Here is a 60,948-nt window from a genome sequence, read left to right on the forward strand (position 1 = left end):
AAATTTTTTTTAAAAGTGACAACAACAAATGGTTTTGAGGATGCCTACAAACTGAATCATTCATGCATTGCTGATGGAAATACAAACAAGGACACCCACTCTGGAAGCAGTTTGTTGATTTCTTTAAAAATCTTATATTAATTTTAAATCCACATTTTGAGGTTCAGGCCAGGCCTCCATGTCCTCGCATGGTGAACTGAGTCTCAGTCATTTAAAGCAATAATTTCTACAATTTTATTACTTATTTTTTCCTCCAGTGAAATTATTTGCATGCATTTGAATTTACACAGACATGTAAATTATATACATATCATAGTACAATACTATATATTATAAAATATGGAGAAAATAAACATTTCAAAAATGGATAAAAATACATGTAAATCAAGAATCTGAATTATGATTAATTATTTATTTTTCCTGCACTCAAGTGAGTTACCCAATAGAAAGCTTTTTGTGCCAGGCCCAACTTTGAATAGAACTGACTGCCTATTACTCAGTAGGAGAACTTGAGCAGAAGATACATGCAAGATAGTAAATCAGGGCTGAGAACTAGAGAGCTAAATATTTCTCTCTTAGTATCTAGTCCAACTAGCTTTTAAGATGATATGAAAGTGTGTGCATTAAATTCCCCAAAGCTGGAGGGTTCCTTTTTTTATTTCACGAAGTTTGGGGAAATTGATCATCTATGAAGGGCTGCGTCTTCCACAGCAGTGGCAGTCACCAGCCACATGATTTATTGAGTGTCACCTGTCACTTTGTAATGTGATATGAGCAAAAGCTTGTAGATCCAGTGAACCTAAAAGAAACATTAGAGCCATTTTGCAGCTAATTCCATGCTTTATATGTCCTTCTGATTTATTATTTTCAGAGCAAATTTGTCACCTCTGTTGGAGTTTATAGAAGATGACTACTCGTTTTAGTACATATTGATAATGTCTAAGATATAAGTTAAGAATAATATGGGGCACGGCCAACGTCCGTGATGATGCCAGGTTGGAGCACAGTGCTGGGCGCTGGGTCTGCAGTGTGGCCAAGTTGTGGAGGCAGTGCTGCTGCTGTTGCCTTGTCTAGCAGTTCGTCCTCCAGAGCAACTACTAAATAACCAGAAACAGTACAGAACAGCTCCCAGGACCACGACAGTGACCGGACACACAGCGTACCCAAGTCTGGGGATCGGCTGCGAGTCTCCGGAACAGTGAGTTCCCCAAGTTGCATGCAGTTCCCCAAGCCACGCGCAGTTCCCCGATCCGCGGTGGCCAGAGCCCGGCACCCTTCCCCCACAGGCGGCTTCCTGGAGGGGGATTACACAGGCTGCAACTGCCCCAAACACAGAAACAGGCTGCTTTCAGGGCTGTCTCCCACCTGAACCTTCCCCACGGGAGGGGTGAAGCGCAACTCAGGTGGAATCCCTCTCTCAAGGAATTCAGACCCAAGGGCTTCACAATTTGAAGCCATTAAAACCAGCCTACAACCTTTCCTCTGTCTCCACCACACCCCCAGTAGGGAGAGCCTTCCAAAGTTAAAGGGGCCACAATATCTTTTGCTGGTGGGACCCACAAACAGACAAGTGCCACATACTGGGCAAGATAAGAAAAACAGAGCTCAGAGACTTCACAGGAAAGTCTTTCAAAGTTGCTGGGTCTCACACTCAGGGAAAACTGATGCAGGTGATTCCTTCCCCCCCGAAAGGAGGCCAGCTTCATCCGGGAAAACCCGGCTGGAGTCTGTAATACCTATGTAGACCCTCCTAAGGGTAGGGAGGGAAAAGGCACCTTATAAGCAGGACAAGAAACAAGAAAACAAGAACTGAAAAATTTCCCTCTGTTAAACAAAACTTAAGCTAGAGGCCCAGAAAAAGCTGAACTGAAGGTCAATGAACAGATAGACAACAAACTCATCTAGCAAAAAAAACCCTAGGTAAGATAAGTGAAAGCAATCTCCAGAATAAACTAATTAAGGTAATTAAATGTCCAGACACCAGCAAAAAATAACAAATCACACCAGGAAAATTGAAGATATGGCCAAGTCAAAGGAAAAAACCAATAGTTCAAATGAGATACAGGAGCTGAGACAACTAATTCTGAATATACGAACAGAAATGGAAAATCTCTTCAAAAACCAAATCAACAATTGAGGGAGGACATGAAGAAGGCAAGGAATGAACAAAAAGAAGAAATGGAAAGTCTGAAAAAACAAACACAGAACTTATGGAAATAAAAGATACAGTAGAAGAGATGAAAAAATCAATGGAAACCTACAATGGTAGTTTTCAAGAAACAGAGGTTAGAATTAGTGAACTGGAGGATGGAACATCTGAAATCCAAAAAGAAACAGAAACTATAGGGAAAAGAATGGAAAAATATGAGCAGGGGCTCAGGGAATTGAATGATAATATGAAGCGCACAAATATACGTGTGGTGAGTGTCCCAGAAGGAGAAGAGAAGGGAAAAGGAGGAGAAAAACTAATGGAAGAAATTATCACTGAAAATTTCCCAACTCTTATGAAAGACCTAAAATTACAGATCCAAGAAGTGCAGCACACCCCAAAGAGAATAGATCCAAATAGATGTTCTCCAAGACACTTACTAGTTAGAATGTCAGAGGTCAAAGAGAAAGAGAGGATCTTGAAAGCAGCAAGAGAAAAACAATCCATCACATACAAGGGAAACCCAATAAGACTATGTGTAGATTTCTCAGCAGAAACCATGGAGGCTAGAAGACAGTGGGATGATATATTTAAATTACTAAAAGAGAAAAACTGCCAACCAAGACTATATCCAGCAAAATTGTCCTTCAAAAATGAGGGAGAAATTAAAAATTTCAGACAAAAAGTCACTGGAGAATTTGTGACCAAGAGACCAGCTCTGCAAGAAATACTAAAGGGAGCACTAGAGACAGATACAAAAGAAGAAGAGAGAGGTGTGAGAAAGTGTAGAAAGAAGGAAAATTGATATGATATATAAATACAAAAGGCAAAATGGAGGAAGATATCCAAACAGTAATAACACTAAATGTTAATGGACTGAATCCCCAATCAAAAGACATAGATGGCAGAATGGATTAAAAAACAGGATCCTTCTATATGCTGTCTACAGGAAACACATCTTAGACCCAAAGATAAGCATAGGTTGAAAGTGAAAGGTTGGGAAAAGATATTTCATGCAATTAACAACCAGAAAATAGCAGGAGTAGCTATACTAATATCCCACAAATTAGACTTCAAATGTAAAACAGTTAAAAGAGACAAAGAAGGATACTATCTACTAATAAAAGGAACAATTCAACATGAAGACATAACAATCATAAATATTTATGCACTTAACCAGAATGCCCCAAAATACGTGAGGAATACACTGAAAACACTGAAAAGGGAAATAGACACATATACCATAATTGTTGGAGACTTCAATTCCCCACTCTCATCAATGGACAGAACATCTAGACAGAAGATCAATAAAGAAACAGAGAATTTGAATATTACAATAAATGAGCTAGACTTAACAGACATTTATAGGACATTACACCCCACAACAGCAGGATACACCTTTTTCTCAAGTGCTCATGGATCATTCTCAAAGATAGACCATATGCTGGGTCACAAAGCAAGTCTCAACAAATTAAAAAAGATTGAAATCATACACAACACTTTCTCAGATCATAAAGGAATGAAGTTGAAATCAATAATAGACAGAGTGACAGAAAATTCACAAATACGTGGAGGTTCAATAACACACTCTTAAACAACCAGTGGGTTAAGGAAGAAATTACAAGAGAAATTAGTAAATATCTCGAGGTGAATGAAAATGAAAACACAACATATCAAAACCTATCGGGCACAGCAAAGGCAGTGCTAAGAGGGAAATTTATTGCCCTAAATGCCTATATCAGAAAAGAAGAAAAGGCAAAAATTCAGGAATTAACAGTCCACTTGGAAGAACTGGAGAAAGAACAGCAAACTAACCCCAAAGCAAGTAAAAGGAAAGAAATAACAAAGATTAGAGCAGAAATAAATGAAATTGAGAACATGAAAACAATAGAGAAAATCAATAAGAACAGAAGTTGGTTCTATGAGAAAATCAATAAGATTGATGGGCCCTTAGCAAGACTGACAAAAAGAAGAAGAGAGAGGATGCAAATAAATAAGATCAGAAATGGAAGAGGAGACATAATCACTGACCTCACAGAAATAAAGGAGGTAATAACAGGATACTATGAACAACTTTATGCTAATAAATACAACAATGTAGATGAAATGGACAAGTTCCTAGAAAGGCATGAACAACCAACTTTGACTCAAGAAGAAATAGATGACCTCAACAAACCAATCACAAGTAAAGAAATTGAATCAGTCATTCAAAAGCTTCCCAAAAAGAAAACTCCAGGACCAGACGGCTTCACATGCGAATTCTACCAAACATTCCAGAAAGAATTAGTACCAATCCTGCTCAAACTCTTCAAAAAAATTGAAGTGGAGGGAAAGCTACTTAATTCATTCTATGAAGCCAACATCACCCTCATACCAAAACCAGGCAAAGATATTCCAAAAAAAGAAAACTACAGACCAATCTCTCTAATGAATATGGATGCAAAAATCCTCAACAAAATTCTAGCAAATCGAATCCAGCAACACATTAAAAGAATTATACATCATGACCAAGTAGGATTCATCCCAGGTATGCAAGGATGGTTCAACATAAGAAAATCAATTAATGTAATACACCATATCAACAAATCAAAGCAGAAAAATCACATGATCATCTCAATTGATGCAGAGAAGGCATTCGACAAGATTCAACATCCTTTCCTGTTGAAAACACTTCAAAAGATAGGAATACAAGGGAACTTCCTTAAAATGATAGAGGGAATATATGAAAAACCCACAGCTAACACCATTCTCAATGGGGAAAAATTGAAAACTTTCCCCCTAAGATCAGGAACAAGACAAGGATGTCCACTATCACCACTGTTATTCAACATCGTGTTGGAAGTTCTAGCCAGAGCAATTAGACATGAAAAAGAAATACATGGCATCAAAATTGGAAAGGAAGAAATAAAACTATTACTGTTTGCAGATGATATGACACTATACGTCAAAAACCCTGAAAAATCCACAGCAAAACTACTAGAGCTAATAAACGAGTACAGCAAAGTAGCAGGTTACAAGATCAACATTCAAAAATCTGTGGTGTTTCTATACACTAGCAATGAACAAGCTGAGGGGGAAATCAAGAAACAAATTCCATTTACAATTGCAACTAAAAGAATAAAATACCTAGGAATAAATTTAACTAAAGAGACAAAAGATCTATACAAAGAAAACTACAAGAAACTGTTAAGAGAAATCACAGAAGACCTAAATAGATGGAAGGGCATACCATGTTCATGGATTGGAAGACTAAATATAGTTAAGATGTCAATTCTACCTAAATTGATTTACAGATTCAATGCAATACCAATCAAAATCTCAACAACTTATTTTTCAGAAATAGAAAAACCAGTAAGCAAATTTATCTGGAAGGGCAGGGTGCTCCGAATTGCTAAAAGTATCTTGAGGGAAAAAAACGAAGCTGGAGGTCTCACGCTGCCTGACTTTAAGGCATATTATGAAGACACAGTGGTCAAAACAGCATGGTACTGGCATAAAGATAAATATATTGACCAATGGAATCGAATACAGTGCTCAAATATAGACCCTCTCATCTATGGACATTTGATCTTTGATAAGGCAGTCAAGCCAACTCACCTGGGACAGAACAGTCTCTTCAATAAATGGTGCCTAGAGAACTGGATATCCATATGCAAAAGAATGAAAGAGCACCCGTATCTCACACCCTATACAAAAGTTAACTCAAAATGTATCAAAGATCTAAACATTAGGTCTAAGACCATAAAACAGTTAGAGGAAAATATAGGGAGATATCTTATGAATCTTATAATTGGAGGCAGTTTTATGGACCTTACACCTAAAGCAAGAGCACTGAAGACAGAAATAAATAAATGGGAGCTCCTCAAAATTAAACACTTTGGTGCATCAAAGAACTTCATTAAGAAAGTAAAAAGACAGCCTACACAATGGGAGACAATATTTGGAAATGACATATCAGATAAAGGTCTAGTATCCAGAATTTATAAAGAGATCGTTCAACCCAACAACAAAAAGACAGTCAATCCAATTACAAAATGGGAAAAAAACTTGAACATATACTTCTCAGAAAAGGAAATACAAATGGCCAAAAGGCACATGAAGAGATTCTCAATGTCCCTTGCCATTAGAGACATGCAAATCAAAACCACAATGAGATATTATCTCGCACCCACCAGAATGGCCATTATCTCAAAATAGAAAATGACAAGTGCTGGAGAGGATGTGGAGAAAGAGGCACACTTATCCACTGTTGGTGGGAATGTCAAATGGTGCTAACCACTGTGGAAGGCAGTTTGGCAGTTCCTCAAAAAGTTGAATATGGAATTGCCATATAACCCAGCAATACCATTGCTAGGTATTTACTCAGAGGACTTAAGGGCAAAGACATGAACGGACATTTGCACACCAATGTTTATAGCAGCATTATTTACAATTGCAAAGAGATGGAAACAGCCAAAATGTCCATCAACAGATGAGTGGCTAAACAAACTGTGGTATATACATACGATGGAATATTATGCAGCTCTAAGACAGAATAAACGTATGAAGTATGTAACAACATGGATGGACCTAGAGAACATTATGCTGAGTGAGAGTAGTCAAAAACTAAAGGACAAATACTGTATGGTATCACTGATATGAACCAACATTAGTGAATAAACTTGGAATATGTAATTGGTAACAGAGACCATCAGGAGATAGAAATAGGGTAAGATAGTGGGTAATTGGAGCTGAAGGGATATGGACTGTGCAACAGGACTGGATACAAAAACTCAGAAATGGACAGCACAATTCTACCTTACTGTAATGTAATTATGTTAAAACACTGAATGAAGCTGCATGTGAGAATGATAGAGGGAGGAGGGCTGAGGTCATAAATGAAATCAGAAAGAAAGATAGATGTTAAAGATCGAAATGGTATAATCTAGGAATGCCTTGAGTGTACATTAATAGTGAAATGTACAATGTACAAATTTTAAAAATGTTTTTGCATGAGGAGGAACAAAGGATTGTCATTATTGCAGGGTGCTGAAAATAGATGATAACTAATACTTCAAAATGTCACATTATGTGTAAAACTAAAGCAAAAAATGTTTATTTGTTACAAAATTTAGATTTTGACTAGAGCATTTCCTAATATAACTCATGTAGATAGTTTGATTGAATGTCATAAATACTTGGAATCTCAGGTAGCACATGAGATTTTGTTGGTTTGTCCAGAGTGATCCCCCGATGAATCCCAGAATGATTTGATCAGTGACTGGAAAAGTATTTGCAAGCCCCGTTCGGGGAATGGTAAGAGTGGGGAGAAATTCAACTTCCCCAAGTTGAATTCTTGATATTCTCACAAGCAGTGTGGACAACCAAAGCTATAGGCTAAACCCCCAGTCTTGGGGTCTGTTGACATGAAACTTAGCTCCACAAAAGATAGGTCAAGTCTACTTAAAATTTAGGCCTAAGAGTCACCCCCAAGAGAGCCTCTTTTGTTGCTCAAATGTGGCCTCTCTCTCCAGCCAATATGATGAGCATTCTTACCACCCTCCTCCTCTCTGCGTGGGACATGACTCCCAGGGGTGTGGACCTTCCTGGCAACCTGGGACAAAGATCCTGGAATGAGCTGAGACTCAGCATCAAAGGACTGAGAAAAACCCTAGAATGAGCTGAGAATTAACATCAAGAGACTGAGAGAACCTTCTCGACCAAAAGGGGGAAGAGTAAAATGAGGAAAAGTGTCAATGGCTGAGAGATTCCAAACAGAGTCGAGAGGTTATCCTGGAGGTTATTCTTACGCATTAAGTAGATATCACCTTGTTGTTCAAGATGTAGTGGAGAGGCTGGAGGGAGCTGCCTGAAAATGTAGAGCTGTGTTCCAGTAGCCATGTTTCTTGATGATGATTGAACAATGATATAGCTTTCACAATGAGACTCTGTGAATGTGAAAATCTTATGTCTGATGCTCCTTTTAGCTACTATATCAACAGAAGAGTAGAACATATGGAATAAAAATAAATAATAGGGGGAACAAATGTTAAAATAAATTCAGTTTGAAATAGTGGTAAATGAAAGCGAGGGGTAAGGGGTATGGTACGTATAGCTTTTTTTTCTCTATTATCATTTTATTTCTTTTTCCGTTGTCTTTTTATTTCTTTTTCTAAATCGATGTAAATGTACTAAGAAATGATGAGTATGCAACCATGTGATGATATTAAGAATTACTGATTATATATGTAGAATGGAATGATTTCTAAATGTTTTGTTTGTTAATTTTTTTTTTAATTAATAAAAAAAAGAATAATACTAGTGGGCTTAGGTACCATTTCATGCCAGAAAGAGATGCTGGGACAGTAATTTACAGTGGAGAAAGATATCCCCAGAAAAGAAGAAGAGAGCATGTTTGAAGGCAGTGAAAGGACAGTTATTTTACCAAGAGGGTTGGTATCAGTCCCAGGCAGTCCTGTGGCATCTTTGAAGAGGTTATGGGAAAAATGATGCATGTGAAAGTTATAGGATGATTATAAAGCCTATTTATTTTGACAATTATGGACTACAGGCACAATTATTTTAACTTAGATAAATCATGTCTTCTGGAAGAATCACAGATCAACCAAAACAAAAAATGTGAATGACTCTCAGTGTGCCTGACGTGTTGATCAGCCCAGGCCTTCACTAAAGTGGGCCAATCTGGATTTGTGTTTTCAGACAGCTATCTCACAAAGGCTGCAAGTGCCTATAAGATCTCTGGTAGGAGCTCATTCCTTTAGCTTTGAAGAAGAGATCAAAGTGTTTTTGTTCAACAGAACAGGTTGTTTTGCATCTTCATGGAGTCATAATGAGAAAGAAAATTTCCAAATGGCTATGCGGTGTGTGTGTGTGTGTGTGTGTGTGTGTGTGTGTGTGTGTGTGTGTGTGACTGCCAAGCACATTAGGGGAAACATAAAAATGTTTCATAGTTGAGTTAAGAAATCTGAAAGAATATGTCCTACTATTTCTTCACAAATTGGGAATAAACAAATCAGTAATAGAGATATCTGGCTTAGTTAGAAAAAGAAAAAACTAATCAAAATTGCCCTGGAGGCCAACCCTGGAGTAAAATTGAGGGAAACATTGATTTTCATTTTGTATTTGTGTTTCACATCGAATGTATCAAATACTTCACATCCTTTTGGCATCGCTAGAGAAATGGTAACATTTGCTCCAGTACTAAAATTCTCCAAAGACCACTTAAAATTGAAATGGGGTGATATGAGCACTACATGATTAAAATGCATGATCTTCATGGGATAAATCAAGAGTTTGAATTTTGAGTTTGATAATATCACATTGAAGACCAAAAAGTTTATCTTCAAGGTAACTGTTATTTATGAGAGGACTCAACATTGAGACTTCAGACTCCTTCACATTATAGCAACTCCTTGAACCATATGTACAAATCCAACCTTGGTCAAAAGGTGTCCTATACTCCAGTTACATTAGAAATACAGTTGTGATATGTTTACCTTGCCTCAGATAAACACAAAAGTATCTTACCTCTATGGAATTTGAGGCAGGTGGGTTTAGGGACCATAAGCACAGATTTGTTGGCCCCAGGATAAATCCACTGTTATACATCATTAACCATTGTCCCTGTCTGGTTGCTTAAGAAATCCACTTTAAATTCATGGATGATAATTAATTATTCCATGGTCAAATAAATTCTAAATCTACTGGAATTCGATATTTGCCACTGATTGTCAGAGTTTTGGGCCAAAAAATCCTAAACAAGCCTTTCACTTCCTTTTGGGATTTTTATGTAATGGATTCTAGAAATTTATCAAAAAAATCTAGTAATAAATTGCTCTTCACATAGGACAGAGTCCAATAAAATTTTATCTTCTTTTACAAAGACTTTCATCATGCCCTCACCATGATCCATTATTCCGTTGTTCTAGTTTTCATTATTAAGTACACTAATTATTTATACAACTTGTATTTATTGATTGCAACTTATGATCAAATATCTCCACTAGATACTATGAGTAGAAAGATAAATAAAGCATGTTCTCAGTTCAGAAATGCTTAATAGTAACAGTTAGGGAAGAAAAAGAAAAGATATTTGGAATGGAAAGGAAGTAAAGCTCTTTTGGTTTGTAAATGACATTATCTTGCACATAAAAATCATAAGAAATCCAGTAACAGAATTATCAGAGATACATGATCAATATGCAAAAATGGATTCTCTTTCTATAGAATAGCAATGAACAATTCAAAAATAAAATTAAGAAAATAATTCCATTTATAATAGCATCAAAAAGACTAAGATACTAAGGAATAGATTTAACAAAGAAGGGCAAGATGTGTACAATAAGAAATATATAATTTATTAAAAGAAATTAAAGATCTTAATAAATGCAAAGACATCCTATGTTAATTGAATAGAGGTTCGACATTGTGAAGGGGTCAATACTCCCCAAATTGATATCCAGATTCATTGCAATCTATGTCAAAATCCCAGAGACATTTTTTGCAGAAATGAACAAACTGTTCCTAAAATTCATAGGAAAATGTAAGAGACCCAGAACAGCCAAAAAACATCTTGAGAAAAAAATGAAGTTGGAAGACTCACACTTCTCAATTTCAAAATTTATTTTAAAGTTACATTAAGATTGTAAGATACTGGAATAAAGATAGATACAAATAGCTATTAAATTTATGAAGACATGTTCAATATCATTAGTCTTGAGGAAAATACAAATCAAAACCTCAAGATGCCAATTCACTCCCACTAGGATAGCTGTAATCAAAAATATATTGGGACAATGACAAATTTTGGTAAGGATATGAAGAAATTGATATCCTCATACTTATCTTGTTGAAATGTGAAATGTTGCAGCTATATTGGAGAACAGTTTCACAGTTCCACAAAAGGTTAAAAGGAAGAGTTGTTATAATCTAGAAATTCTACTCCTACATATGTACAAAAGAGAATTGAAAGTACAAAAAATATGCATACCAATGCTCATAGAAGTATTACTTATAATAGTTTAAAAGTGGAAAGAAACCAAATGTTCATTAATTGTGAGTGGATAATCAAAATGTGGTTTATCTGCACATGAAATATTATTCACCCATAAAAAAGGGTAAATTAATGTACAGGGTATTACATAGCTGAATATGAAAGCATAAGGTAAGTGAAAGAAGTCAGATAAAAAAGTCACATATCATGATTCCATTTAAATGAAATATACAGGAAAGGCAAATTAATAGAGACAAAATAGCTCGGTGGTTTTTAGGGTATGTATGGGATTTTCTGTTTGGAGTGATGAAAATAAATTGAAATTATACAGTGACAATTGTTGCAAATCTTTGTAAAGATTTAAAAAAAGCACTGAATTATAGACTTTAAAATGATGAATTTTATGGTATGTTAATTATAGTTCCGCCAAAAAGAAAAAGTAACTTCTGTCTTCTTAAAGAGATGGCTCTTTTAAAATAAATTTATTCAATGAATCATTTGAATGGAGTGTTATATGAGCCACAGCCTGAAAAGCAATGATATTCTTTGTGGAAGAACTGAAGTTGATGGCTATGCGTCCTTACATCCAATGATATTGCCACTGATTAATCATAACTTAGTTGTCCTGTTACATTTGTGATAGAGGGAATCTAAGAGTATAATGTAAAGGAGTTTCCAAATCAATGAAGCACAAGAAAATAATAAATTACTCCCCAGAGAGAATATGACTTACCTGAATGCCTGATGGCACTCTTTTCCAGTTTTTCCTTTGGTTTTGTTTTTTAAAAGATGCCTATCCTCCCCTTTTCCCCACCAAAATATAACTAAACCTTCCTGGTGGAGTGTAAGGAAGAGTTATATCAGGTGACAGAGTTCATTTGAATATATACAATTCTTACATGGGTTGTCAAACTCCTGGAAACAACGCTGAAACTTTAGAATATTCCTAGCACCAGTATACTATTACTACCCCTAAAAACTAATAAAATAAAAAATACGTATTTATTTATATTTAAATATTTAATCTAACATTTTTATTACTTATTTATTTATTTATTTATAACATGGGCAGGCTGCGGGAAATGAACCCGTGTCTCTGGCAGGGCAGGCGAGAACTCTGCCATTGAGCCACTATTGCCTGCCCTAACATTTATTTTAAGTATAAATGAAAAAAATGGCAAGATATTATTCTTGCCTTCTAAAAGTAATCGAATATCTTATTTAATGGAAAAGATATACAATATGATTAGAATTAATTAAGCTAGTCGTTAGAAGAAAATTTCAAACATTCACAGATCATTTAATAGTGTAAAAAAATAGCTTAAGAAATAGCACTGAAATAGTTAAAATAAATTTCAAGAGATATATACCTTATAAAATACAGTAATTTGAATAACTGTTTTCAATTCATGGGGCTTCATTAGAAATCTTTTTATCTCTACTGGTATATATCCTGATAAGTTTTTTTTTATTATCAAGCCACAATATAATCTTAGTATATTTGTCAGGGACACAAAAAAAAGGCAAATCAAAAAAGTATTGTACAACAGCATGATAATTTTAAACTTGTAAACTTATTGTCACTGGATTATGAAATTTTCTTTCTTGCAGACATGCATATTTGTTTTAAAAATGAAAGCAGTCTTATAGAGGCAATGCCGTTCATTTCCATTATTCTTAAATATGTGAATGATTTGCTTTTTAATTTCTTAAAAAAAAAGTTTTCCGTATTAAGCATTTATACAAAACAATATGTAAACTCAAATATGCCTCAAATCATTACCTGTCACACTTTTAAAAATACCTCAAATGCTTTAAAAGAGGTTGTGTAAACATAGGCCAGTAAAAGAAGTCTTCTAAATTGAACTAAGAGGTTTTTGCGTTTTGTTTGTTTTCACTTTTGTCTATTTGCGGCTCCAATGTATTTCTTTTGTCTATTGTAATAGGAAGGTATTGCCCGGTTTTGAAAAGAAGCCTAGGTGAAGTACTTTTACTTGTATATATTTATTTGGTAGGATCAATTTTGGAGCCCAAGATTTCCTGGAGGAAGCCATGTTGCACCAGTCTGGGTCCACAGCTTATTGCAACAAGAGTCATATTGAAAGTAGCAAAAAAGAACATTTATATTTGGATTTTGATTGTATATTATACTTTTTCCCCCAAACAAATTCTATAGTTTTGTTCAGCGATCCACCCTCCCAAACACAAGCACTCAATTTGCTCTTTTCATTTTTAAATTCTATGTCTTTAGTAATAAGAGATCTAGACTAAAATACCAACAGTACCAAGGGTATTATGTGGATCCACAAATTATTAAATTTAAAATTGTTAAATCTCCAGATCACTTATCACTCATCATGCTATTTCTGAGACAACTATCAATATTTCTAGTCTCATTTTGAAAATTTCTCACTGAGAACGGAAAATTTATCATTGAAGTTATCTTCTGTTTGAGAGAAAAAATGTTAATTTTGCAATGAAAAATAGCCAGGGACAGGTACAATATAAAAAGTAAAATGGTGTATAGGATGACATCCCTAACCTGTCTTTTCATATGCACTTTCACATTTATACCTAAGGGTCCCAACTGTAACATAAATTCCCTGAAAGCTCTGATTAATGAACTAGTGGGTTGCTCTGGACATAAAAGCAGTAACTTTAATAGGCAAACAGTGACACATTTGTATTCAATAATATTTGCCAAGCAGGAGAAACCTAATAAACACAGAAGTATGCAGAAAGAAGATAAAAGAAAGACAGCAAGCATCGAAACAATGCTTTTTAAATCATCTGAGGAATTGTCTCTCTAATTCTCGCCTTCCTTAATGAAGTCGAGGAACTGCTATGACTCATTGCAAAAGAGCAAAAGTCACATTGGCACAGGTTTTTTCTCAAATTTCATTTGCCTGCAGCAAGGTTTTGAAAACTACTAAACTTTTTTATGGAATAAGAAAGTGGTTTTCCTATTACTGAGAAATGTCATTCTTACAGCCTCACTGATCAAGCCTCATCTCAGGAATAAACTAGAAGTTTATCATACTAAAATTTCCCCACATTTTTGTAATTTCAGAACATAATAGCAGAATATATAAGTATGTCTTTTCATCATATGTATTTCTAGTAAATCCAGATTTCTTTGAAAGTTACTTCACTTTACCTCATCTTAACTATATCTCATTTTTCAATGATCTCAGAAAATCGCTGAATTCTTCTTGTCTGTTACATGACTAGTAATGAAATCTTTGCTTATTGATTCTTCGTGTATACCTGGATTGGGTATATGCTCACAAATGGCTTGAACTCTGTTACAAGTGGGGTTTCCCTTACAGATGATGTTTGCAAGAAGCCTTCCCACAGACCTTCTCTGCTAATTTTACTATAGTCAAGTGGAAATTGTGATACAGTCTCTAAAAGTAGCTGTGCTCCCATTTGTACCATATGTGGTATGGCTTCTTCAAAGAAATGAGCGTGGTCTCATTCTCTTTTGGCATCTCTGCTACAACATCCTTTTAGATAAACACCAAAAGGCAAAACATTACATACTGCTACTGTTATGAGTGTGGTGAGTGGAGGTAGGCAACAGAGAAAGGTGGAGCCCGTGACAAAAAAAAATGCACCCCTCCCCAAAAGGGAGATCTCTCTTATTATTCTCTTTAGAGACTGTGTTGGAAATGTTATATGCATTTGCAAATTTTCAAAAGAATCCAAAAATCAAATTTTGCTTTTTTTTCCCCCCTAAGTTTCAAAATAAATTTTGGAAGTAAAAAATGTAGTTTTTTTTTTAATTTAGATGATATTTTTGTCTAAACAAAGAACATATATAGACCAGATTTAGCATGTGGGCTCCTATTTGCTATTTCTCCTCTGCACATTATTGAGAATTTATGTTTTATGATTTTCTAATATCTTTTACCATATCATGTGATGTTCTGCTGGACCACTCTACTGAACATGATGAATTCACTTTAGCCAAGAATTGAATGTGAGCTAATGACCTAATGGTGGGCTAAATATATGGGTTAAAGTCCAAGATGCTCTCCAGGAGGGATGACATTTCCATATATTTTCAGCTTTTAATTAGTCAGTGCTCTCCTTTTATGGTTTCTATTGGAGGATGAAAACTATCCTTGTATTTGAATTAAAAAATAATGTTTAAAATCACTTATGTAGATGAAATTGACATTCCAAGAAGATAAGTCACGTGTGTCCTTTGATTCTGTGCAGCCGCTGGTACAGCATCAGGTCCTTGAATAGTACATGGATTCTAGTTGGAGAGCAAAGGATCATGTCTCCCAACTGATATTCACACTCACTATTATGTAACCCACAAAAAGTAAAGTACGTGCACATTCTAATAACATTCAAAAAAACAGAAGTTTACATTTGTGAATAATGAAGAAAGAAAACATAAAAAAACAGTAAATAGATAGTAATTTGCTTATTCTATAGGGGGAATTGCATCTGACTCAGAATACTCAGCTCTAAAGAGAATCTTCTCGCTAAGAATAAGGCTGGTATCGAGTCTCAGCTGCAATGAGAATACATCTGTAACTTTTTATTTACACTGGTTCACCCCTTTATTGCAAGATAAAGTTACACTGATTATTTAACTGTATATGATGTCATTTATTTCCATGATGCTCAAAGCTCTGTAAGTAGTACAAAACATAAGTCTTTAGTTGTACATTTTCCATGGCTTTTCATATTCAATCATTTTAAGAATCTCTGAAATGATGATTGTGCATCAAGAATTTCAAATGGTGCTCTCCATATTTCCTTAAAAAAGAATTAATTGAGTTGGACTTGTTTTGGTTCAAATTGGTTTATTTAGAGCCAACTGTAGAAGGAAAAAAAAGTGGTTTGAGGACATAGCTTCATGTAAATGTTTCAGTTTATTATGAGTCAATCATTCTGACTCTATGGCAGTATTACCTTCAGTTACTCATAGCACTGTTCCTTCAGAATGTCCACTCATGGGTTGATTAATGACCTCAATCAATTCAAACGGGGATTTTACTAAATTTGCCTAGAACCTTCATTCTTTTTGTACTTGTTTGTATGATTTCTCAGTTTCTTTCTCTCTCACTTTTTTTTTCTATTTATTTGCATTTGATATGCAGGATACTCCCTTTCTGTAAACCTCTTGGGTCATGCCTTTGAAGAATACATGAAGTGATTGATTACTTATTCTAAAACAAGTAAAAAATTAAATAAACTCATATGGCATATGTTCCTAATAGGCTTGCTAGGATGATCATTTCAGCTGTGCCATGAGGACAGAGAATTCTTAGAGAAAAGGTTTTGGAACAATCCTGAGATGTCCACTAGGAAATGCACATGCTAATATAACATAGAGCTACATTAAGTGATAAAGCAAATACTATTTCTTGGATATGAAGTAAAGTAAGATAATACAGATATTCAAAAGAAACTACAAAATACATAATACATATAGAATGAGATTCAGAGTATTCGAGACCTTTTTTTTTCAGTTTATATTGTTCCTACTTATCATTTTCAAATTCAGTAAAAAGTGTAATTTCAGTCCTGACTAAAGGCTTAACATTGTTTCAAGTTCTTAGATTTACTTAGTTGTTCTTACAAACATTTTCTATTCTGAGAAGGATATGAGAAGCTTAGAAGTTGCTTTGTCACATACCACAGAAGTCTTAATTCTAATCACTTGGAATTCTTTCCTTGAGGTGACAGTTTGAATAGATTTGCCTATTACTTAATTTTATGATTGTTTCAATAACTATAAAATGGGTAAGCAGATTTGTATGGAACAGTTTTAAGGGGTAGCTATTAGAGAGTTAAATTGAATTTCAATGATATATTTGTCCAATTAAAAATCATTGAAAAATGAGTTTTAGCAAGTGCAACAGGGCATAATCTCAGTGTAGCTTCTGCTTTCAAAATAGTCATATGTATCAATGCTAGCATAATTATAATTAATATAATATTCCTAATGGATGCGTTCATAAAATATGACATATACAATATATAATAAATAAAAACTCAAAAACCATTATAAAATTAATTACATTCAAATACATATTTTTGATAGAGTATTTCAAAAATGCATCTATTATCTTTGGGGGCCATAATTGAACATTAATAGGATGGATAATAATATTAGTATGAAATAAAGCCAAGTATAGAAGAAGTAATTTCTCATATAAAAATCCAAGATGGGAATTAGTGTTACATATATAGGGCGTAACTTGAAACAAGAGAGATTAAGCAGGAGCCAGATGCTTTGAATCATGGAGCTAATGAAAAATTCAGATCTTTCTCCAAAATTCATATTTTACATGGTAGGATTTTTATTTTTTTCAAATATGTATTTCTAATTAAATGAGATATGCATCATTTAATCACGTGGGAGATTTAGACTTACTTATGCCTCATAATTTGTCCAAGGCATATCTTTATAATAATTAAAACCAGAGCAACACAAATATATGCATTCTGTTCCTGAAATATTGAAGATATATATTCATATAAATTTCATTTTAGAGAAACTAAAGATGGAGTACCATGAGTATAAACTTTAGCCTAAAACTACAATACCCCGAAACTTCACTTATAGAATATAACAGAATGAAGTGCAGTGAATTATAGTTAGGATCAGAGCCATATCACAAGAATAACTTTAATAAAATTATGCAGATTTTCTTATTAGGATTCTACCATGCTCATAAACTTTAATAAGTAGTCTAACTTAACATTAAATATTCCGATTATTAATATTTATATGAAAAATATACATCTTTCCTAAAAATAGACTTAACAACAATTCAAAAAATTGCATATGATTGTAAAGTAATTTGCATGTGTATGAAGAAATATTCAGAGAGTGGGCCGGGGAAGACGAACACAATACTGCAACAATTTCCTCTTGATGCTACCGTGAAACTTGATATTAAGATTTCTTTTAAAAATGATAATATAATATACATCTAAGTATTTTCATTTTAGAAAAAGTGTATTCAATAAACCATTCATAATTATTTAGATTAAGGAAAGTTCATGTGGCCGAGACAGTTAATTGCTTCCATTCTCCCCTTTACTGACTTCTGAGAAGTCCTTAAAAGGGAGTCATGAGATGGGTCCCTGCACCACATAACTCCTGACATCTAGAGGACCCAGCCTCTCCAGAACATCAGAGTTCCATCTCCCTACCCCATATTAGTGACAGCCCTTTCCAACATGAAAAAGTTAGAATGGCCACAGACCAAATATTCCTAAAGTGAGGGATCGAAAGATCAGCAGTGATGGTGGGCTTCTACAGAGAAGACAGGATTTAGCAACTAAATATCATCGCTGAATCATTAAATTGATACCTCTTTTAGTCTCCAGTATCTTTGACCAACCAAATTAAAACTTGATATTCACCAGCTTAACACAGTATTTTAAAATGATAATATCTAATTTGTTCAAAAACCAGTGAAATTGTACTTTGAAATGCTCTCCAGGAAGAAAAATCTGACAATATACAGCAAGAACATTAATATTTGCATACCCTATTTCTCTAGGGAAATTTGCTGAGATATGCACAGATCATGTTTTTTTTAACTTTTTAATTTTTTCTTATCATCACAATTGACTTTCTAAAAATTTTTTATAAGCCACCTTATTGGAATGTGAGTTTGAGTGTGCCATGATAGAGGAGCAGGTAAAAGAAGGATCCAGTGTCCTTGAACACTTGTGTTAAGCTGGTGAATAAAAACGCTATCAAGTTTTACTTTATATTTTCTTGACTACTACTATGGATCACTCCCACCCCATTTCATCAACTTCTTTGCATTTCTTTAAATATTCAATAAAGACAACTCATACTAAGACAAAAAAAAAAAAGATTCTCGACCTTTCTTTGAATCGTTTCTCTTATTGAAGGGAATGTGGTTACAATGGCTCGTCTTAAGCCACCTTATTGGGATGTGAGTTTGAGTGTGCCGTGATAGAGGAGCAGGTAAAAGTAGGGTCCAGATTCCCTGAACACTTAGTGAAACCTTCATACTCCTGCTGGACTGCATACAACCCACCACTAACCTTTTTAAATAAGAGAATTAGATGTGGGTGAAAACCATTGTTGGTTTGGGATTTTTGTCCGAAGATGAATCTAATTCTCTCTCTCTCTCCCTATCTCTCTCTCTTGTACACACGTGCAAGAGACATACACACTCACACACTCACCTTAAATTTATACATGAACATAAATACAATTGCTCCATTAAACATATATATGTATAGTTATATTAAAAAATATATATATATGTATATATATTTTTTGCATGGACAAGCACTGGGAATTGAACCTGGGTCTCCAACATGGCTGGTGAGAACTCTGTCTGCTGAGCCACCGTGGCCCACCTGCTCCATTACATTTTTATTTCCTCTGCTTTAACTTATGAAGGTAGGAATTGTTAAATTGTCAATATGTTATATATATAACTTTCACATTAGTAAATAGGTAGGAGACAAACCCAATATTTGGTCTCAATGAAAGTTGAAAAAAAATCTATAAAACTGATTAACTTGTATATTAACAATATAGAATGGGAAGTCTGTCTTTGATAATCAATTTTAAGAAATTTCTTCTAAACTAAACTAAAATATATCATTTATTCAACTTCCACTAATTATTTCTTTAAAAACTAAGACTCCTTTTTTATAACATTAGAGAAAAATAAGATATCTTTAAGGGAAAACCAAAATGTTTAGCGATTGATTCCTTCATGGTTGTAATGCAGTTTTCAATTTACATATATTGGGGATCTTAATAATAACAGTAAAAATCCTGAAGAGAAACTTCTGCAAGTATTTTTGCAAATGTGCCAATACCAGTAGTGATAAAACTATTCTTTAAATTATTTAGTACACGTTATTTCATCCTAATTATATTCTTAAAACATCTTAATTGGAGATGGTTGCTATGTCTAGACTACATCATTACAGGCATTAAGAAGTAAATGAATACATTCAATAACTGCATTAGTTTATATGAATTAGAGTTTTGGTTCTCAGGAAACAAATTATTTCAATATATCTAAGAATGTATTATTTGTTTTAAATGATTAAGTCTATTTACTTTGTTGATGTCATGATATGCAATGTAATATAACATTTTAATGAATACTGAGAATCATGCAAACATTTGTTACATTTTTTACAATTAACACATGAACATAATATATTGTTTTTTGCTGTTCGTCTTTTCTACAATAAACATATGTAGGCATAAATAAGCTATAAATAATTAATTATTTCAATGTGTTAATATAATAAATCAATATACCCTCATTGCAGAAGGAGTGGTTGGGAATATATCTAGGAATTTTTTAATTATATGAATCACACAGAATGTGAGAAAGATAGAGATAAGAAAATAGCAATTTTTAGTTGGAATATCCTACTAACAATATGTATAAAAAGAAATATAATTTTACCTAACTGCCCAAAGAAGAATCATGATATGTAAAATGTATGAAGAGATATTTCCAATTGTAACCATTAAGAATTAATAAATTTGTTTTTCATAATTGGTGACTTTGATTTACTCAACAAAAGTAATTTTCAGGTAGAACTTTGGATATATAAATGATAACTGACAGATTAAAGATATTAACAAAACTCATGCAAAAATTTAGAATGTTGAATTTTGTAGTAAATGAAGATATTTTACACTGAATATAAGGACAATTGTGAATCAAAGGAAATCTCACAATATCTACAGATGTTGAAGTGTTATGAAGTAGTGAAGTAGTGAAGTAATTTTTGTCATTCAAAAATTAGACATAAAATTGCTAAATATACCAAAATTTCATATGCAAACATTTCTGTGCAAACTAACCATATTTAGTGTTCCATACTTTCACCCATAAGCAAGTGAATTTTCCACAATAGTTGAACTCATCAGAATAGAATTTGCAATTCAAATGCATAGAGCAATCATGTGGTATATGAAACTTAGTTAATAATTTTGTACAGTTTTAAAAAAATTTTAACATGATTTTCTTATGAAATAAGTATTTATGAATATTCTGCTCTCTTCAAAGAAATAACATATCCCATTTTTATAAAATGTGGTAGCTGCATTAGTTTTTATGTTGGCTTCAAACTTTTAACATAAATTAAGTACCAATATATCTTACTTTTTTCTAAAATATATTATTAAGAGAAAATAGATCAAGCATGATAATAAATGGCAAAACATCATCTCTACATCACAGAGTCTACCAAGATGTAGGAGGCCATGTGGGGGGACAGCAAGCATCACCTGCTTGAGATGGAATGCTTTTCCTTAGCATCTAGCAACTGTTACATTTGAAGAACCCTTGGACCAGTATTTCCAGATGTTCTCCTCCCCTTTTTTTTTCATGAAATGGAAATCTGGATTCTTATCAGAATTTTCTGAAATGTAAGAGAGAATGAGACAAAATAAAGTGTCAGTGGCTAAGAGATTTCAGAGTCAAAAGGATACGTTATCCTGAAGGATATTCTTATGTATTATACAGATAATCCTCTTTTTAGATTAAGGTATATCAGGCTAGAGGGAAGTGCCTGAAACTGTAGAGCTGTTCCAGCAGCCATGTTTAAAAAAGATTGGCAATGTTTTATTTAATCACAGAACTCTCTGCTTGCCCGCATCCTACCAGTCATAGAACACATGATTGACAGGATGCTCATGCCTGCCGACAACCAATCTATAACTACTGCTTTAGTGTTTCAAAGTATGTTCACCAATATTACTTTTTTGGGGGGAATGCATGGTCTGGGAATCGAAGCCCAATATTACTTAAAAAAAAATCACTGTAAACTTCTGTGGTGATTATATCACTTCTCACACCCATACTATCATTCTGAAAGGAAAGGAAGACTTGAGAGACACTAAGTAAATTGTTTAAGATTATAAAACATATAAACTATGAAGCCAGAACTTAACAAAGTAACAAAGTCAAATTTTCAGATTTCACAGTTTATGTTTTACCCTGAATATGCTTGGTTTCAGCCAAAATATATTTGGCTATGCACATTAATTTTGTTAAAAAATGAATTGGACACATATACCAATTGTATCTATTCCTGGTGATCTTCCCTAATAAATACTTCAACTAATAAAACAGTTCTAGTTCCAGTTGAACTAAACAAATTAGTTCAACTAACCATACCACAATAAACATTTTTAACATATAGTCTATTTCCACAAGTAATAATGTTATAATTGTAAAAATTATTACAACCATTAAATTACTGCTTGAATTGCATAAACAGTTACTTCAAGTAGGAATATATATGTATGTGTGTATATATGTACTGTGAGAATACCTAGTAATTTACTCAGTGCTGTCAAGAACTGAGATATGTGATCTAAATCAATTAGCCCTAATTCTCTTTTAATCCTGTAATATGTCTACAATTATGTATGATTGCTATTGTCAGAAGAAAAAGAAGAGGTTGAGAAGACCTGAGGATTAACGAGTTGTTATGACTTTTCAGTTGTCCCACACCAGCAAATAGTAGAATTGCAATCCTTATTTGAATCAAGAATAAGAATAATTGCTTGTTTAATAGTCGTACTTGCTATATTGAATTATTTTACTTATTTATTCATTATTTGGGGTCAAATTTCAATGAAATAGTCTCAAACTACAATCTTTTCTTTTATTTAGAGCAAATTACCCATTTCCTCAAATTTGTAAACCTTTCCAAGATAACCCATAAAAAAATTTGAAACAGCTTTCTCTTTAATAAACTTCATGCATTGATGTCTTGCTCAGTCTTTGAATATTAATAAAATATTTATTTCCAAGGTAACTTTTCCAGCAATCTCCAAGGGCCTTAGAAGGAAACATTGTGGAAGGATTCTTTATTGATGATGGATAAAACAAAACTAATATGACCTTCTTTCTATGTTCTCAGCTACTTGGACATTGTCCCACAATTACTACAATATTGTTGAGTCATCTTTTTCTAGACTTTCAGAATAGTAACTTTGCTGTCACCACAAACATCTTAGGCATAATGTTCTCTGGTTTGCATCCAAAATTTGAACCATGCCCATATGTTGCACCTAACAACCAGTTTTAAAGGACTTTGAAAGTAAATACTTGATCATATTCTTAGTTTTAAAATTCCCTCAGGGCATGCAACTTTTCACTTCTTCTCTTTTAGCCTCTCCTACATTGTTTTCGCTCAATCTCCCTTAATCTAATTCTCTTCCTAAGTGTTATTATGCACTCACACCGCTTAGAAAAATCTTTAATCTCTTTCAACATCCAGAACGAATGCCAATTCCCTCATGGAAAGTTTTATTGTCTTGATAGAATAAATCATTCACTGTGTCCCTAAAGGATGCCAATTATAATTTAGTTTAACAGTTAATTCCCCTTTTAATATCATTTGTTTTTACATGTTCTTCTCTCCATTATGTTTTAACTAACTTAAAGGGAAATACTGCATTTTTATTCATTTAGGCATCACCGAGGCCAGCACCTAAAGGATCTTCAATAAATGTTTCTTTAATTAAATTTGTACTTTTTCCTTTAAGAAATCATTTTGTTGAATAGAGTCGAACAGTTCACACTTTAATTATTCTGTTATGAAAATTGGTATTGGCATTATTTTTTTCTCTTAATTTGGACGTGACCCAAAGGAAAATAAAGAGATGTTATTTACTATTATAAAGCATATTATGTAACAGGCATGGGACATTTGGTGGCTAATCTGATCTGAGAAGACTAAGGATAAAATAAAATATTCTTATTTTTAGTACATTACATAAGTCACTATGTGTTTTTGTATCTCTATTTTTATTAATCAAGCATGTTTCAGAACTAAGTTCTTATCCTTCTGTGTAAAACTCCCATATCTTTTAATGATATATAAATCAGAAATTCTAAAGACAGATGATACCAGGCTTATAGAAATTAGTAGCTTCACAGATAAAGCCCTGTAAATCTATTCTTATATCATTAATGACATCTGTTTGTAAGTTAATAGTGACTCATGATTTTTTCTTGAGAAGGTAAAAATTTACAAATAGAAGTAGAGGAATTGACTTAAAGACTTCGTCCTTGATTTATAGAAAAGATGGGACAAGTAGAATTGCACAAACTTAAAATTAGGATACATTAAGTCCACTATGATTAGCATGCTCCAAAGAACTTTTTGAAGAATAACAATAACCATGAAATATGAAAGGAAATTTGTTTGCATTTTTGAAGAGGACAATAATTTCCTGAAAGTAAAAGTTCCTTATTTACAAAAATGCTATTGTTTTATAGTAAATTGAACTTTATGTAATGTTGTTTACATTGCTTTAGGTTCCTTTGTTATTTGTTACTCTATGTAACATTGATATTTAATAATCATATTTACTTTATAATTAAGTAAGAATAGAAAGCTTAAGACATCAAGTCAAGGGACATATGATATAGAGGTAAGGGAAGTTTTTCATTCACCAACAGCTAGTAATTCGATATAGGGATATATTTCAAATATAAATTTAAATTAAAAAGGAAGATTATATTGCCAATTTACACTTTAAATTTGAGATAAGGGATTAACCTTATTTGTCAAACCATTATTCCCAAATATAGACTTAGCAATTAAAATGAACTTGACATGCTGTATACTTATTTTACCTTATTTTTAACATATTGAGTTAACCCATGTCATAGACCAAACTCAGACATCACCCATTCAATTCCTTATCATGTCTAAGGAATATGGAGCTACTGACACTTTGATATTCATATACAATAAATAGCAAATAAACTGCAAAGTAATTATTGAGAGGAGTGAAAGGATAGTCTATAGAATTTTTTCTCAAAAATAAGTTTAAAAACATGAGATACAATATCAAGGATTTAAAACGAAGATGAAAAGAGGTGAAGAGGTATAACACATAATTTTTCATATTTATTAATCTAGACAATTTTATCACGTTATTTCTTCATATATCCATTGGCCTCAGAAAGGAAATTGCTTATGTTATGTCATTATTAAATATGTCATTAAAATCAGAAAGAGTAAATCTTTATTTATGCTTCTACAATCAATATTTCAACTGCTTCTCAAATCTTATTAGGTTTAATTTTACTTGTTAGCCCTAATAGAAAATAGCTACTTATTGTGTTCATTTATCTTAATTTTAATAACTGAAAACAGTGCTTTATAATTAGTCAGTCATTCTTCATCTTAAAAAAGGTAAATTATGTCTTTTGTTATTTACTTATTTTATTTTAGATTGGTCCTCTTAAATCCCCAAATCTACCTAGAATACTGTATAGAAAATGTTTCGAGTTGGATTAAGAATAAGCACCTATCATTTGTGTTATTTCCCACTAAAGCTGCAGAGTGAAGCCAACATATTTAGACCTCCTTAAATGATAATCCACATGCTTATTCATATTTCCTTTTAATGTACATAATTCTCTTTAAGATTAAAACAAAAACAGGTACAAACAATATTGAGAGAGGACTAGAAAATGAAAACTTCTCCTGAGTTTAAAATTTATTGTTTTATTGCACAAGAAGGAAAAATATACTCTAGAAATTTCTGAGTTTTTCCATTCTATTCATTTTAGTCTCCTTTGTGAAACCATCACAAATTTATTCTGCTATAAGCATCTATTTAACCAAGGCTATGCTTCCATTAAACACTGCTGCTGCTTCCAGCTCTAAGACAGAGGTAGGTGTATGCCAGCCAAATCAAATAAACCTTGGTAAATTTACACTTAAAACATCAACCATTCAGTTTACTCATCTAGTATTTTACTTTTATTTTCTGGATATGAAGTAAAGCAAGTTATAATGTAGACATTTGAAGAAAATACAAAATAGAGATAATCTTGCTAAAGAATGTGCTTGTGTCATATTGGGTAAGGATAGATGTATAGTTGTCTCATATATTATACATAAAGAAAATATTTTAGGCATGAACAATATTTTCCTATGGTAGGAAGTAAATTTCCTTAAAAATTACTATAGTTTGTCCAGAATTTGTATGATTATAGTAATCTCCCATCAATTATTAGTATTGTCTGATATAAATCACACCAATTTCCTTATGCTTCTATACATTGAATATGAACGATTTGATGTATCAGTTATATTGTGGCATTTTTGCAAAATAAAATACTTTTGAAAGTAATGCAATAAACAGTCACAATTAGCAAATATATTGTGTTCTTTCCACAAGAATCCAAACCAAATCTGGAGAAAAACTTTTTTGGAATGCTTGCTCTCTCTTGGGACTAAATCCATTCTCTCCACAATATTATTTACTGACAGTAAAATTCTCCAAAATAATAGTGATTAAAAATATATCTCTACTAAGAGAAACTGCAAGTAAAAAAAAAAGAAGCCAATTCTCCTTTTAAAAATGTTTTTTTTTAAGTTAACTCAAACTGTCATTTGCCAACTCTGAGATCTACTCAGAATGACATTGCCTACTACTACAATCTGCTAAATACTAGAAAACTATAAATTTTATATATGGATAAATTAAATTTGAAATATTTGTAAGGATAGAGAAACTGTAGCCAATTAAAAGAAATAAGGGGTTAATATTTCCATTTTGTAATTCAGAATAACATTTTAAAGTGCTCTTAATTTTATGGGAATAAATGTGGAGTTTTTAGGAGAATTTTAACAGATATAGCTCATCCCTTAAGGACCTTAAATTCTGGAATGGCCCTAAAGGACTGTGCTTTAGGGAAATTCTCCTTGGGGACAGAGTTTGAGCCTTGCAAATTATTGAGGGGCTGGGAACCAAAAAAGGAGAGTGAATATCACCTAAGCGTACTTTTCTGGGGAAACGCTTAGTATGTTTTTGATTGTTTGAGTATAGTTGCATCATGTAAGTAGAAGTATGATTTTGTTATTGTCTAAATTTGGAGATTAAATATGGTAAAGATATGGGTATGGGTGTCAAATGATCCTGCAAAAAGAAAACTAGTCCAAGTGCTACTAAGAAGGAATTTTTCTGGATGCAATTAAAACCCCTAATCTGGAAATTTTACATTTAAAAGATTATTCTGAATGGGTTGATTTAATAACAGGAAGGGAAGACACTCTGCGTGAGCCTGGTTTAATAAGAATGAACATCTTAAAAGTGGACTTAAGTCTTCCTTGGAGAGAAAGAGAGATGAACTCCCACCAGGTACAGCAACTTCAGTTCATGCTTGTGTGGTTCCATCCTGCTCATGTTTTCTCCTAAGTATAACTGAATTAACAACCTATACATGTCTGTGAGTGTATGTGTGTGTGTGCGTGCATGTGTATAGCCTTTTATTGGTGCTGCTTCTCTTACTGAATCCTGATACAGATTTTTATATTGAAATAATCTATATGATTTTACCTGATAGACAATATAGCATCCTGTATAAAATATGACTTTGAACTTTGAAAGCCTGGATGAAATGCAACCATTCCATTTACTAGATATGTGAGTTTGGGCAAGATATTAATGTACTATAGTTACTTTTCTCACAAGTTAAATATAAATAATAATAGTTTCTGAGTTAAAGTTCTGTTTATTTTGTTTTTCTTAAATTAGATTAAATCTCATCATTATCACCATCATCAATATTACTTTCATTGTTTAAGCTGTGATAATGAAATTTGTATGCGATAATTAGTGTCATAATTTAGCCTTTCTCATGTGCTTAAATGTTATCTTTTTAAATTTAACAAATACAAAGTGAATCCTTATTTTAATATTTTATTGACTTATACTTTGCTTTTATTATTTTGAGAATACATTTTTTGTCAATAATTTATTTTAAAGAGGTTGATATTTAAATGTTTCTATCATGTTTCTTTTCAATATACCTGGAAAGCAATTTACTTCAGTTTGGTAAAATAGAAACAACACAATATCACTTTTCTTTTAGGCTACTTGCTATTTATAAAATTAAATAAATCAGTGAATACACTTCAAGCAGAAATTATTAAATCAACAGATGCTTATATACATATTTTACTTGATATTGATAAATAATACTTTTAACAAGAAAGTAAGCACATTCTCATTTTCTATATTTTGGTACATTTGTTTAGATACTTTAATTAATAACATGAAATTAATGAATTAATTACATGAAATCTCTTACTAAAATATTAATATCAGTGTTCATATGATAAAAGAATAACATGCCATTCTACTGAAGCAATGGTATAATAAGAAATGCCATTTTCACATTTTATACTTAATTAATTTTTGATAAATTTTGTCATTTTGAAGATTATAAGCAATAATAAGAGAGCACATGTCAAGGCTATTTTATTTTAATTCTAGTTTCATAAGACAGTTTTCAACTTTTTAAGAATATTTGTGTTGAAAAATAATACTAATGGACAGACAGCACAAAACGCATTATAGTATTGCCAGTTGTTATACTCCTATCAGCAATGTATAAGAGTTCTCTGTCTTTCATAAGTATATATTTTTCATTTTTTTGAAATTTGGATTATATCATTTTTTCCTTCATGATTTATGCATTGTGTGCTCTATAAGAAAGAAATCTTGCTAACTCCAAGTTCATAATTATATTCCCCAACATTTTCTTCTAGAAAACTTCCAGTTTATCCTTCACAATTTCAGTTTAAATTTCTGACCTTAATATTTGTTCTTGGGATTATGTAGGAGTCTAGGTTAAATTTTCTATATGGATTTCTAATGTATCCAGGTCTGCTGATGGAAGAGTTTATGCTTATCTCAGTGGACCTTATTAATCTTTGTATTACATTAAAGAGCTTTTTTTTTTCAAGGGTCTTCTGTGGGAACCCTCTTGTGCCAAATGTATGATTTTTTCTATGATCTTAAAATAATTCTTGACATTTACTGTTGTAAGTCGTTCAGTTTTGTTCTCCTTCAAGTTTATCTTGGTATCCTCAGCATTTTGCATTCTATACACATTTCAGAGGAATATGTCAAATTAAAACAAATTTAAAAATGGGATTTTTATTGGGTTTGCACTGAAACTCAAGAACAATTTTGGAAAAATTATCTTTAGATTCCTCAGTTTTCCAATAAACATGCATGGCATGTATCTATATACATTAGGTCTTTTCTCTCAGAAATTAGCTATTTTTCTCTGTTATGAGATCTGAATCATTTCTCTTATGATTTTGCTTACGTTTTTTTGCCATGTGTGGAAAGCTAAATAATGTCCCCCTCCCAAAGATGCCCATGGCCTAACCCCCAGAACCTGTAAATGTTACCTTATATGACAAAAGGGCCTTTGCAGATCTTGTTAAAATATGGTTCTTGAGATTGGGATGCTATTCTGATTCATCTGGATGGGCCCGATAAATTCTAAATTATCTGGATAGATCAGTGAGGCAGAAAGAAATGTGATAACTGAAGCAGAGAGAAATTGTAGTGATGCTGCCAGAAAAACAGAGAACCAGGAGCTTCTAGAAGCTAAAAGAGGCAAAGAATGGATTTGCTCCAAAAAGCTCCAGAAATAATCAGTTCTGTCAATACCTTGACTGATTTTTGACTTCTAGCCTCCAAAACTGCAGGGGAATAAATTTGTATTCCCTGAGGCCACCAAGTGTGTGATAGTCATAAAAGCTGCTTTACCAGGTAAGCATAATAATGCATTCTATTGTCCCCTGTTGTCTTCAGCAACTTCCAAAAGGCTAGTTTTCTCTCAAGGCTAGTTTTCTCTCATGGCTCGTTTTTACAGACCTTTGTTTACCTGGCTTCCTTTATTTTTTATCTTTCAAAAATTTAACTAGGCTTTTCATTTAAATTATTATACTTTTCTTTAATTTCTACTTTTGCTATTTCCAAATTTACCTAGTGTGATGTTAGGTTCAGATGTCAACTTGGCCAGGAGATAGTGCCTAGTTGTACGATCAGGCAAGCACTGGCCTAACCATACTGCTAAGATATTACATTGCTGGTTGATTAGCTAGAAGATTGGTTTATTAAATCATCAGAAGTTGATTGCATCTGTGATTGATTATACCTGCAATAAGCTAAGGGAGTGTTTTTGACATATAAGAGACTCCAGTCATTGAATTTGATCCAATCCACTGAACACTTTTAAGTGAGAAGAAAGAATTTTCACTGCTTCTTCAGCCAATTGAGGCTCTCCATTGCAGTTTCTCAACGCCCTTCATTGGAGTTGCCAACATGGCAGCCTGCCCTATGGATTTTGGATTCTTGCATCCCCATAGTTATGTGAGACACTTTTGTAAATCTCATATTTACAGATAGCTCCTGTTGATTTAATAGAACCTTGACTAACACAGTTTGACACTGGGAGTGGCTCTTGAGAAACAGAATCTTGAACATGGATTTTGCATTTGGCTTTCTACTCTGATTAGACTCAATAATACTGATGGCTGTATTTCCAATAATCTAGGTGATACTTAAAGTTCAGGGCATGAGTTGTCACTAGACATATGCAAATATCACCATTTCATATAGCTAATTATATGCTTATATGAGGCGAGGCTCTGGATGAAAGTGTTTTTGACACCTTAAGGGAATTTTGTGGAGCTAAGAGTTATAATGGTGTTGACTGTTCATCTCTAGATATGCTGTATACAGTTAAGAGGAAAAGGGATGGGCTGAAGGCTTCAAATTAACTTAAATGCCCTGTGAAAAATGTAATACTTTCTTTGTGTTCTTTGAAGAAAAATCTTATTTCCTGTGGTTTAAGATTTGAAAACCAGACCCAGAGCCTCATTGTGCAAGTAGCAGATTAACAACATAAACTAAATTCTCAAACTTGCAGCATGTCTGCTGCTAAAGTAAGGGCTTTGATTGGAAAAGAATAGGATCCTAAAATTTGGGATGGGACCATCTGACTTGATCATGATGGCAATGGGCACATGGAAACCCTGGATTCTGCTGAGTTTTTGCTAGATAGACCTATAATGATCTGCCCTGAGAAAACTGCTCCCTAGCCCCCATCTCCAGCCTGCCCAGAGAAAACAGCCACCCAATCTCCAGCCTGCCCTGAAGAAAGAGCTTCCTGGCCTCCAACCTGCCTTGAGGAGACAGATTCCCAGCTTCCAATCCACCCTGAGGAGTCTGCTATCCAATCTCCAGTTTAAGAGGTTAATACTTCAGTGCCTGCCAAATCTGTAATCACTTCCTGTGGGGAAACAGCCCTCACTGCTGTGTCTGGAGAGAGTAATCCTGTTTCACCAGATGAAACTGCAGTGGAATGCCCTGAGGTAATTGTCTTGTGTGCTGGCTTGAAAGGGTTATGTATCCCAGATAAACCATGTTTTAATCTTGATCCAATCACGTGAATACAACCCTTTTTCAATCTCCATTCAGCAGAAACTTGATTAGATTATCTCCATGGAAATGTGGCCCTACCCATTCTAGGTGGGTCTTGATTAGTTGACTGGAATCCTTTAAAAGAAGAAGCATTTTGGAGAAAGCTTCAGAAGGATGAGAGAGCCACAAGAGAAGAGAGAGCCACAAGAACCATAAGCATCCACACAGCCTGAGACCTTTGGAGATGAAGAAGGAAATCACCCATGGGAAGAGCTTCATGAAACAAGAAGCCTGGAGAGAAAGCTAGCAGATGTCGTCAGGTTTGCCATGTGCCTTTCCAGTTGAGAGAGAGACTGTGAACTTTGTTGACTTGAGTAAAGGTAACCTCTTGTTGGTGCCTTAATTTGGGCATTTTTTATAGACTTGCTTTAATTTGAACATTTTCATGGCCTTAGAACTGTAAACTAACAACTTATTAAATTCCCTTTTTAAAAATCATTCTGTTTTTGGCAGCTAGCAAGCTAGAGCAGCTTGAAAGACACTTCTAATTTTTTCCATGACCCACTCCCACCACCACTATTTTCTTCCAGACCTATAACTACACTAAAGGTCTAATAGTCCCCAAATGGTAAGGAGGAAAGTGTGAGCCATGAGGAGGTATGTTATACTCCAAAAGAACTGCATGAGTTTTCCAATCTATATAGACAGAAATCAGGGAATATGTGTGGGAATGCATATTAAGGGTGTGGAATAATGGTAGAAGGAATATAAAGCTGGATCAAGATGAATTTATTGATATGGGCCCACTAAGCAGAGATTCTGCATTCAAGTTGTAGTTCAAGGGGTTACAAAGGGCATTAACAATATGTTTGGGTGGTTGGCTAAAACATAGGTCAAAAGGTGGTCAGCATTACCTGAGGTTGAAATGCCAGAACTGCCCTTTTATAGTGTAGAGGAAGTGATGCAAAGGCTTAGAGAGATTGGAATGTTAGAGTGCATTATCATGGAAGAGCTGCTTATACACCCCAGGAATGCCCAGAGGACACACCTTTTACCAGGACTTCGAGAAATAAGTTTGTGAGACTAGCTCCATCATCCTTGAAGACCTCTGTAGATACCTTCTCTTTAGGTCAGAAAGTACTGTGGTAACTGCTGCCACTGAGGTGGAATCTTTAAACACAATGGGGATAATCAGATCCTGAGTTGGCAGAAGCCATGCGGCAATAGTTCATTGCCATAGATAAGGTAAGCTTGGCTACCATAATGAACAGCAGACTCAAAGTAGTAGTCAAAATAATCTGACTTGCAGAGACTTATGGCATTGTTTAGTAGATCATGGGGTACCTAGAAGTAAAATAGATGGACAGTCTATTAAATTTTTGTTTGAGTTGTTTAAGCAAAGTTCTAGGTCAAGTGAACAGAAGTCTAAATTGAATTATACAGAGTCCTGGCCCCTTAATCAATTCTCAGTCTTGATACAGTTTACAGACCCAGAGCCCCTTGAATGAAGGGAGGGCTGGGTACCCTTTGGAAAAGACCCTATTCACTGCCCAAAATTTATACTGCTAACCTTCCTTCAACCAGTGTAACAATGCATTGAGGAAAATGAAATGATCAGGTATTTCATGGACACTGGCACAGAAGTGACACTAATTCCAGGAGACACAAAATATCATTCTGGGGCAGGCTGCAGTGGCTCAGCTGGCAGAGTTCTTACCTGCCATGCCAGAGACCTGAGTTTGATTCCAGATGCCTGCCCATGCAAGAATTAAAAACAAAAACAAAAACAAAAACAAAAAACCATCACTCTGGTCCACCAGTCAGTTTAGGAGTTTGTGGAGGTCACGTGATTGATGGAGTTTTAGCTTAGGTCCATCTCATAGTGGGTGAGTGGGTCCCCAGACCCATTCTGTGGTTATTTTTCCAGCTCTGGAATTCATAACTGGAATTGACATACTCAGCAACTGGCAGAATACCCACATTGATTCCCTGACTCATGGAGTGAGGGCTATCATGTTAGGAAAAATCAAGTGAAAGCCATGAGAACTGCCCCAGCCCAGAAAAATAGTAAATCTGAAGCAATACCAGATTCCTGGAGAGATTGCAAGGATTAGTGCTCCTCTTAAGGACTTGAGGCATGCAGGGGTGGTGATTTCCATTATATCCCCACTCAACTGTCTTATTCTGATTGTGCAGAAAACAGATGGGTCTTGGTGGATGAATGTAGATTGTTGTAAACTTAACCAGGTGGTGACTCCAATTATAACTGCTGTTCCAGATGTGGTATCATTGCTTGAGCAAATCAACACATCACTTGGTAGCTGGTTTGCAGCTATTGACTTAGCAAATGCTTTTGTCTCAGCAGCTGTTAGTAGAGTTCACCAGAAACAGTTTTCATTCAACTGGCAATGCCAGCAGTATACCTTCACTGTCCTACCTCAGGGGTATATCAACTCTCCAGCCCTGTGTCATAAAGTTGTCTGCAGGGATCTTGATCATTTCTCTCTCCCATAAGAAATCACACTGGTCCATTATATTGATGATACCATGTTGACTGGACCTAGTGAGCAAGAAGTAGCAACTTATGTAGATTTATTGGTAAGACGTTTGCATGTCAGGGGATGGGAGATAAATCCAATAAAAATACAGAGGGCTTCTACCTCAGTGAAATTTCTAGGTGTCCAGTAGTATACGGCATATCAAGATATCCCTTCTAAGGTGAGAGATAAGCTGTTGCATGTGGCGCATCTAATGACCAAAAAAGTGACACAAAACCTCATTGGCCTCTTTGGATTTTGGAAACAATATATCCCTCATTTGGACATGCTATTCTGGCCCATATACTAAGTAACCATAAAGGCTACTAGTTTTGAGTGGGGATCAGAACAAGAGGGGAAAAATAACTATTTGCAAAGTCACCTTGGGGGAATGGCGAAAGGGGGAAAATTCAACTTCCCCCTTTGGAGAATTCCTGATGTTCTCACAAGCAGTGGGTACAACCAAACCAATAGTCTGAGCCCTCAACCTTGGGGTTTGTTTATATGAAACTTAACCCTGCCAAGGATAGGCTAAAATAAAAAAAAAGAACAAGAAGAGGCTCTATGACAGGTTCATGCTGCTGTACAAGCTGATCTGCCACTTGGACCATATGATCCCATGGATCTAATGCTGCTGGAAGTGTCAGTGGCAAATAGAGTTGTCTGGAGCCTTTGGAAGGCCCCTAAAAGATAATCACAATGCAGGCCATTAGGATTTTGGAGTTAAGTCTTACCATCCTCTGTAGATAACTACTTTTCTTTTGAGAAAGCTTTTGACCTCCTACTAGGCCTAAGTAGAGACTGAATGCTTAAAGATGGGCCACTAAGTTACCATAAGAGCTGAGTTACCTATCATGAGCTTGGCATTGTCTGGCCCACCAAGCCATAAAGTTAGGCATGCACAGCAATACTCCATCACAAAATGGAAATGATATGTAGGCGATAGGGCTTGAGCAGGTCCTGAAGGTAGAAGTAAGTTGCATGAAGGAGTGGGCTGCATATACATGGCTTCCACTCCTTCCATATTACCTTCTCTTTCCCCTCCTAGAGCTATGACTTCTTGGGGAGAGTTCCTTACAGTCAGTTGACTTAGAAAGAGAAAACTTGAGTCTGGGATGCAGATGGCTCTGCATGATATGCAAGTACCACCCTAAAGTGGACAGCTGCAGCACTATAGCCCCTTTCTGGGATGTTCTTAAAGGGCAGTGGGGGAGGGGTAATTCTCCCACTGGGCAGAACTTTGAGCAATGCATCTCATTGTTCATTTTGCTTGGAAACAACTGGTAGAGGTGCATTTTTGTACTGACTCATGATGTATTGCTAATGGTTTGAGTGTATAGTCAAGGACTTGGAAGGATCATGATTGGAAAATTGGTGACAAAGAGGTCTGGGGAAAAGGTATATGGATAGACCTTTCTGAGTGGGCAAAAAGCATGAAGATATTTGTGCTCCACGTAAATGCTCACCAGAGAGTGACTTCAGCAGAGACAGTTTCAATAACTGAGTTGATATGATGACCCATTCTGTGGATACCAGTCCACCTATTTCCCCAGCCATTCCTGCCATGGTCCAATGGGCTCATAAAAATAGTGAGCATGGTGGTAGGGATGAAGTTCATGCATGGGGCTCAGCAACAAGGACTTCCACCCACCAAGGCTGCTGACTATTTGCCACAGCTGAATGCCTGATCTGCCAGCAGCAGAGACCTACACTTAGTCCCCAGTATGACACTATTCCCTGAGGTGATCAGCCTGCTACTTGGTGGCAAGTTGATTACATTAGTCCACTTCCATCATGGAAGGGGCAGCAATTTGTTCTAACTGGAATAGACACAGACTCTAGATATGGGTTTTCCTTCAGTGAGTAAAATGCTTCTGTCAAAACTGTCATCCATGGGCTTACAGAAAATCTAGTCCACCATCATGATATTCCCCACAGAATTGCTTCTGGTCAAGGATCCCACTGCACAGCAAAGGAAGTACAGATATGGACACACGCTCATGGAATTCTCTGGTCTTAATGTTCTCCATCATCCACAGGTAACTGCTTTGATAGAATGGTGGAATGACCTTTTAATGACCCAATTACAGTGACAACTAGGTGGCAATGTCTGACAGGGCTAGGATAACATTCTCCAGGAAGCTGTGTATGCTCTGAATCAGTGTCCACTGTATGGTGTCATTTCTCCCATAGCCAAGATTCACAGGTCTAGGAATCAAAGGTTGAAAATGGGAGTGGCACCACTCCCTATCACCCTTAGTGATCCACAGGAAAAATTTTTGCTTCCTGTTCCTGAAACATTAAACTCTGCTGGTCTATAGGTTTTCATTCCAAATGGAGGCATGCTCCTACCAGGAGACACAACAATGATTCCATTGAACTGAAAATTAAGACTATCACCTGATCATTTCAGGCTTCTCAGGCCTCTGAATCAGCAGGCAAAGAAGGGGATGACTATATTGTCTGGGATTATTGATCCTGACTATCAAGGGGAAATAGGATGGCAACTACATAATGAATATAAAGAAGAGTTTTCCTGTAACATGGGAAATCTCCTAGGACTTCTCTTAGTATTATCATGTTCTATGATTAAAGTCAATGGAAAAGTGCAACAATCTAATCCAGGCATGGCTATCAATGGCCCAGAAACTTCAGGAATGAAGGACTAGGTCATTCTAACAGGCAAAGTACTATGCTCAACTGAAGTGCTTGCTGACGGTAAAGGAAACATGGAATGGGAATGGAAGAAGGTAGTGATAAATATGATCTATGATCATGTGGCCAGTTACAGAAACAAGGACCATGATGGTATGCATAGTTCCTCCTTATTTTGTTATGAGTATGATTTTTTTGTACATAAAACAAATACATATCTTGTTTACTTATCATGTGACATAAATTGCATTGTTCATGTTATAGTATTTAAGTCACAGTATGTATTAGTTTGTTAAGCTGCTGGAATGCAATATACCAGAAATGAAATGGCTTTTAAAATGAGTTAAAAGTTTACAATTCTAAGGCCATGAAAATGTTCAAATGAAGGCACTAAGAAGAGGTTATCTTCACTCAAGAAAGACTGATGCTATCCAAAATACTCTGTCAGCTGGAAAGGCTGTGGCTGGCATCTACTTGTCCCTTGCTCCTGGGTTCTGTTGCTTTCAGCCTCTGTTTCCTGTGGAGGTTCCTTGCTTTGCACCTGTGGGTGTACGTTTAGCCCCTCTAAAACAAAACTCTTGGTTCTGGCTTGCTTAGCTTCTCATGTGAAGGTACATGGCAGTATCTGCTGGGCCCTGCATCTCCAAATGTCTGGGTCTCATGTTGGTTCTGTCAGCTCTGAAGCAACTGTTCAAGCTTCTTCAAAAATTTTCCCCTTTTAAAGGACTCCAGTAAACCAATTAAGACCCCACCTTGAATTAACAGAGTCACATCTCCATCTAATCTAATCAAAAGATCACACCCACTCTTGGGTGTGCCACATCTCTGTGGAGAAAATCTAATCAAAACATTCTACCCTAAAATACTGAATCAAGATAGAAGATATGGCTGCCCCCACACTATTGGATCAAGATTAAAATCTAGCTTTTCTGAGGTACATAATAGCTTCAAACTAGTACACAGGATATGAAGTCTAAGGGTGAATGTCACCTAAGGACTGTAAGCTATTCTGGAGAGATTTCTTTTGTTTCCGCTTGTAACAAGTATTGTTAGGCACAACGTATGTCTGTTATTGTGTCTTATTTAGAGATTAAGTGTGTTTAGGATGATGTATTGCTGCCAAATTGACAAGGTATGGACTGTGATATTGGGTTCAGGTGTGAACTTGGCCATGTGATGATGTCCAGCTGTCTGGTCAGAAAGCACTGGCCTAACCATTACTGCAAGGCTTATTTGTGGCTGGTTGATAAAGCAGAAGCTTGGTTTATTAAATCATCAGTAAGTTGATAACATCTACAATTAAGAGTGTGTCTTCCACAATGAAAGAATCTAGTCAGTTGAATTTGATCCAGTTAGTTGAAGATTTTAAGGGGAAGAGAGTATTGTCACTGCTTCTTCAGCCAGTGAGCTTCAACTGTGGAGTTTGGCAAGATGCTGCATCAGAGTTGCCAGCCTGGTGACCTGCTCTATTGATTTTGGACTCATGCAACCCCATGATTATGTGAGACAGTTTTATAAATCTCATATTTATAGATATCTCCTGTTGGTTTTGTTTTTCTAGAGAACCTTGACTAATATACTGGTGTTACTTTTCCTATATTTTATCCTTATTCATCTTTTATACATTTGTCTGATTTTTTAACCTAATTAAAAACTTAATTTTAGCACAGTTTTGGATTTACAGAATAATTGAGCATATAGTACATATTGTTTTATATAACCTGCACCCACAATTTTCCCTAGTGTTAACATCTTACATCAGTGTCCTACATTTGTTACAATTAGTGAATCAGTATCAATATATAATGCATAGTTCACATTAAGAGTCACCTTTTGCCTTGTACCATTCTAATGGTATAATGCATAATGCCAGTGTCATTTTCACATAATTTTCAGTTTGAGGCTGAATAGTTTTACTATCCTAAAAATGGGCTTCACCTGTTTATCCCTCCCCTGCCTCCACCCAAACCCCTAGAAACCACAACACTGCTGATCTTTTGCCAACGTTATAGTTTTGTTTTTTCTGGAGTGTCATATACGCAGAATCATACAGTATCTACCTTTTCAGACTGGCTTCTTTCACTAAGAAATATGAATTTAAAGTTCCTCCATGCATCTTAAAAGCTTGACAGCTCATTTATTATATCACTGAATGATATTCCATTGGCAGGATGTACCACAGCTTGTTTATCCATTCACCTATTGAAGAACATCTTGGTTGTTTACAGTTTTGTGTGATTATGAATAAAACTTCTATAAACATTCATGGACAGAAACTTGGTGTGGACTTAAGCTTTCAAATTACGTGGGTGAATACATAAGAGTATGCAGTGAGTCATATAAGAATATGTTTTCTTTTGTAAGAAACCGTGCAACTGTCTTCCAAAAAATCATTTTATCATTTTTGCACTCCCACCAACAATGAAAGAGCATTCCTGTTCCTCCATATCCTCACCAGCGTTTTATATTGTCAGTGTTTGGGGATTTTAGTGTATAATTGTATTTAGTGTATAATAAGTGTATAATTGTATCTCAGCATTGCTTCAATCTGTAATTCCTTAATGATGAATGAATTTGCACATCTATTTGTATGCCCAATTACCCTCTGTATACCTTCTTTGGATATATAGCAATCTTTTTGCCCATTTTTGTTTAGATTATTGCCTATCTTCTAATAAGGCTGATTGTTCCCTTATTATTTAATTCCAAAAATTTAAAAATATTTTGCATACACATCCTTTATTAGGTATATTTTGCAAATATTTTCCCCAAGTTAGTGTGGTTTGCCTCTTCATTCTCTTAACATTGCTTTTCATGAATAAGGATTTCCATTTTAATAAAATCCAACCTATCAGCATTTTCTTTGATAAATTCTTCTTTTGGTGTATTTAAAACTAATCACCAAATTCAAAGTCACCTAGATCATCTCCTATGTTAGCTTCTATAAGATTTATACTTTTGCATTGTACATTTAGGCCAATGAAATATTTTAATTTAAAAGTTGGAAAAGATGTCAGAACTGTGGCTACTTTTTTCCTTTTTTTGGCTTATGCACATTTAATTGTTCCAGCATCATTTGTTGAAAAGATGATCCTTTCTCCATTGAATTGCCTTTGTTCCTGGGCTAAAAATCAGCTTTCCATTCAGGTATGGGTCTATTTTGGGGGTTTCTATTGTATTCCCTTGATCAATTTATCTACTCTTCCATCAATAACACACTGTCTCCATTACTTTGGCTTTATAACAAGTCTTAAAATCAGGTAATGTTGGTTGTCCAGCTTTGTTCTTCAGAATTGTATTGGCTATTTTTTGTTCTTTCACTTTTCATATAAACTTTAGATTCAGTTTGTCAAATTTCATAAAATAGCTTGCTTGGATTTTGACCAGGATTGTGTGAATCTATAGATCGAAGTGGAGGGATTGACATCTTAGCAATATTGCATCTTCCTGTCCATGAATATGGAATATCTTTTGGTTTACTTAGATCTTGGATTTATTTCTTAGGAATTTTGTAGTTGTCCCTGTGTGGCAATTTAACATATATAATTTAGATTTATGTCTATGTATTTCATCTTGTTCTTTGGTGCTAAAATCAATGGTATTGGGCAGGCCACATTGGTTCAGTTCTCACCTGCCATGCCAGAGACCCTGGTTCGATTCCCAGTGCCTGCTCATGCAAAAACAAAACAAAACATATATATATATATATATATATATATATATATATAGATGGCATTGCATTTTAAATTCCACATTGTAATTGCTCAATGCCAACATGTAAGAGAGCAAGTGACTTTGTACAGACCTTAGATACTGCAACTTTACTATAATCATTTATTACTTCCAAGATTTTTTGTCAAATTTTGGGAATTATCAATGTAGGAAATCATGTTATCTATAAACAAAGAAAGATTTATTGTTTCCTTCCAGATCTGAACATCTTTTATTTCTTTTTCTTATTTCATTGGCTGGAACTTCAAGTATGATGTTAATGATGTTGCTTTTAGAGTTTTTATCATTAATGAGTGCTGTGTTTTGTTAAATGCTTTCTTCGCATCTACTGACAGGATCATATGATTTTTTTTTTTTTTACTTTAGACTGCTAATATAGTGGCTTACAATAATTTATTTTTGATTATTGAACCAGTTGTGATGGTTTGAAGGCTTTATAGATGCCAGAAAATTATGTTCTTGAAGTTAACCTATTCCTGTAAGTGTAAATCTATTGTGAGTAGGCTATTTTGATTAGGTCACATCAGTTGAGACATGGTTCAGGGTGGGGTTTTATCCTCTTATTATAGTTCTTTGTAAACTTGAATGTATATGGAGACAGAGACAGAGCAAGCCACAGCTACAGAGAGAAAGTCATGGAAGCCAGAATCTGAAAGCAACAAAATATGGAAAAGAAGGGAGAGACCAGTAGGTGCTGCCATGTACCTTGCCATGTGACAGAGGAGTCCAGGAATGCTGGCAGCCAATCTTCAAGGAGAAAGCATTGCCTAATAATGGCTTGGTTTGGACATTTTCATACCCTCAGAACTGTAAGCTTGTCACATTTAATAAATTCTAGTTGTTAAAAGCCAGCCCATTTATTGTATATTGTATTTTGCTAGGCTTAGCAGAATAAAACACTAGCCTTGCATACCTGAAATAAATCTCAATTGGTCATAATGTTTTAATTAATTTCATACATTGTGGGATTGAATTTGCTAATATTTTGTTAAAGATTTTTCTTTCTATGTTCATGAGAGATATTGGTCCATTGAATTATTTTCTTTTGATATCTTTATATGGTTTTAGAATTAGGGAAATGCTAGCCTCATACAACAAGTTAGAAAATTTATCCCAAACCTTTTTTCTGGAAGACTGTTTAGAATAGATATTATTTCTTCCTGAAATGTTTGGTGTAATTGATGATTAAAACAATCTGGGCCTGAGTGCTTTCTTTTTTGGAAAGCTATTAATTATTGATTTAATTCCTTTAATAACATAAGGCCAATTCATTTTTTTTTTCTTCTTTTGTTGTGTTTTGGTGCTGAGTTTTTCAAGGAATTTGTTTCTTTCATATAAGATATCAAATTTGTGTGGATATAATTGTTCATAATATTCCTTTATTGTACTTTTAATGGCCATGGAGACAGAAGTGAGGTCTCTTATTTAAATTTCTAATATTAGTAAATTGTGTAGCATCTCTTTTTGTTGCTTAGTGTTTTGTTTTATGAATTCTGCTGGAAAGCAACATACCAGAAATGGAACATCTTTTAAAATGTGAATTTAATAAGTTACAAGTTTACTGTTTCAACACCATAAAAATATCCAAACTAAGCCACCAAGAGAAAGATACATTGACTCATAAAAGGTCAATGGGTCCAGAACACTCTGTGGGAAGGCACATGGCTGGCATCTGCTGGAGTCTTTTTTTTTTTTTTTTTTTAACGCGCCCGATCTCGTCTGCTGGAATCTTTTACTTCTGTTTTTAAAGAACTCCAGTAAACTCATCAAGACCCACCTTGAATGAGCAGAGTAACAATTCCACCTAATAAAAGGTCACATCTCCACAGAAATAATCCAATCAAAATATTTCAGCCACAACTAAGTATGTGACTTCTCCATGTAAACAAACCAACCAAGGTTTCCACCCCACAATATTAAATTACAATTAAAGAATGTGGCTTTTTTTTTTGGTGTACACAGGAGTTTCAAACTGGCACATTTAGAATGGCAGGATTTTTATTGATTTTATTGATCTAATCAATGAGTCAACTTAAGGTTTTGTTGATTTTCTCTACTGTTTTCCTTCTTATAATATCATTTATTTCTGCTCTAATTTTATTATTTATTTTACTCTGCTTATTTAATTTCATAATATCTTTCTAGTTTTCTAAGATGATTATATTTTCGATTTTAGAGTTTTCATCTTTCCTATTATATGCCTTAAATTCTACAAATTTTCCTTTAACCACTGCTTTCACAGCATCCCACATTTTGATAAGTTGCATTTTTGTTTTCATTTAGTTAAAATATTTTTAAAATTTTATTTAAAATTCCTTTGACCCATGTGTTATTTGGAAATGGGTTGTTTAATCTACAAATATTTTGAGATTTTCTAGCTTTCTGTGTTAATTTCTAGTTCAATTTAATATGCTACTAAGCATACTTTGTCTGATTTCTAGTCTTTAAAATTTTTCTAGTGTGTTTTTTAACTCATAATATGGTTTATCTTGAAGAATGTTTCATGAAACATTAAGAAGAATATTTTTCTTTTTGTAGTTGAAGTATTTTTATTATATAGTTGTCAATCAAATCCAATTGATTAATGTTGTTATTAAGTCCAACTACATTTTTAGTGATTTTTGCCTGCTGTATCTCTCAATTAATGGCAGAAGTATGTTTCAATCTCCAACTATAATAGTGATTTTGCTTATATGTTCTTGAAGTTCCATCAGTTTTTGTCTCACTTATTTAAAGCTCTGTTTATAACATGAACTTTTATAACACGTTGCATGATACATGTTAAGGATCGCTATGTCTTTTTTGGAAAATATCCACTTTATCATTATGTAATGAACTTCTTTATCCATAATAATTTCCATTGTTCTGAAATCTGCTTTGTCTGATATTAAAATAGCTAACTGCAGGTTTCTCTTGATTAGTGTTACCATGTAAGGTGGTTTGAACCTGTCATACATACCAGAGAAGGCCATGTTCTTTCAATCCATTCCTGTGCGTACAGAACTATTTAAGGTGAGACATCTTGATTAGGCTATTTCAATAGAAGAATTGCCTAAGATACATCTTAATTAATCCTTTTATTGGAGTCTTTCAAGAAAGATTAAATTAAGAGATGCTCACAGAGAAAAAGATGAGCTAGAGATGAGCTAGAGAGGAAGCCACTGGAGCCAGAAGCTGAAAGCAATGAAAGCCAGGTGAAAAGGACCAGCAGATGCTGGCCATGTGCCTTCCCATGTGACAAAGTTGTCCCAGATGCCAGCAGCCTTTCTTCAGAGAAGATATCCTATTAATGCCTTAATTTGGAGTCTTTCACTGCCTTAGAACTATAAATTTGTAAAAGCCAACCCAATTCTGGTTTATTACATTGCAGCAGCTTTAGCAAACTGAAATAGACTTTGGTAACAAGAAGTAGGGTGTTGTTATTCCAAATACCCATATTGGAATGGCTTTATAAATGGATAAGGGGAAGATTCTGGAGGAATTGTGAGGAGCCTTATAGAAAAGGTATAGACTACTTTGAAAAGAATGTTGGTAGAAATGTGGATACTAAAAGTGCTTCTGATGAGGCCTTAGACAAAAATGATGAATGTCTCATCGCATACTAGAAGAAAGGTAATCTTTGTTTTAAGGTGTCAGAGAACTTGGCAAAATTAAATCTTGATGTCAGATGGAAGGTGGAATTTGAAAGTAATGAGCTTGGATATTTAGCTGATGAGATTTCCAAACTAAACATGAAAAATGTAGCCTGGCTTCTCCCTGCAGCTTATAATAAAATAAAAGAGGAATGGGATAAGCTGAGAACTGAACTTTTGGTACAAAGAAACCAGAAATTAATGGCTTGGAAAATTCTGTGTTTCCAGAAAGCAAGTCCCCAGAGGAAAAGCCCAATGTGAGGATTTAACAGAACATAGAATCATTTCAGTGCCATTTCAGTGTGAGTCAAGATTGATGATGGAGTTTTCCAGAATGGATTTACGGAAAGTTCTATTGTTTGATGGTTGGGATCCCTACATGCAAAACTGACAAAATTTTTGCAAGATCTCTATGAATTGGGAATGGAACCACTGCCAGCTTGGACTAAAAGGGACAGATAGAAGGAAAATTGGCTTCTAAGTTAGAACCATGGAAGCAGAGGTCTGAAGCCAAAACACCTTGGGTCAGGAAAGCACACCCCTCTTTGCATGTGAAAAATGTGTATTTGTCCCAGAACTTGCAGAGGAAAAGATTTTCAGGAGAACTATTATGACCCCAGTGCTCTTAGATGATTGGGGAATTGAAGAGAGCTTGGCAAAGCCATTATCCAGGAAGAGTGCTGCTGCCCAAGCTTCAGAAATTGTGGAGCACATTCCTTGGTTGTTGGGGAGAGCCTGGCTACTAACCCAGTGTTTATAGGGGGTTAAGCCTATGCCCTGGAGACTGGGGAGAGTCTGGATGCCACCCTACTATTCTGATGACAGTGAGCCTGTCTCCCAGATATTGAGGCGATTCCAGCCACCACAATGCTTGAGGAGGCTGGAGACTTGAGTTCAGCTGCTTGAAGAGGGTGAAGTCAAGAGCATGGTTATTTCTCCAGTGCTTAGAGATGTTGGAACTATCACCTCAGTGTTTAGAGGGAGCAGGTCCAAAGCACAGGCTCTTGGAAAGAGTGGGTCTGCCATTTTATTGGGACCCACAGATAAAAGCATTTTTTACACATGACTCTCTGACCTTCAAATCTAATAGAGTATGTCCTGAAGTTTTCAGAACTGTTTGTAAATCCTAACTCCTGTTTGGTTTCAGGTTTATCCTCTGACTGTCCCCACTTTGTGTACTGGAAGCAGATAAATCGTTCTAAGTTTCACAGGTCCATTCCCAGAGGGTAATTTTGCTGAGGACAGACAATACTTGTAACTGATTTCAATGAGACTTTGTACATAATATTGATTTGGAAATGTGTTAAGCCTTTTGTGATATTGTGTTGGAAAGGATATATTTTGCATATGGAAAGAACATGTCTTTTGGAGGTCCTGGGGATGAACTTTCAAATTTGGGGATTCTGAGGGTTATTTCAGTTGAGAATGCCACAAGGTGGCCCGTAATTCTTTTAAAGGAGTCTTTAAAGAGAGAAGAAATTAAGAGAGGACCACAGAGAAAAAGTCCCTGGCGTTGCTGATAGAGGAAGCCAGAAGCTGAAAGCAATGAAACCCAGGAAAGAAGGACCAGCAGATGCTGGCCATGTGCCTTCCCATGTGGCAGAGGTGTCCCAGATGCCAGCAGCATCTTCAGAGAAGATATCTAGCTGATGCCTTAATTTCAACATTTTCCTAGCCTTAGAAATGTAAATTTGAAAGCTAGTAACTCCCCACTGTAAAAATCAATCCAATTCTGGCATATTGTATTCCAGCAGCTTTAGCAAACAAACATTCTCTGTACCTTTATCTCTAAAATATTTCTCTTTATATTCAAATTGGGCTTCCTGTAGACAGCATATTTGGATCTTCTTTTTTTGTTCATTCTGACAATCTCTTTCTTAACACAGTATTTAGAACCTTCACGTACAAATTTTTCATTAATTTCTTCCATGTTTTCACTGATTTTTATTCATTACACGTATTCTTCATTTCTATTTTCTTTACACTTCCTCTTGGTTTAATTGAGGATATGGTTCCATTTTCTCTCCTCTTTTACATACAAATCATATTTCTTTGTTTTTTTCTTTTTATAAAAATATAGTAGGTGCCCTGAAGTTTGCAATAAATATTCACAAATACTTTAGGTCGACTTTCAAATAACACCATATTGCTTCATGCATGTAACTTAGAGTATTCCCAATGTATTAGTTTGTTAAATCTGCCAGCATGCAATACACCAGAAATGGAACAGCTTTTTAAAGGGGACTTTATTAAGTTACAAGTTTATAGTTCTAAGGCGATAAAAATGTTGCAGCTAAGGTGTTCTAGTCTGCCAAAACTGCAAGAATGCTACACACCAGAGATGGGTTGGCTTTTAATAAAAAGGGGATTTATTTAGTTAAAAATGTATAGTTCTTCAGAGGAAAGGAAGCTTTCATCTGAGGGCCATCTCTGCTGCCCTTCTCATCAAGTGTCTGGGTTCCAACAGCTTTCCCTGTGATAATTCCTTTCCACATCTTCAAAGGCCTGGGCTGAGCTGTAAGTGCTAAGATGAGGTATGCTGAGCTGCTTGGGCTGTGCTGCTGAGCTCTCTCATTTAAGCATCCAGCCAATTGAATCAAATATCATTCATTGCAGCAGGCACTCCCCCTACTCAACTGCAGATGTAATCAGTGACAGACGAGCTTCACTTGTCATTGGCTCATGTCCGCAGCAACAGAACCAGCAACTTCACCTGGCCGAGTAGATACCTGAATCTAACTACCAGGTAAAGTATCCAGAGAAAGATATTTGACTCAAGAAAGGCCAGTAGGTCCAGAACAGAATATTTAAATCTTGAGAGAAAAAAATACACAACACTAGAGTTATGTATTCTGTAAAATTATCTTTCAAATGTGAAGGAGAAATAAAGACTTTTACAGACAAGCAAAAAATTATGGAACTCATCATCAGTAGAGTATTCTTGCAAGAAACGTTAAAAAGAAATTCTTTAATGAAAAGGAAAATGAAATAGGTCAGGACTCTGACTTATATAAAGAAAGGAAAAGAGTCAGAGAAGCAATAAATGAAAGTAAAACAAAACCTTAATACTTTTATTACCACTTGATCTACTAGGTAACTGTTTGTCAACCAATAATAGTAACCTTATTGGTGGTTTTGGCTCAGCTGGGAAGGCATTTGGTTAGCATCTGCTGATCTTTTGGCTTCTGGTTTCAAACAGCTTCCCTAGGGGCATTTTCTTTCTGCATCTCCAAAAGTCTGGGTCTCTTGCATCTACTCTCTCTCTTGGCATTCTAAGCATCTAAGCTTCCTCCAAAATGTTGCCCCTTTTCCGGTAAACTAATCTAAACCTCCTTGAATGGGGCAGAGTCACATTTCTATCTGATCCAATGTTCACACCCACAATTGGGTGGGTCAAAGTCCATGGAAATAATGCAATCAAAAGTGTCCACCTTAAACAATATGTCTGTCCCCACAAAATTAGATTAGGAAAGAAAACATGGCTTTTCTGAGGTATATAATTTCAAACTAGTACACCCAATTTCTCCCTCTCCTCCTTTATAACATTTCTGTTATACATTTCATTTTCCCATGAGCTAAAATCACCAATAAGGTTACTATTATTGGTTGACAAACAGTACCTAGTAGATCAAGTGGTAATAATAGTATTAAGGTTTTGTTTTACTTTCATTTATTGCTTCTCTGACTCTTTTCCTTTCTTTATATAAGTCAGTCTCTGACCTATTTCATTTTCCTTTTCATTAAAGAATTTCTTTTTAACATTTCTTGCAAGAATACTCTACTGATGATGAGTTCCATAATTTTTTGCTTGTCTGTAAAAGTCTTTATTTCTCCTTCACATTTGGAAGATAATTTTACAGAATACATAACTCTGGTGTTGTGTATTTTTTCTCTCAAGATTTAAATATCTTGGCGGGCCGCGGTGGCTCAGTGGGCAAAGTGCTTGCCTGCCATGCCGGAGGACCTCGGTTCGATTCCCGGCCCCAGCCCATGTAAAAAACAAACAAACAAACAAAATACAATAAAAAACAAGAAAATGTTTAAAGATGTTTCCTTTCCTTCCTTCTATCCTTCCTTCCTTCTCTCTGTCTTTCCTTCCCTTCCTCCCTCTCTCTTTAAAAAAAAAAAAAAAAGATTTAAATATCTTATTCCATTCTGTTCTTCCATGCTTGGTCTCAAATGAGAGTTCCAATATAAACTGTATCCTTGTTCTTCTTTAAGTCAGATGGGATTTTTTTCCCTATGCTTTCAAGATTTCTCTTTGTTTTTGGTTGTCTGCAGGTTGAATATGAGATGTCTACATTCTAGATTGTTCAATAGAACATTGCTTAGTGTTATTTGAACGCCCTAGATATGTGGCATTGTTTCTGTTATTAACTATTGAGGAGACTTAGCCTTTACTACTTCAAGTAATTCTTCTGTACTTTTGTCATTCTTGTATGTCAGATATGGCTGTTATATTATACATTTTGGACTTTTCCCACTTTTTGGATCTTTTGTACGTTTCTCTCAGTCTTTCTTCTCTTTGCATTTCACTTTGAGAAGTTTCTATTGATAGATCTTGCAGCTCACAGATTCCTTCATTGGCTTCCTTGGGGCTGTTGATGGGCTCATCAGAGGCATTGTTCAATTTCTGTTACAGTGTTTCATTTTGTTTTCCAACATGTCAGTTTGGGTCTACCTTAGAGTTTCTATCTCTCTACATTACTCATTTATTCTTCCAAGTTGCATTTTCTGCATTAGTGCCCTTAGCATACTAATCATAGTTATTTTCCATTATCCTAATTGAAAATCTTTGTCATATATGAATCAGGGTCTGATGAATACTTTGTTTACTCTGGCTTTTTTTCTTGTTAGAATTCCTTTTATTTTTTAAGATAACTGGATATGACTTATGTAAAATTATTTGAGATAAATTTTCCTTTAGTGTGAAGTTTTTAGTTTATCTAGCTAGGAGTTAGTATGAATTTATTGTTTGTTGTAGGTGTCAGAGACTTGAATTATTCTAACGTCTTTATATATGTCTCATCTGTTGACATTGGGATTTCCTAGAAACTATTTCTTAGAGATAGCCTAAGCTTTTCAGTTCTTTCTGCTGTATTCCATTGTTATTATACAGGAGTTCTATTAATGTTCTAAGGTCTGGGAAGAAGGGACAAATTGTTTAATCATATGATTATGTCTCGTTCTTTTATTGGTTTGCATTCTTGGGCTGTGATCTTCAGAAGCGTTTCTCATGTCCATCCTTCCTATGCTCCCAAAAACCACATAGGCAAGACAAGAAGACTAACAGGGGCTGGAATTGATAATTTCCCTTTCCCAAGTTGGATAAGGTTATGGTAAGGGCTTTTCCCCTATTAAATAGTTTTTTTTTTTTATTTTGGTGAATGTTCTGGGCTTATTTCAAAATTGTAACTTTTTTATTGGGTGTATTCAAAATGACTACTTTTTCCCTGGGTGTATTTTGCCCCCTGGCCAAGCAAAAGGGTTTTTTTCCTCAGAGAGGAAAAAATGTCCACCTTAGAAACGGACTTCCAGAAATTTTCATGTTTACCAATATCCCATACTCAGCCTATAGAAATTCATCAGTGACTTTTAAATTATTTCTATCAGGCTGCAACAGCTATTGCTTCAGTTAACCTAACCTTTATTCTATATATTCACCTATCTCACCAATTTTTAGCGTGGCTGGTCATCCTATGATCTCAATTCTCTGAGAGATGTAAGAAAAGTTATTGGTTTTCAGTATATCCAGCTTTTTCCTCATTGTGAGTGTGGGCATGACTACTTCTGTACTCTTCACATGTCAACACAGAAACCAGCAGTCAATTCTGTTATTTTTAAATATATCAATACACATTTATATTCTGTAGCTGAAAATTTTATCCTCTAAATCTTGGGTGACTATGGTTTTTATGTTCTCTGCTATTGTTATTGTTATTGTCCCATGGGTTTTTATAGTCTTGCTTTCTTAAGTTTTTAAATTAGAAACATGAGGTCCTTCAAGCAGCAGCCCTGTGTAGTTCTTGAACATTTTCACCATCCCCCCTAAAAATAACAATTAACAGTAACCACTAACAGTCATTTCCCATCGCCTCCTTCACTTTATTTATATTTCCCAGGTAATTACCTTGACTGGATATATTTATTTTTTTCAAATGACTTTGAGCTACTCTCTATTGTCCTTTCCTTTCAACTGAAGAACTCTCATTAACACTTTTTTGCAAAACCAGACTAGAAGTGCTGAACTACCCCAGTTTTTGTTTTTATGGAAACGTCTTAATTGCTCCCTTATTTTGAAGGAATAGCTCTGGTGGATATAGAATTCTTGGTTAATATTTTTTTCTTGTAGTACTTTATATATGTTGTCACTGCCTCCTCACCCTCATGGTTTCTCTTGAGAAAATGACACCTAATTTTATTGAGATTTGTTTGAATATGATATGTTTTTCTCTCCTGCTGCTTTCTAAACTCTTTCCTTGTTCTTGGCATTTGATAGTTTGATGATAATGTTTCTTGGCATGCATCTCTTTGAATTTTTCCTATTTGGATTACATTGTACTTGTTGTAAATGTATATTCATGCATTTTGCCAAATTGGGAAGCTTTCAGCCATTATTTCTTTTAATATTCTTTCTGTCTCTTACTTCCCCTCTTCTGCTTTTGGAACTCCCATAAATGCACATATTGGTATGCATTTGTATTCCATGGGTGTCTCCAGCTCTATTCACTTTTCTTCATTTTTTTTCCCTTTCTGCTTCTCAGATTGTAAGATTTCTATTGTCCTAACTTCAAATTCATGACAGTTCCTTCTGTCAACTCTAGTTTTATTGTTTAAATCTTCTATGGAAATCTTAACTTTATTTCGTTTGGTTTTTGGCTCCAGTATTTCTGTTTGGTTCCTTTTTCTGATTTCTATCTTTTTATTGTTATTCATTTTTTAATCATATATCATTTTCTTGATTTCTTGGTCTTTGTTTCTCTTTAGTTCTTTGAACACATTTGAGACGCTACTTTAAAAGTCTTTGGTAAGTCCAAATTATCTTGTCCCTCACAGATTTTTTTTTTTTTTTTTTTTTAACATGGGCAGGCATCGGGAATTGAACCCGGGTCCTCTGGCATCGCAAGCAAGCATTCCTGCCTCCTGAGCCACTGTGGCCCGCCCCCTCACTAATGTTTTGCATTGCTTTATTGTTTGAATGGGCCCTTGTGGTGGATTGAGGATGCATGTACCCCAGTAAAACATGTTCTTAAAGCTAATCCTTTTCTCTGGGTGTGGACCCATTTTAAGTGGGATCTCCTGAGGTGGTTACTTCAGATAAGAAGTAGCCTAGCTCAATCAGAATGGGTCTTCCTATTAGTGGGGTCCTTTATAAGGGAAGTGAAGATCAGACAGAAAGAAAGAAAGCCATAGGAAACAAGAAGCTGACATCAACAGAACTGAGAAGAGAAGGGAAACATGAGGGTACCCCACCATGTCATGTAACACCAGAATCAAGGATTGCCAGTGCCAGAATACCACAGTCTTCGGGGAGAAATCATTGCCTTGATGATGCCTTCATTTGAATTATTTTGCCAGCCTCAAAACCATGAATGAATAAACTCTCATTGTTTAAGCTGAGCCATTTCGAAATATTTGCTTGAGCAGTCCAGCAAACTTAAACCAATCATCATTTCCTGTTTATTTGTATGCCTTATGGTTTTCTTATGCACACTGGACATTTGAAAATTTCAATATATCAACTCTAGAATTGAGTCTGTGAATTGTCCATCCTCAAGCTTGTGGCCATCTGGTATAATGAAGGATATTAACTTGGATGCCAGAAGCAAAGATAGAAAAAAAAAAATAGAAATGTAGCACTTTTCCCAGCTTTCACTGATTGGCTCTGGGTAGGGGCTTTTCCTTCAGAGTTTGACCAATTTTACAGTGACCTGGCCCGAGGTGCACGTGTAGATCCATCTTGTCCTGAGCAGGCATATTTGGCCTTATTAATTCTCCTGATTTTATAGACACTGCAAATGCCCCCCTTCCTCTAAGAGATATACGGTCTTCTCTCCCAATCCAGAGTGATATACTGGATTATTTAAAGCCAATAACCCTTTACCTAATGGAACTGTAGTTTGATTGTTTTCTTATAGTATTAAAGCTGCCAAGTATCCTAGACTCTTATATACTGAAGAAGTTCTGTATTAGTGATACAGGGATGAGCATCCTTCAGGCTACCGCCAGAGAGAGTGGTATAGACGTACATGCACCCACTATGCAAAGAAGATTATTCTGCTCTTTCTGGAACTAGGACTAGGGATGGGTTCTGAAATCATGGGTTGGCTCCACACCAAGCTGGGGAAGGGGAAACGAAAGAGCCAGCAAAGGCAGCCCAAAGTGTTCCTGCCATTTTTAAGCTGTCGTTTTCTTCCTTCATTGCTCATTCAGTTACTGAAACCTCTCAATTGTTTTCTAGAGCTCTAAGAGAGATGATTCTGCCTGTTTTTAATTATTTTTCAAATTTTCTGTGAAGGGATGGAACCCTGGAGCATCTCACTCTGCCATCTTTCTTAGTCTGACTCCTTTTTCTTACAAAAATTAGAGTGATGCTCTCTCCAGCTCTGTGTATCATGGAGTAGAAGCAAGAAGTATGTTACTTAGTTTTTAACATGGACTGAACATAATTATATATTTAAAGTAATTTGTGAACACCATACTGATAAAATATTCCTTTGTTTAGTTTCATTCTTTCTATTAAAGATACTAAGATTTCCAGATTTTTTCATTAGCTAGAGCAAGATGTGGAATCATTAAATATAAAATTATAATTAATTCTCAGGTGACTTTCCTAAGTCATGATTTATTATTTAAACACAGACTTTTTATATTATAATTGCATTGACTCGAATCTTGTCTTTGGTTTGTATTCTGTTTGCACATGCCATACACATATCCACTCTTTTATTCTTCTGGATATTCAATTAAACATATTTAGAAATATATTCCAATACTTTGCTGGTTAACACTTCTTTCTTTAGAAGAGTCTTCTGCCTCTTTTTTTTTTTTTTCTGAATACAACAGTTTCTTATCCATGGAACAAAAAGTGCTTCCAGATCTTACATTAACTACTTTGAACTAAATATCCTGTCATTTTGGAAATCATATCTTGTGTCCATTTTGTTGCAGATGTTATACATACATTATTTTTTTGGTCTCACTCAAGCATTAAAGAAATTTAGTACTGTTGCCTCAGTTGTAGTTATAGTTAATGGGTGAAAGTAGATGAGAGACTAAAATCCGAGGTTCTTCCAATGCCGAAATCAATGGTTCTTTCCAGTTTGTCATGCTTTTAATCATATAGTTTCTTTTTTCCTTATGAAAAAAAGACAGCTGCTGGTATGTTATCTCTGTGTTTAATAAGTAGGTTGTATTGCTCCATCAGATAAAAATCAGTGAGAATGGTAATGGGTGGACTGATAGGTAGCCTAAAACAATAGCTTCCATTCTGATATGAATTTCTATTTAGTATGTTACAAAATTGGTTTCTGTTATCCAAATGGTGGCTTCTGTAATTGCTAAACATTTTTAAAAACTTGCAAATGATTTCATCATTGCGCTCAGGAATATAGCTATCATTAAGAAAATTTTCTTCATCAGCCTGGAGATTTGAGGTTGCTCACTCAGCCAAAACACTAATAGATGAGACTTTAAGTACGACTGATCCAGCTCTGAATGTGTATTTAATTTTACTATGTGTTCAGTAGATTAGTAATTACAAATAGCTTCTTTACCATATGAAAGCATTATGATTTTTGCCAAATGTTTATTTCAAAACAGCATCAGTATATGTTAACTTATTTGAATTGAATAACAGAACAATTTAAGGTAATGTGTAAGTGACATTTACTTACTATATTACTGTGAGAACAATATTCAAATCTACAAAAATGAATGCTTATTATGTTTATTGTCAGTTTTAGTACTCCAGAATTAAAGACTGAACATCCATGTACTTATAAACTGTAAATTGAGTGTCTTTCCGGTTATGACAGTAGAAACAAATTTTCGAGATGTTTTCAACTCTGCTTTATTATTGTTCCTTACAGAAGAGAACTTCTACAATTCTGTGAGGGAGTTAATGAGAATAAGAAGCAAGTGCCCAGCAAAACATGTTTTAAAATAACTCCTATGTTGCAAAAAGGATATCCCAAGACATATTTGAAATAAGATATGATCTTAAGATTGTCAAAGACTTAGGGGAATTTAGCTGGAGAAAGTAGTTCAGGAATTCTTTTGGCTTAGAAGCAATGAAACTCATCTTGAGTTTTAATTTTGGATTAAGATTTAGATTTAGATGAGAGTGCTATTGCAAAATCACCCCCTGAGTGAATACTACTTTGTGTGCTCCACAATCACCACCATCCCACAAAGTGTGGGAAAGCACTATTTTTTTTTAGATTACTCAACTTTCATTTTTCACACCTCCTTCACATGCAACTGGAGTGGCTTAAAATCTCAGTAATAGGTTTGATTCATTGCTGCTGCTCTGAAGACATGTTTTTCACATTTTAAGATTTCCCTTAATAGGAATAAAACATATTAAGAGCTCATATATACCAAACGAATTTTATATTATTATTATTATTGATCCTTTATAATATTTAATTTTTCTACTAAAAGTTCCTTTAACTTGGAAGTAAAGATGATCAAGCAACATAAACACACTCGCATATATGCATATTCTATCAAAATTTTATCACAATTTAAATGGTAAAAATTAGTAACAATTCATTCTATCCTAAAATTATGAAACAATATATTCTAAATTTCCTGTAATTAATGTACAAAACAAAAATAAATTTATATACAAAAGTTAACATTATATAATTCACATTATTAGCAGTGTATATATATATATATATATAGAGAGAGAGAGAGAGAGAGAGAGACATGCACACATTTATATATATTTTATAAGTATATGTATACATATATACACACATTTTTATCTATCTCATCTATCCCTAACAATTTTTTTTTTTGCCTGGGCAACCACCAGAAATTGAACCCAGGTCTCTGGCATTGGCAGGCAAGAACTCTGCTTGCTGACCCACCGTGGCCTGCCCTATCCCTAACAATTTTAACCTTAATATTTTGCATGTATACATACATGTGATGTATGTGTGTGTTTAGTATTATGTTTTATTGTATATTTATATGATAATTCTGATTCTAAATGCATCTATATCTAGAAATGTATACGTTGTATTTAATATATGAACATACATGTATCAATGCCTTATATATTTATGGTGTGTGTATGTATGTGTATGCACGTACATGTGCATATGTGTGAGCTCCCATGGCATGTAATTAACTTTAATTTAAATGTACTAGTTAATGAAAATGGGATTACACTAAGTCCTACTGCAGTCAGCTACAGGTCTAAATCTCCATATGCAGACAGAAAAATAGTGAATTAACTCAGGGAAGAACAAAATTAATGCTTTTAATATCAAAACTAATGACCCTATATTCAGCAAATGTTTGACAGTGACAAAATTAAATTGAGTTTTTTCTCAATTTATGTTTGTTGATAAAAACATAAATTATGTTTTTTCTTTCCAAAAATGCATTCATTCTTAATATTTGATGTATTGTGTCTTCTAGAAGCACTCTTTTCCTCTAAAGATCATTGTGATTGAAGACTTTCCTAATTTTCACATATATTTAAACATTAAATTTTTATTCTCATTTTAGTACCTACAAACAACTATTGAAAATAAAACTCTACTGGAAGAATGGTGCATTTAGCTATTTCGTCTAGTGAGATGTCAATTTAATTGCATATTAAATTAAGCTAAAATGTTTTATTGGGGTAATAATTTGAGCCCAATTACAATTTAGTATTTTATGCAATCCATAACTTCTATGATACATATTCTTGTATTCCATTATGTTGTCATCACCCTTCAATGGGATGTCACCCCCCCCCAAATTTTGGTTTTCATATCAAGATGATATCACACAGATACGAAGACAGTATGAAGAGTTTTTTTACTTACATTCTAGGACTTTGAGGAGAGAACAGGGTAGTTCCCAAGCAGGTGTGAAAGTAACTAGAGAAAGCAGGAAAGGGCAATTGGTCTTGGTTTTTATTGTGGTTAGAGGACAGGGCTGGCTTCAATGTCCCCATATGGATAGGGGTCTGCATGGCTTGAACTTCTCATTGGACCAAAGGAGAGAGCACCCAGGCTTTATTAGCAGTTTGCTCAGATGTGGAGCAGAAAGACAATGGGGAGTAGTGGGTCCTGAAAGCTGTCAGCATCAAGCGTACATAAAAAAAACTCTGAATTAAACCTTTATTGCAATGTCATATAAATAAAGCCATCTACTTGTGAAGAATTTAACAAAAGTATAAAGAACAGTTTTATTTAGCTATAAAGAACATTCTTGAAAGTAGCTATCGATTCAAAATATGCAGTTATAATCTTTATAATGAGAATATAGCATAATTTATGGATTCCATGCATCATATTTTCAGCAAATTTAGTTGAACTGTGGTTATCACCGTAAGACTCTGTTTTCAACATAAACAGTATGCCTTCCTTGTTTACTGCCAATCTGCTTGGCGTTTTCCAATTTTCTTAAGCATCTCTGAGTTTTGTCCTTAAGAAATAAAATTTCATTATTACAGATTCTTAAAGTATATCACTGCTAAATAGATTTTCACTCTTATCTATATGACTTCCTTTCAAAGCAGATGGTAACACCATGTATATTTTCTTCTCAACCTAAAATTATTTTTCTTGTCTTTTCATGTCCTATATAGACCACCTAATAGGATAAAAATTGCTTTACCTGATGGATATTCACAGTGATGTTACTGCTTCTTCAAGTTTTGCCAAAAGATCTTGGCAGAACCAAAAAAAAAAGCAAATAGAAACAAACTGAAATAACGTTACATAGCATGTTACTTTTCATTTATTTATTTCTCTGTAATAATAAAAAATTATTTTATGCAGTGTGTTTAAAATACCTCCCCTTAGTTAGATGATAATATAGGTTCTAGAATGAAGTATCTTAGAAAACTGCAAATAAATCCATATCATTTCAATGTCTGATAACTTATTTATGATGTCATTATTTTATTTAAAATTGATTGAAATTTTCAAATGATACACTGCAAGATAATTATACCATACCTTTGTTTTTGTGAGGTCTGGTCTTCTGAAGCTGCGTGTACTCCAGAAAAGCATGTTCTTAAATGTCATCCATTCCTGTGGATGTGAACCCATTGTAAGGAAGACCTTTTAATGAGGTTACATCAGTTCAGAAGGTGTGGCACACCTCCATCAGGATGAGTGTTAATCCTAATTCTTGGGTTCATTATGAAGGAAGTGAAATTCAGACAAAGAAAAAAAATAACAAGAAATAAGAAGTTGAAATAAATGAAATAACGAAAGCTGGAAGAGAAAGGAGAGGCCACCATGTGCATTGTCATGTGACATGTTAGCCCAAGAATTGACAGCAGCCAGCCCTAGAAGATAACAGTCATTGCATCAGGGAGAAAGCATTGTCTTGGTGATACCAAGGTTTGAACTTTCTTTTAGCCTCAAAACTGTAAACAAATACACTCCCATTGTTTAACCCAATCCATTTCATATTTATTTGCTTGAGCAGCCTAGGAAACGGAATCATGAGGTCACAATTTCTAAGGGACTGTTCTTTTGTAAATATATTACCATATTCATTTTAAGTAAAAGTCAAGGAAATATTATTCATTTGGGGATTTGTATTGTTGACAATGATAATTCCAATTTTTTATCAGCTCTACATCTGAATTGTTACTTCGTATGAAAGAGCTAATAACAATTATACCAATACCAATAATCTTTGGCGTGGGAGCAGGTGTCCTTGAATGATCATTGACTCTTTTCCTCAGCAAGAATAATAATAGGTTATTTTTGGAAAAGAGTAAAATACACCAACGAATGCTTGTTATTATCTACATGTGAGAGGTGGTAGAATTGAAGACATGATAATATTGTTTTAATGCCTGGGGGAGTGTAGCATTAGGGGAGCAGTCCTCAATTTACATAGCAAATATGGTAATTAGGGAGATTGTATGTTACTTGGGTTTTATAGGATAAGGACACTCTCCAAAATTATTAAGAAGATGGGCTCTGCCAACCAATGTATTAGGTCAGTCTGTTATAGAATAATTATTCAGCAATCAGAACCACAACAGAGCAGTTATTTGTATCATATATGGCAAATTGGAGGCAACCATGCATCCCTCTCATTTTATGCTGATCTCCCTAAGGAGATGCTCTGACTGGTAGAAAGGGTACACAGTATCTGATATTGTGCAAGCCCAAAGATTACTCTATTGTGGTAGATCTCATAACCTTCATTCTCTTCTCTAGGCACTCACACCCTGAGAGTGGTTTATTTTAAGGGAATAATGATTCAGTGAAAGGAATAAAAATGTTAGAACAAATCTTTTTAGAAATTTTCAGCTTTAAGGAAGCAGTGTCTTCTACCTTAAAAGGGATAATTAATGTAGACATTTAGGAACGTTTCTTCTGAAAGTACTGCTTCTTCTTCCATTTCTCCCCACCATCCTATATTTTTCAAAGAGCAAATGGGTTCATATGCGATACCAATCCTGTGGCTTAATTTGATTGTTCAAGGATTCAGCAATTTATGAAAGCTTTGACATTAATTTCCTTCTCTAGGACTTTTGAGATATGGATTTTACAGCACTTCTTTCAGTGCCCATATAAGGTATAAAATTTGGGGGTGGCTGAAATTTATTTTTCTGCATTGTGCTCAATCTCAGATATGAAAACATGGAAGCAAAGATGTGTTCAAAGTGCATGAATAATATGATGAATACAAAAATAGAGATATGTATTAAAAGCAATAGAAAATAGAAACATATACAATCTGAGTGTTTCAAGGAAAAAGTGATTGAGAACACAGCAATTTGGCCAAAGTTTAAGGATATGTGTGGTTTTGCCTAGGGGACAAGAAGGAATAGATAGGATGAAGCAGAGTGAAAATAATTTGCCATTATTGGAAAATTTGATAAATATTGCATAATCACAGATAGTTTATTATTGCTGGAGCAGGAAATGTGTGTAATGAAGTTACAGAAATTGAAGCCAAATAGATAAGGAGTTATGTATTATATATGGCTTTGTAGACTCAGCAAAAGGAATTGGGAAATTTATCTTGAGAAGAGGAATGACATAAGCATATTTTATACCAAAAATAGCATCCAACAGTCATGAATTGAAGATTGAGAAGCCAGAGGCTGAGACTAGTAATGAGGTTATACTAACAGTCTACAAAGAAATAACATTTTTTAAAATCAGAAAATGACTTGAGGACAATGGGGAGGTTGAATATTAGAAACAATTAGAAAGTTTTACTAGATAGCCTTTCCAATTGTTTGTGTATAATAAGGAATTTGGGTTTAAGAAAACATTGTTGGTATGATTTTCAGTAATTTGATGCTAAAAATTTGCAACAAACTTGCAATTTTGATCCACTTCCTCAGTATTGAGCCTGTTGAAGTTTAGGAGTCTCTAGGACTTCTGGGTGGGATGAAACATTCTCGTCTCATGCTCTGTTCTAGATTGCTAGCTGTCAGAATGCAATATACCGGAAACAGAATGGCTTTCAAAAAGGGGAATTTAGTAAGTTGTTAGTTTACAGTTCTAAGGCCAAGACAATGTGCAAATTAAGACAAGTTTATAGAAATGTCCAATCAAAGGCATCCAGAGAAAGATACCTTGGTTCAAGAAGGCCGATGAAGTTCAGGGTTTCTCTCTCAAGTGAGAAGGCACATGGTGAACACAGTCAGGGCTTCTCTCTCAGCTGGAAGGGCACATGGTGAACACAGTCAGGGCTTCTCTCTCAGCTGGAAGGGCACATGGTGAACATGGTGTCATCCACTAGCTTTCTCTTCTGGCTTGCCATTTCATTAAGCTCCCCAGGAGGCGTTTTCCTTCTTCATCTCCAAAGTCACTGGCTCGTGGACTCTGCTTCATGGCGCTGCAGCATTCTCTGCTCTCTCTGAATCTCTCATCTCCAAAATGTTTCCTCTTTTATAGGACTTCAGAAACTAATCAAGACCCACCTGAATGGGTAGAGACATGCCATCACCTATTCCAGTTTAACAACCACTCTTGATTACATCACATCTCCAAGGAGATGATCTAATTACAGTTTCAAACATACAATGCTGAGTAGGGATTAGAAGAAATGACTGCCTTTACAAAATGGGATTAGGATTAAAACATGGCTTTTCTAGGGGACACAAATCCTTTCAAAGCAGCACATGCTCGTAACAACATCTCATTAGATAATTGTAAAAGATCAGACTAATAAGAACCTTAGCATATGAACATTTGGAGCTGGATAATTCTTTGTAGTGGAGGGCTGTCATGTGAATTGTAGGATGTTTAGCAGCATCCCTCTCTTTCCATTTGAGACAACAAAAAATGCTTCCAGATGTTGCCAAATATCCCCTGGTGGGGCAAAATCACCTCTAAATTGAGAACCACTGGGCTAGAGTAGCAGGATAATTCAGAGGTGAGAGGAAAATTGTCATGAGGTGATTGTCGAATAAAAAGAGAACACATTAAATGGTGGAACTAGAGAAAATAGCATCGAATGATGAACAGAGGAAAAAGAATCTGAAAGAAGACTGAAAAAGAGCAAATAAACAAGTATGAGAGGTTCTAAAATAAAGCGATGACAAAGAAACCAAAAATAAGAATCTTACCAAGGACTAAAAGGGAATTATATGTGTTAACTTAGTCATAAGATTCTTCTAGGGAACAATTTTAATAATTTAATTTACAAAACACAATGCTCATGTGTCTCAGGCTCTAAGATTTCATGAAAGGAGTAGTCAGTGCTACACAGAGTGAAGAAATTTCAAGAACCCCATTATCACTTTTATAGCATTGTACCACTTATTTATAATGTTTTAC

General features: G+C 34.7%; 1 long non-coding RNA gene across 1 annotated transcript; it reads right to left on the minus strand.

Moving 5' to 3' along the window:
• Window positions 1-15,746: 15,746 nt before the first annotated feature.
• On the minus strand, window positions 15,747-57,594 carry LOC143679327 (uncharacterized). The gene is made up of 4 exons (XR_013173656.1): window positions 57,145-57,594; window positions 56,005-56,058; window positions 21,424-21,557; window positions 15,747-15,978 (listed from the first exon to the last, which is right to left on the minus strand). It is a non-coding gene; the product is annotated as an uncharacterized LOC143679327 (long non-coding RNA).
• Between the last annotated feature and the right edge of the window lie 3,354 nt (window positions 57,595-60,948).

Source organism: Tamandua tetradactyla, chromosome 4 (assembly GCF_023851605.1).
Source record: "Tamandua tetradactyla isolate mTamTet1 chromosome 4, mTamTet1.pri, whole genome shotgun sequence".
Classification (NCBI taxonomy): Eukaryota; Metazoa; Chordata; class Mammalia; order Pilosa; family Myrmecophagidae; genus Tamandua; species Tamandua tetradactyla.